We start from the raw sequence: 72,089 nt of genomic DNA, 5'->3' as shown, positions 1-72,089 counted from the left end.
CCAATTAATCATATATAATTGTTTTCCACAGTTTGATAATTCACTTATTGTGTTTGGTGGTGCAGTGTGAGCAATGTGCTTGCAAAAACTCTTTCAGTTAAGAGTGGAAAGAGTAGCTTAGGTTGTTTTTCTAATGCCAAAATTAAAAGATATCCCCTAAACGCCTCACATGGACGCTATCAGTAGATGCTACAATTTACCGATGTGCATTAAAAGCCTCACATGCATCAGTAGACTATAGCCGGGCAGATGGGAAGAAAACTCTATAGTTCCCTCTGAGTTACTGCAGTGTACTCAGTTCCGTCAGGCGTGTGACCAAAATTAGCTGGAAAAGAATGAAATAAGGTGTTCTAATGTCACATTTACCTGAATTGGAGGTTGTTTTATCTCCCTGGGCGGGCCGCCCAGAGACACAGAGCTGCTAAATGTCACTGTTGTGATCAATAAAAATGTTCAGTCGCACTCATGAGACTTTCAGTCACTCTTTAACCTTGTTTAAGAACACACTATACAGCATGTCTGTTGAATTAATATGGGTCAGTATATAATTGAGTGACTTTTGAAGTCAGTGGGATATATCTGTGTGAGACTTGCACGTTTTTCTGCACAACACAACAACCGTCTCCTTAAGCTCTCTTAAAGAAAAGAATGGTCATATCATTTGTGGATTGTTAACTACCTTGACTGTACTCAAGGATGCTATTGTTGTTTTTAAACCATTCTGTGTACAGCTTCAAATTTCAGATTTTATTGAAGCATGATATTCTTGAATACACTAATAGTAAGTTTGATTTTGCTGATTTGTACTTGAAAAACGTCTAATTCACTTAAGCTTTTAACTTTTTTACACTACGACCTTCATTTTGATGGAGTTTCATCGACTTTTGCAACAGATTCTACGCCTCCTGAACCTGGTGTAAGGAAACAAGTCCTTCAGATCAATCACCAGAATAGTTTGATTGACCTTGCCTTTTTCATTGGCATGCAGCTTTTTTTCTTATTATTTGATGCCTCTACAGATTTATTAAAGAAACTGAAATATCACATGGCAATGACCCTTGTTTCAATACTGAGCAGAAGCACCCTTTTGAGCTTATACAGCCATGAATTTTCTTTGGAGTGATGCAAATTTTTCTTTCGCACCTCTATTTGGAGATCTTCTAACATTCCTCCTTGCATATCGTCTCCATTCCTGTCAGGTTGCATGGTGAACGTTGGTTGACAGCCATTTTCAGGTCTCTGCAGAGTTGCTCAGTTGGGTTTAAGTCAAAGTTCTGGCTGGACCGTTCAAGAACAGTCACAGAGATGTTCCGAAGCCACTCCTTCGTTTTTTTTTTTTTTTTTTTTTTTTTTTTAGTTGTGTGCTTCGGGTCGTTGTCTTGTTGGAAGGCAAAGCTTCAGGACAGTCTGAGGTCCTGAACACTGTGGACATCCAGGATCAGGATATCTCTGTACTTGACTGCATTCATGATGATGCTGCCACCACCATGCTTTGCTGTTGGGATTGTATTGGGCAGGCGATGACCAATACACGGTTTGGCGGCCGACAGAAACGGGTCGGTAACAACTTCTCCACGACACTGGAGCAGGTAGTTTGCTCTACCTCAAAGTATAACTAAGCAGAAAGAATGTTTTATTTCTGAGAAATTTGTGATTGAGGAATGTTTAAAGCCATGAGTGAAGCTGATAATAAATGAAACATTGGCAGCACTTACTGTGATGTGTCTTGCATGTAGTATGTCTGTTTATCTTTATATGGCTCTTTTTCATTCAGCGGTAGCCTCGTAACAGGATGTAGGAGAAGAAAAACCTTTTTTTCCCAGTTCTTACATATTTCCCATCTTTTTGCATATTTCACAACTATTCGAATACTTTGCAACTTTCCGCAATTTCCCCACATAAAATGGCATAAAAACCCTCCATATTTATTTGCATAATCAAGGATTTTTGCCCGCATTTTTTCTGGAGGGTCTAGTTAGAGTATCAAATGTAGGGTTGCAACAGTACAGTACATGAACAGGGTGTTTGAAGTTTTCTTGACCCATCTATCCACCCCGCTCTCCTCACTTGTTGTTTTGGGGCACTTGTTAAAAGGACGTATGCAAAATGTCTTTACATATATTACTGCAACTATGTTTTTACTTCTATTAATCCATATTAGTCTCTATTCTGTCATACAAGATATCCAGAATTGCTAAATTATGCACTGCAAATCTCATGCACATATATAGGATTCATACCATTCCATCGTGGCAAATGGCCGAAGTGAATTCTTTTTAAAATAAACATTTAATTTCCTTGCAGAAGCCACAGTCAGAGTGTGAAGAGGCAGCTTACTTTGCAGGATGCTTCCCCTTTTAGCATTCACCTCCCTCCTCATATCACGCATATCATGCATAATCCTTTAGAGTGAGAAACCGTGTTGTTGTCACTTTTTGTACATGTATCATGACTTTTTAAGGATACCAGCCTCATGAGCGCCAAATGGTGGTTTCCTCGCAATTCCGACGCCCCGCTGTCTCACTTTTGTCATCTTTCTGTCGTTCCCAATTTTGTCATTACACCCTCCCGCTGCTCCCCTGCCATCAGCGAACTGCTCTCTTGACAACATCCTGGCTCTTATATACTACCTTTTCATCGCATCCGAGACAGCAAACACACACACACACACACACACACACAGCCCAGAATGCACTTTCTGTATAAGTCCTGACTACAGATCCGGAGCTAAAGTCACAACCCTTCAATCAGCGGTGCAGAAGTTTGATTTGAGGGCTCAAATATTTATCCTCCTTATTTATTCCATTTTATTGAACTTGGAGGTCATGATATGGTGTTGCACTGAGTGGATGAAATGTGGACAGCTCATTCACTTAGACAAGACTACATCCAGATTGTTTGCATGAATGCATTAGAAACAATCTGAAACAAAACGCAAAAGTAGTCGACTGACCAAGCAGCTCGGTGAGTCACACTCGTGGGATTTTGCACCATCTGTTGAGAGGTTTACTGCAGCTCATTCTTATGCGTTTAGTTGAATATATGTTATTTTGAACTGTCTGTCTGACAAACTGGCAATTTAGAGGTAATTTTCACCTTTTTTTAGAGTTAGACTTAGATTATTTATTTATCCCCTGAAGGAAATTAAGTTGTTACAGCAGCATGGATATTCAGTAAAGGGGTGAACAATGCGACAAAACAGAATGTTAGGGAATAAAGTAAAGTAAGGTTAGATTAAATTAAATTAAAATGAGATAAAAAAAAATATAGAAACTATAATGTATATTAAAAAACAGCAACAGTACAGAATATTAGGGTATAAAATGAAGGTAAAATTAAACTAATCTAAAATAAAATTAAATGAGACAAAAATATAGAAAACATAATATAGAAAAAATCTGAGACAACTCGGAATGTTTGGGTGTAAGGTGAAGGTACAAATAAATGGAATTATATTCAATTAAATTTAAAATAAAATTAAATCAGATTTTTAAAAATACTGAAGATTTAATGTAGAAAAAAATCCAAGACAACACCGAATATTAGGGTATAAAGTGAATGTGAACGCAAATTAAATTAAAATTAAATTTTAAAAAAACATAGAAAATATATGGAAAAAAATCAGACAACAGAGAATATTAGGTATAAAGTGAAGGTTAGAGTAAATTAAATTCAAATGAGATAAAAATAAAACATAGAAAATATAATATAGAAAAATCAGAGACGACACAGAATATTAGGGTATAAAGTGAAGGTGAAAATAAATTAAGCTAAAACAAAGTTAAATTAAAATAAATAGGATAAAAATATTGAAAATATAATATATAAAAAAATCAGAGACAACACAGAATGTCAGGTTATAAAGTGAAGGTAAAATGAAAAATTTAAAATAAAGTGAAATGAGATCAAAAAACAAATAGAAAATATAATATAAAAAATATCACAGACAACAAGGTTATTTTACTAGGGTATAAAGTGAAGATAAAATTAAATTAATTCAAATTTAATTAAATTTAAAATAAAGTGAAATGAGATAAATTAAAATGAAATGAAATAAAGAAAAAAATAGAGAAAACATAATATAGAAAAAAAATCAGACAACACAGAATAATAGTGTATAAAATGAAGGTAAAATTAAATTATACTAAAGTAAAAATGAGATAAAAATATATCAAATATAATGTAGAAAAAAAATCAACTGAATATATGAGTGACAGAATGTGCATGAGATTGTGACTTTTATGACTACTTTCCAATATATGGTTAGCCAGCTGATCAACACAATAATTCCCAGTGTAATCGGTGATGAAAATACTTGCATGTTCAGACACTTTGCAGGATTTGAAGCTCCACATTCCTGCAGCCTGCACTTGTCGGACTGAAGGTCACGAACATTCAGCGCTGTTCAAAGTTCCACACAACTATTTCATCCACCTCTGTACTGTATCTTTCGAGATACAGTAGGTAGACGCTGAATACCCCAAGGAAGCTTTGTTCGGGAGCTCAACAACAGAAATGTCAGTGCATTATCTCTGGGCTTTGTGTCCAAACAAAATCAAAGCTCTGAATCTTGTTTCTCTCTTTTGCCAACCTTGGGATAAACTTTGATTTTCACTGCTGGGTAGAGTTATCCCGAGATCATAGGAATGTTCTGACTATTTTTATTTTGTTGTTGTTGTTGGGTTTTCTTTGCAGTAACCGCTGCGCACATGCATTGCTATGTAATGGAAAGACGCTAGTTAGCGAGGAGAGAGGAGGCTGTTGTATTTGGGGATGTCTGTGTTGAGCTACAGGCGACCCGCGGAGCATTTTATCTGGCTGTGCAACCTGGCCGGATGGCATTCTCTTGGCATGCCGTCCTTGTGACTGGCCGCTTGGCTCGTGGCCCAGGGATATTTGGCTGGCCGCGTATAGCAGAATCACCCCATCCCCCTAATTCTCTCCTTTACCCCTCTCTTTCTCCCTCTCTCTCTCGCTGGCCTCTTGCCTAAGGACAACTGCAGTGCTTTGTGTGGCCTAGCGGGTGTCTTTATACTGGCTTCATGGCCATGGCTGGTAGAAAGACAGTGCCATGATAGCTACAGACAACCGCACAATTATACCGCGTAGTCAGTCACTCACTGCAAGGTGGCTTTTTGCAATGCATGAGGCCCTATCAGCTGTGACTTACCAAGGCGCCGGTGTAATTCAATTGTAGGGATGGCCTTGGGTGGTGCAGAATCAGGGGACATACAACAGCTTATTATCCACCTCTCTGACTGTCTATCAAATTGATAGCTCACTCTTAGTGGCATCTCATTGACATTGTGTTGAATGTCCTGTGTCTGCCCTGCTTAATTGAACACAGAATTACCCTATTTGGACACGCTTAGCAGAATGGAGCTTAACGAACGTAGAAAATAGAAGATGAGATCAGAGCTGACCTCTGGAACACACTCCATACACAAAAGCTAGAGGCTGCGGCGGCGGAGATTATCGGAAAAGGAGGGCGGAATGAACGTTTAGTGATCTGTCAGACCGTGCTGCCGCTGCGAAATACTCAAACTTGATGGCCGTTCCTAATATGTAGGCGTTATATTTTTTCACTTTTTTGTTACTTAACAAGCAGTTTGGAGTCCTTTAATTAGATTTTTTTGACCCTCCTGTTGTGTTCATTTCTCAGGAGCACCAGTGTTGTTCCTCATGTTTAATTATCCAAGTGTCAAAAACAAAAAATCCCAATAAACACTGTTTATATCCCAATATTAACCATCAATATTTAGTGAAATTGTGTTATTTACCTCTGACAGATCATGTTTCAATGAGGATAATTCACTCGCTTTTCGTTAAAAAAAAATGCATTTGAAAACTTTTTTTAAAGTACATTGGAAAGGTCTTCATGTAAAATACAATATTTTTACATGACATTGATTTTTTTTAGAATTATTTTTGATTTTTTTTCTTCAGTCATGAGGATTTATATTGAAAGTACGCTTCATGTAAACACTGTTCGTGAACCAGAAGAATGTGCAAATATGTTCATTTTATGTGTTGTTTACTCTTAATAAGCCAAGTAGAAGAAGTTATATAAATACTTTGAGGTTTTTTTATATTTTAAAATGGGTGACTTTGATAACAGGGGATTTAAGGAGTCCAACATATGAGATAAACATGACCTTTGCATTCTTTAACAGAGGAATCCTTGTGTTTTTTTGTTTTTTTTTTAATTTTCCTTGCAAGTGAGGTGAAAGTGAGGACAAGTCTAAATCAGGAAATGCAATCATCCATACAAAGACTATATGTGAGCATTTCATCTGCGCAAACCTGAAAATGAAATGTCCATTATCGTAAAACACTGAACTCATCTCAACGCGGCCTAATGAAAAGGCATCCAGAATTGTTGCAGTGATTTCGACGCCTCATATTGTACGGGCAGCGCTTTATCATTGTTTGGTAGCCGAAGCGTTCCGTCTTAATGAAGCGTAAATTCACAGAGGTTTGAGTAACTCGCCGTCTTATGAATGCTTACATCCCGAAATACACCAAATCACTTTTTGGGTCCCGGTGTAGCTATATATGCATCACAACTGACAGCTGTCGTCCATTAAAGCAATGGGATATGAGCTTACTGGCTTTCTTGCAGAGAGTTGGATGAGATAATCAATAGCACTCTGCCGTCTGCACCGTACCTGCTGTATGGAGCTGCAGCCAAGAGACGGTTTGCTCAGCTTCAACGTAAAGAATGGAGAGTCTGCTCGTGTCTGCGAGCACCAAGAACTTGTGAAATTCAGTTTGCTAAAGTAAGTGTGAAGATGACAATGCGCTGTTTTATAGGAGGACTGTTTATGCAGCTTCTTGGATTCTCTGCAAGCTGTGGAACCAAAAGGTGAAAGAGGCTGAGAACGCTCTCGGTAGTTATTTCGTCTATTGGAAAAGTAATCTCCATTTTTGCTTTTTAACATTTCCTCCCCGTATTTAATCAGTTATCGATCAATTAGTCAGGCTTTGTGTAGCGCTTTGCATACAAATGGAATGTAAAGTGCTTTTACAGAACAACAACAAAGACGGTCCCGATTCCCAACATTAACATGATATTATGAATGGAGGACTCGCTAAAAAATGGGGACTGAAGAAATGAGGAAACGCTGTAATAAATAAATGCAAAGAGGAAGCACCACAGACAGGATCAGCCTCAGAATTCTGATCAACAGAATAGGAGGATGAAGCATTGAAAGACACATAAAATAGACCTAAACATGAAAATAAAGCAGCAAAGTAAATGAAAATACACAGAAATATTCATTAACTTCAGACACAGAACAAAAACGGTGGAACCAAAATGTACCTAAATGTGTTTGAATAAGGTGATTTTCCCATGAATCTTTAGAATAGAAATGATTTTTTTAATATCAATCATTGCCACTAGATATGCTAAACATTCAAAATATGATGTTTTAAGTTATGTGTGCAAAACTGATGTAAACAAATCTGCACCAATATCTTGTTTTATTGTTTAGTCATTGTATTTTATTATCTTGTATATGACTTACGAGTAACTTAAAGCATCTCTTAAACTCTATCGCTGTGGATTGTTTGCAGCATGTTTGGAGTTGCTAGAGGTTAGTGCACTGGATTCTGTGTGGAGCAGCATTTTAGAAGATCTCTGCTGCCCTCTGTTGTCGATTATAGCATTAAAAATACACCAAACCCTGCAGCAGAAATGCCTGACTTGAACAGTATAGGTGTCAAATAAAGACTTCTTACTATATTGTGTCATTTACATAGCAAGTAAGGTTGAAATCCAGCTCCTAAATGCATGTCAGATATGTTATTTTTGGCATTTAAAGCAGCTGCATGTGAGATCTCTTGTTTTAATTAAAACCCATAAAATAAAGTTACCACTTCGCAATATATATATATATATATATATATATATATATATATATATATACATACATATTTAGGAAAAGCTTTAATTAGAGATTTGAGTGATAATATTTAGTGCAAATTATGACAAATAATGGAAATACTGCAGCATCTACATGTTGTGGTTTCAATCTTCCAGGAGATGGAGCCAAATCCAAACTAAAGAACTCTCCTGTTTTCATCATACTAATGTGATATATTTCTACGGCATAATGTGCAACATTGTGTTAGAATATTGTACTTTAATGCTGCAATGTTTAGCTGAATGCTAAATGCAGTTTTTGTGGCAGCTTCTCTTTTAAAGCCTGTTTGTCATTCGTAAAACTGCACCGTGTCCATCATAACACACACATACACATGCAAATGGGCTCCCAGACAAAGCTTTAATAAACTATTACAGGCCTAATTGACAGTCGGGCAGAAGACAGACACACGTGCACCTGCATTATCTGCAACCCGACGGAACAGCATTCCATTAGCGGCGGTGAAAAAAGGTGGCATTATGCATAATCTCAGGTGCTATATGTGTGTTTGTATGCGTGCGTTCGCTCATCACAACAAAGATGGTGTTTGCCAGTTCTGAACAGCAATTACATTTCCCCTAAGAAAATTATCCAGATGGGTTTGAAATATGCAACAATTTGTTTGGTCATTAAGATGCCTATTCAGAACTGCTTTTGCTTGTAATTATAACAAACTAGGCAGTATGCCATGTCACTGATGCATTCCCTTGTGCTCAGAAGTAATTTTCTTTTCCTGAGGGGAAAAAAGCTGCCTTGTGTTTTTTAATGTTCAACCCACGTCCGTAACTACTAGCCAGCAGAGCGCTGAAATCATTTCAAACCTGCTTAGGTGGCTACAGAACACGGTCATGCCGCCGCATGCTCATACTTGGTCAACGTTTCTCTGAAAAATATCTCATTACGGAGGGGTGTATGGAACAAAGCAGGTGTCGTCGCATGTCAGGACCCCAGGATTCGGCTAAGCTTCACAGTATTCTGTTCTTCTCGCAAGGCCATGTATGGCCATGCTGTGACTTTCTCTGGCTCGCATGCATGTGACAGTCTGTCCTAAGGTGTGCAACCTGGCGAAAACCGTGTGCATCCAGACAGACACCGACATGAAGCTATGAAATGAACTCACAGGTGGATGGAAAGTGGATAAAAAACAAGGAAAAATTAGACATAAAGTAGAGGAAAGTACCATGAATATACAGTACCGTTCAAAAGTTTAGGGTCACACAGACAATTTCATGTTTTCCATGAACACTCACCCTTTTATCCATGTGCTAACATAACTGCATCAGGGTTTTCTAATCATCAATTAGCCTTTAAACACCATTAGCTAACACAATGTAGCATTAGAACACAGGAGTGATGGTTGCTGGAAATGTTCCTCTGTACCCCTATGGAGATATTCCATTAAAAATTCCCAGCTACAATAGTCATTTACCACATTAACAATGTCTAGACTGTATTTGTGATTAATTTAATGTTACCTTTATTGAAAAAAAAAGCTGTTCTTCCAAAAACAGACATTTCTAAGTGACTCTAAACATTTGAACGGGACTGTAGGGTGCAAGCTGCCATATGTAGCTGTAGCTTTATATAGCCACGCCTTTGATTTTCAAACAAATCCCACTATACAGCACTTTGCTGAAGTCCGCCTATATCTCATGGGTATTTCAATTGCTAAAGGTCAGTTAATGGAAAAAATCTATTCTGCACTCAAGCGAGGCAGCCGAGGTTTTAACAAGTAGCCAGATGGACAGTTATGTAATCAATGTATGTTAAAAATAAGGCCCTTTCAGTTACGTTTTGGCCACATTAGGGCTGAATGTGAGAAATTGGGTGCCTTGGGTATCCGCTTGTAACTTGTTTGGATGAAATGTTGTGCGAGAGAGGACATTTTTAAATAGTCCAATCACTGGACAATGAGGGAAAAAAAGAAAAAAAAAAAAGCCTCAGGCGGTCCACCGGTGCTGTCACATCTTGTCTGCATACCAATATTTCACCTGCATTATTGATTGCAGTACTTTGCATCTTTTAGTCCTTTTTCCAGCCACAATAGACCCATAAAAAACATCATGCATTATAAATCGTGACACAGGACCCGCTTCTTACCAGCCTTGCAGGGGGCACGAAAACATCTGAAAAACTGAATCCTGGAAGTTTACGGCGTCAACCTGCTGTCTGTCGACGATAATCTCGGAGCAGCTGTGCACAAACAACCCGGAATAGAGTCTTAGCAAGTTGGAGCTGAAGTGGAGGTCACGGGTGTCGCCTTTTCTTGCAGCAGGAAAACCATTTTTAGCTTGTTGTTGATGCATTGTTTTCGCCTGACTTGCCTCAAAAAAAAACAAGTACGCAGACAAAACATCACCCTAAATCCTGTCTGCTGTCACAATCTGTGCTGATTCTTTTCACTTGATGTAATAAAACTGCAGCATCCTGCAGTCGGTTTACCATCAAGCCTTATCCGTCATGTATTATTCCATGTGACATGCTAATGCCTACATCAAATGGGGATATGTTCCACTTAACTACTAATCATGCAGCCTCATGTGAGTAGTCGGCAGATAAAATTCTCCCACCGCCTCAAAAAGCCGATAAAAACCCAAGCAGATGCCCGCTTCTGTGATCGGAGCTTGATGCAGGTGACCGTGGTCCAATTAGTGGCAAGACATGAAACATAATGGCGACGCTTTATTCATGAAATAATGGAAGAGTAATCACATCTCGCTGGGCACATGGATCCCCGGGCTGCAGGTCAGATGAAGAATACCGCCTTTGATTCACCCCGCTGAGCTTCTATGAGGGTGTTTGACAAACATCTATGACTCTGATGCACATTCATGTTAAGGTTCCAACACTAACATTCAAAAAACAATAGCTTTTAATGGGTCAAACTCCATGTACCCTTGGTGTTACTCTGCATGTTTTTTTGCAAACGCCATAACATTGATTAAGCAATTTAATGTTAATCAACCCCGATGAGCCTCAGGCTGTTCTCAGGGTAACTTCAATACCTGTGCTTTTAAGCTCTTATCTGGGTTATTATAAGGCCGGGGCATACATGCTGTGTTTGGTGTTTTTTACAGAATACTCTTAGCTAACCAGATCTTGCATGATTTGATGGGATTATACTTGCAGATTTTTTTCATATTAGCCTTCATACCAAGGAAAAGAGAGCTATTTTGTTTTCTGAAATTGTTATTCTTACATGTGTCTCACTAGAAAATGCTGGCAGCAGATGTGTCTTTTCAGAGTTGCGTGAGGGAGATTGTCTTGAATTGTATTTGTGAAAAGAAAAGATGCGCTTAAGTGTTGATAAAATCGGTGACGCTTGGATTCCTGGAAAGGTCGAGTTGTGTGGGTTCATTTGATACGCACGACTTCTCGCTGCAATAAAAACTTCAAAAGCAATTCAGCCGAGAAGACCGGACGTGAATTCTGACGCAAAAAGTGCATCCGTCGGACTTAAAGAGGAACGGCAGCCGGGGTTATCCACAAGCCAGATGCTGAAATACAAATATGATGGATCACATTCATCATTATAAGAAGCTGCGAGGTGATCACTCGGGGAAAAAGAAGCCAGGCAGTCAAGAAGTAAAGTTGTATAACATTGAGATGCTGTGGTTTTGAATTTCTGAAATGAGGTCCGACCTTTCCTGCCAGCACTCCCCTTCACAATGATCACTACTGTAGAAAGAAGTCCAGTCGCTGCTCAGTCATGTTGACTTCAGTTTTGGATTGCACATCATACATAAATACAGAAAAATAGTTTTTCTCCAGTTTTTTTTTTTGCTATTTCTTGTACGTTTCAAGAAGATTCAGCCCTCAGAACAACATATTAGAAGTGATATATGAATGTTTTATGCACCCATTGTGAGTGGTGCTGTTATAGTGGACTTGTCTATTATTTTGAAAGGTTGCTCTCATAGAATTGAGTAAACGGCGGCAAAAAAAGGTTTCTTTTGAAGGTCAGAAAGTTGTTTTTGATACATTAGCTTGTTCAGGAATGCCTAATCAGCACTAAACTCTATAGAGTTTGTAAATCAAATGTGACTTTCTTCTTTTGTAACGATTGTTTACTTGATCAGACAAGAAGTTACTTTCCCAGAAGTGTTCAGACGCATCATGGCAGATGACAGAAGCAGCTTTTCTTTGCTTGTCTTTGTTCTGAAATCACTTGCTTTAGTCAGACCCTCTTCTTTTTTGTAATCCTCTGCGAACAAAAGGACTGCGCTTCATGCAAGATTCTGTCAGAGGAAGAAACTTTACAAAAGCAAAAGCCCAGCGAAAAACTTTCACAGACTCTGTGTAAACAAAATGGGAATGGCAAGACAAACATTTGACAGCAAAGCGGCAACTTAAATTAGCCAGTTCTTCCTCTCAGAGGGGGAAACGTGTTTTAATCACTTTGGGTGTCGCACATGAGGAGCAGGACAGCAGCGACATGTCTCGCACTGCAGCAGCGAGCCGGTAGGTGTTAGGATTTGAAACTGAGCGAAGCAACGTGACAAGGGCATTGATTTGACGCATCTCCACAGCTGCCCACTTATCAGCAAGTTCTATTTTGATGAACAGCACATTTGCAGATGAGTGAAATTAACCACATGGAGTTTGGTAGTGTATGAGTGGGGAAATGACATTTTCTGATGGTTAATAGTTTGGTTGGGATTTCATAAAAAAGACTTGATTTGACCTTTGCTGTAGTCCCAAAATAACCACGTAGCATTGAGGCTATTATGTATGATGTCCAAATAGGTACAGCAGGCAAGAAATTAGCAACCATTCACACACAAATAAAAATAATCTTCAAATTGGTGCAGCAAGCAACAAATTAGCAGATCAAAAACTCTTGTATTCTTCAAAATGTCATTAAAAATCAGTTAAAGTGAGATGCACTGACTTTAGATCGACGCATAAATACTGATTAGATTAATCATACTATTCATTTACACTATAACTTACCTAGAAATATATATATATATGACATATATATGATATAAAATATGGCTTTCTATCTCTAATATTTGTCAGAAATCAAGTCAGCATCTTTAACATTTTTGCAGAATTCTGGCAGCTTGTCAATATCAGGATCAACATGTTAATGCCAACAAGACGGCTAGATCTCAGATTTATTCATGGGTTCATTTCTCTGTATTATGACAGATGGTTTGAGAGAGGAGTGAAAATAGCCATCCATGTCAAGGTAGAGAAGCCATCTCTGAACAGGCGGGGTGGTCTGCGATATCATCTGTCGCCAATTTACAATCAAGTCCTTTCAAAACTCCCCAAAAGAACTACTCAGCAGACTCATGCTAATGACTACCATTAGCACACAAGGGCTCAGTGACGCATTTCAACGACCCCCAACGATACTCACAACGACCATCGTTGAGTAGTCAGATGAGTTTTGGTATCGGTCGTTGGAATAATCGCCCTGGACACACCTCACAGAGGTTTAAAAGCTGAGGCAACACCAACCACCACCAGAACTGAAGAAGCCTCTTGGATGAGAGGTGAAACGTCTTCAAGGAACTTTCTTAAAGTCCAGTGGATTGATTTAAACTACTTTGGATAACCATGACTTGGATGAATGAGAACCAACACGGACATTATGACATAGCTTAGCATAGCAGTTAGCCACATGAAGTTTGATAGTGTGTAAGCTAGAAAATTATATTTTTTGCTCTTGACTACAGGGTGTCTCTAAAGTCTGGACACATAGGAAATTAACTCATTAACTTTTTTTTTTTTTTTGCCTCCACAGATCACATATGGTTCTGTCCGAAGAAGAAAGAGTTAAACTGGTACTTCTCAGTGGACATGAAGGATGGACATATCGAAAGATAGCAGATGAATTTAATGCGCATAATCCGAGGAGGATTCCACTTGACTTTTCCATGGTAGCGAAGGTGGTTTAAAAGTTTAAAGAAATGGACAGTGTCATGAACAAACTCCATTCTGGATGACCAAAAGAACCCGCCGAAACTAAACAGTTGATCGTGGCTGAAATTCAAGCTTGCCCCCCAAAATATCACTTGCCTAACCCAAACCCTAACTCTATCTCTCCATATGTCCATCCTTCACATCCACTGAGAAGTACCACTTCAACTCATTCTTCTTTCAACAAAGCCATATTTATCTGTGGAGGCAAAAAAACAAACAAACAAAAAAAAAACTCCAAATTGATGCAGGAAGCAATAAATTTGCAATCGTTCAAGAAGAAAACAGACACATGAATAAAAATAAACCCAAAAAACTAGACCTTAAACCTTTTCTTCTTCAAAATGTCATTAAAAGTCAGTAAAAGTGAGATGTAGAGGACAATACACTGTATCCTGGGCCATGATTGATTTTGTTAGAAATACAGATTAAATTAATCAAAATATTCATTTCAAGTGTAACTACCCAGAAAGAGATAATTTAAAATACTGACTTTCACATGTGATAGTTGTCAGAAACCAAGTCAGGATCTTTAACATTTTCGCTGAAATGCTGGCAGCTTGTCGATATCAGGATCAACATGTTAACAAGGCAGCTACATTTTTCTATTTATTTCTGTGTTGATTTGGAATATTATCACAAAGCTTACAGAGATTTAAGTGAAAGTTTTAATGAAGCACACTGGCCTTCATGGTGGGCGGAACGGCTCCCAACAGGCAAAACTAGATGAACTATAACCCGCAACAGCCGGCAATGGACTGGAAATGTCGCTGTCTTTTTTTTTTTTTTTTAACATCATTTTATTAAGAAAATAAGTATAAAAATATAAATATAAAACAATATGACTCAGCATTCAGACAGCATGATTCCAGTGTATGACAGTTTCCTACAACATACACTTTCCATTACATGTTACACCTATATGATGAGATGAATTCACAGTTTGACAAATCAACTGCACCAACCATTCACATGAACATTGCTTGTCAAACGAAGATAGCAAATAGTATATAGCATGTCCATCATTAAAAACACTTTGTACATTTACAGTATTTAATGGAGCTGGCCGGAAAAGCCGCTTGACTCCTTCCCGAACCCCGCCCTAAACCCGGATCCGGTAACCATTAACATCGATAGTATTACAATACTACTATCTCTCATCAATTACAAAACACATTGTCCACACCATTGTTCACAAAAAAATCCTAAAATTCAAAGGCATCTTTACTGATTATGACCAAAAAACAGTAAAACTTTTTTGAGATTTGTACTGTATCTCCATTAACGAGGAAACTCTGTTCAAGTCTTGGGTTTTTCCGCTTCGCCGTCCACATGTGGGCTTTTGTGCATGTGTGAGAATCAAATGGACAACTAGTCAACCAGCGAGCTAGCTAGCGAACTAGACAGATAAACAGATAAGATAGCTTGATAGATAGGTAGACAGACGGTCAACTAGCTGGCCAGCTAACTAACTAGACAAACAGGCTGTCTGGTTGGCTAGCTAGATCAACAGACAGAAAATAAATGAGACTGCCATGGCTTCTTCTAGGTCTCTCGGTCAGGGCTCTTCCCTATGTACATTTCTGCCAGCTTTTTGAACTGTGGTCCCCAGTTGCTGAGATAATCATAATCCTGGTCCCCCTCGGTGGCAGCAGACTCCAGCGAACTGAGGGACTCCGCCAGCGACCCGCTGCCCTCATACGCATACGTGGCCAGGGAGTCGTAGGGGGGCGCCGTGGGATCCGAATCGTTCTCCTGCAGCCTCCCGTTAATGAAGTCTCTGACATCCGTGTTATCCTTTATCGGTGATGTCCTCCGAAAGGGAAACAGCATTTCGGGTATGATGTCCCTGCGCAGCTTGTTAGCATCCATCACCTCTGGGTTACGCAGTGTGCCGATATCAAAGGCCTGTGTGTCCTCCTCTCCGCCCCCTTCATCGTTGTAACTGACAACGTTGTCTCTGACATCCTCTTTGGAGATGATCAGAGGCTCCTTCTTCCTCTGTCTCCTCAGGGCAGCAAACAGCACCACGATCACTGCACACACAAAAACACAGCGGGGAAATGCAGAGAGAGTAAGCAGGCGCCGCATAAGACGTGTGCTTCCTAACATGTGTCATGCATTAAAGAGCACAGGGGAGCAGGAGGCGCAGAGGGGAGACACATTTGCTACCAGTGACAAATCCTCAACACTGCCTCAGGCGTTCACTTCTTATTATTAAAGATTCAGTTGAAAAAGCTTTCTTTATTCCCCCCCTTGAATGGCACATTCACTGTAGTGTGGTTGGAGGATCTCCATATGTCATCAAGAATGCAGAGCACATCCTACTGGTCAATAGTGTGGTTAGAATTTCATCAAAGAAACTTGATTTGACTATTACTGTAGTCCAAAAAATAACCATTCTGCTTTTAAGCTGTAATTCATAATGCTCAATTTGGTGTAGCAAGCAACAAACGCTACAAAAACCCAACAAAACCAGATCAAAATCCTTGTTTTCTCCCAAATGTCATTATAAGTCAATGAAAGTGAGTCTTAGACCTTTGGAATTTGTTAGAAATACGTATTAGATTAATCAGATTATTCATTCATAGTATAACTTACCCAGAAATATATATATACATGATATAAAATATTGCATTCTATCTCTAATATTTGTATGAAAAAAAGAAAAAAGTCCATGTCTAACATTTTAGCATAGCTTAGCAATTAGCCACATGTAGTGTTACAGTATGTAAGCTGTGAAATAATATTTTCTACTGGTGAGTAGTGTGGTTGGGATTTTGTGCAGAACTTCATCTGACCTTTGCTGTAGTCCCAAAATAACCCTGTAGACTGTTATTTATGATGTCCAAATAAGCATAGCAAGGCAATAAATTAGCAACCATTCACACAGAAATGCAGAGAAACCAAAGAAACCAGACCTGAAACTCTTGTTTTCTTCAAAATGTCGTTAAAGTCAGTAAACGTGAGTCCTACACCTTCGATTTTGCTGGAAATACAGATTAGATTAATTGGATGGTTGAATTCTAGCAGCTTGTCGATATCTGGATCAACGCGTTAATGCTAACAAGACAGCTGGATCTGACTTTTATTTGTGTATATTATCACATAGCTTCACGAAGCAATTAGCCTAATGGAGTTTTAAAACTAATTACAACTTGATTTGACCATTGCTGTAGTTCCAAAATAGCTGTGTTGTTTCTCAGTTGACGGTTATAATGTCCAATAAGTGTAGCAAGTAATAAATCAGCAACCATTCAAGAAGACCGACAACATTGAAAATACTAAGAATTTTACAAAAAAACTACATCAAAAACCCTTGTTTTCTTCCAAATGTCATTAAAAGTCAGTTAAAGTGAGATGCACTGAGACTCCTGGATCTGAGATTTTGTTAGAAATACAGATTAGATTAACCAGAATATGAATAAGTAGCTTACCCAAAAATATGTATACACTACTGTTCAAAAGTTTGGAGTCACCCAGGCAATGTAACCCACCCTTTAATTCATGTGCTAACATAACTGCACAAGGGTTTTCTAATCATCAGTGAGCCTTTCAGCACCATTAGCTAACACAATGTAGCATTAGAACACATGAGTGATGGTTGCTGGAAATGTTCCTCTGTACCCCTATGGACATATTCCATTAAAAATCAGCCGTTTCCAGCTCTAATGGTCATTTACCACATTAATAATGTCTCGACTGAATTTCTGATTCATCTAGTGTTATTTGCATTGAAACAACTGCTTTTCTTTCAAAAATAAGGACATTTCTAAGTGACCCTAGACATTTGAACGGTACTGTAGGTGCAAGCTGTCATACATAGCCGTAGCTTTAAATAGCCACGCTTTTTATTTTAAAACAATCTCCACTTTACAGCACTTTCCTGAAGTCTGCCTATATCTCATGGGTATTTCAATTGCTAAAGGTCAGTTAATGGAAAAAAATCTGTTCTGAATTCAAGTGAAGCAGCCGAGGTTTTAACAAGTAGCCAGATGGACAGTATTTCTGATTAATTTAATGTCATCTTCATGGGAAAAACATTGCTTTTCTTTCAAAAACAAGGACGTTTCTCAGTGAAGCTTTTGCACAGCCGTGTACATACGTGACATAAAATACTGAATATCATCTCTGGTACTTGTCAAACCCAAGTCAGCATCTTTAACATTTTTGCCGAATTCTGACCCTTGTTGCTGGCAGGATCCACATGTTACTGCTAACTTTTTCCCCCTTTCAACGACACATTCACTGTAGAGTGGCTGGAAGATCCTTTTATTTTCTCTACATCTCATCGCAAAGTGAGCATGTCTCCAGAAAGCAGAACATTTTAAATAAACCTATAACTCCAGAAACATAAAATCCTGCCTCACCTGTGCTCCTCTTGTCTTTTTTGTCCTCGCGGCAGGTACTATAGCCGCCTCCCACCTGGGTGTTAATTACAAACCCTTCGACACGGGTCGGCCGAGGGTGGGGGCAGCTGTTAAAAAGTTCTTTTACGAGCGCTCGCCTCCACTGACCAATGTCATGCTTTTTAGACGGGCTGCAATGAGGTTCCATCCCAGCGCCCTGCCTATCGGAGTCAAGCGGAGGTGAATGAGACAGTCTGTCAGAGGGGGTTTCAAGCGCGAAAAGGCGTCAGATAATGAGCAGATGTCGTGATATTTTAGCTCGAGAGGAGAGCGGGAGTTTAACCTTCACTACACTCGACGTGTGAGAGGAGATCTGCCCACCGTTAGTCAATCAAATAACACACCAAAGACAAGATCATGACAAGAGCTGCAATAAATACGATTGAAAACTCAAAAAAAATTGCTGCTGAATTCGTTTTGTAGAGCCCAGATTGGAAAAACAGGCGAAAATATCCAATTAGTACCATCAACTTCACCTTGACTTGGCCACAAACTAACATGATTTTCATGAAACATTCCAAGTTTTAACATGCTGCAATGCTAACCTGCTCAAGAGGAAGTTTAGGTCAGACTTTTGGATTTTTGTCGGCTGTAAGAAGCACCATGATTGTCTCTGAGCGATAGAAATTCTCAGATCCGCGAACGTAAATGAAGTAGTGCCATTACAGCAGGAAAGGCGAATGCTTCAGTTGGAGGAAAATACATAAATATGCTGTAAAATATCGTACTGATTTGCTTCAAAGTCAGTTTTGCAATGCTTCTACTGTAGCTAATAGAACACAGATAAGAAAAAAAGGGTTAAATTCGATGCAAGGAAAGAAGTTAGGACCTCTTTTCCAGCACATATTCATTAGTTGTTATTGCCTTGACTTTAGTCGTATTCAGGGAATTCTGTGTTGTTTTTCAGTCTGGGTAATGTGCTTGCCCAAGCAAAGGTAAAGTTCAATGACAGTTGAAGCCCATTACTTATTGATACGTCCTTGACCATAATCCGTTTCTGCTTTTTGCTGGGTAAATTGATAGGCGCTGCTCTTGTTGTTCCCTGTATGGTATTACATACTGCCTCGGATCATGAGGAGGGCTGAAGTGGTGCTTTTGTGCGTCAGGACGCAATGTTCGACCTACTTTCCCAGAGAAAGGCAGACCTTTCCGTTCAGTGAATGTATTGTCTAATGAATGGACGGCAAAACCACTCTCGTATTTTCTGAGGGAGAGCAGCCTGTAATCAGTCATTTATTGCTTTAATTACTTATGATTACTTACAAGTTAAAAGAACCCAAAAGACCTTGTGTGATTATAGCTTGTAAGGCAGACTCTTTTTTTTAAATTTTTTAAAAGATTTACGTGGTTACAGTTCTGTTTCCTTGAAAAGGAACATTTTGGGTCATATGACAAAGGTTCTTTTTCCTATATTGTGTTTATTGTGGCTAAAGAAGGACATTCTGGTGGGTAGTTTCATGTACAAAAACATCTATAGTTAGCTCATCTTCTACCAAGAGTCAATGCAATTGCCTTGAGTACTTTTAGTTAGATTTTATAAATAGCATGAGTTTCAGGGTTGTTTAACCCTTTAAGCTTCAGTGTACCGCCGGCGGTACACCTACTAATTTGCATAGGAATTTCAAGAATGTCCGACGGGTGCAAACGCGATTATACAAACACTATACACCGATGGAAAGCTTAGATTCTCATGAATCCGCCGGTATAAACCACTTTCAGATGCGATTACCACAGCGGGTGAGAAAAACACATTTGTCCGACAAAAACAAATATTCATCCATCCGTTCTCTATACACGGCTTCAACGCACACAGCGCGACTCACATTTCCGGGTTTATTATTACACACAAAAAAAAGATTGCACAAAAAACGGCCATAATCCAACCTTTACATCCAGATGACACAAGCCAGTAAACTATTTTGTCCAAAACATGTCCTGAAGTCGTATAAAATCCCCGAATCGGTCGTTTTCAAGGAAATGCACCTCCCGATGCACGTCCAATATTCCCCGTATTTTTCGTAATTTTTTTATTTAAAAATAGAATATTAGCGATTTTTTTGTACTGAAAACGGCTGGAATTGACTGAAGCTTAAAGGGTTAAAAAAAAAAAAGCCTTTTCCTCAGCGCAAGAAACTGTAGAAAACAGACAAAAATGGCAGATTTTCAACTTTCCCATTGTCCTTGAACCAACCATGATTGTAATGATTGTGATTTGCAGTTCTGTCTAAAAAATTAACCAACCCTAAGCTTGAAATTCGACTATCTTACCAACATACCAAATCTCATGTCTTTTCAAAATATGTCAAAGAATAAACCGCTTATCTTTATCCTACATTATGTTTATAGTGCTTGATAAGGACTTTCTGGTGGGTAACTTGGTGTACAAAGTGTATCTCATCTTGTACCATGAGGCAGTGCAGTTTATCTTTGAGGCTGGAGTTGGTTTAGTAGTATTTTTTAAAGCATAACAGTCTTTTCCAAGAATTAGTTCATAAGTCATCATTCAAATGGACTTATTTGTGTTTGGGAGCGCAAGAACAAATGTTTAGGTGTGGGGTTAGCATTTTATTGTTGTAAGACAAACACATTGTTCAGCCCAGAACCTGGCAGTGGGTTTAATACTCTATTTATCGGAGCTAGAAACTGTAACAATGGACAAAAACGGTTGGAATGTGAACTTTCCTATGGTAGTTAACTTAAACATTTGTGACGTGCGGTTCTGGTGCTAAATTTTGCCAAATCTAAGCTTGAAATTGGACTATTTCACCACATCTCTTCTAAAAATATGCCAAGGAGTAAACATTCTCTATACTATTTCTCATCGGACATTCTGTTTGGTAGTTTGGTGTACCAAGTGTCTCAGGTTTGCATCTCATCTTGTACAAAGAGCCATGGAGTTCCCGTTAAGCCTTAGAGTAGGTCAGCAAAATCACTTTAAATGCCGTAATTGTCATTTTTTAGCTCAGTGGCACATGTTTATGGATACATTTTCAACTTTCCCATGGTCTTTGAACTAACCATGATTGTAATTTGCAGTTCTGTCGGGAAAATTAACCAAATTTTAGCTTGAAATCAGACTATTTATTTGAAATGCTTCATTTGTTGGCACATTTTTAAATGAGACCAAGTAGTTTGCATAACCAGATACTGCAAAAGAAAAAAAAATCTGGCACAACAAATAATTTTCTGTTGTGCCATTGAGCACGGAGCAGATTGTTTGGCTAGAATGCATGCTGTGCTCACACAGCGCTCTAAGTTTGGAAACAAATTAGAGTGGCTGAGGGCTTCAGCAATAAAATAAATACAGCGTGGTTTAAAAACAGGAGAGCAAGTTGTTGGAAGATACATTCAGCACGGTGAAACATCTTTAGAGAGTGTGCAGAGAAGTGCGAATAAGCCGCCTTTATAACAATATATCTACCCTACCATTGAAACGTTTGGGTTTAGAAGTGTCCTTATTTTTGAAAGACACGTTTTTTTTCAATGAAGATGAAATTAAATGAATCATAAATCCAGTCTAGACTTTGTTAATGTGGTAAATGACTATTCTAGCTGAAACTTTTTAATGGAATATCTCCATAGGGGTACAGAGGAACATTTCCAGCAACCATCACTCCTGTGTTCTAATGCTACATTGTGTTAGCTAATGGTGCTGAAAGGCTCATTGATGATTAGAAAACCCTTGTGCAGTTATGTTAGCACATGGATAAAAATATGAGTTTTCATGGAAAACATGAAATTGCCTGGATGACCCCAAACTTTTGAGCGGTAGTGTATATATTTAGATTTTAGTTTCTTCCAATGATTGTAAAATACAAAATCAAGTTAATACAACTTTTATTTTTGCCTTGATTGATGCCATTATGACAACGATATCCTGCAGAAAAAGGCATTTCCGAGTTTTCCCTACTTCTATCCACGGCTCTGCAGCTTCCACAGGTTTTATATTGCAGTGAAAAATGAGCCCACAGTGAGTAATAATATGACAGGAGCAAAAGATGCCCAGAAAGTGCTTGCGGTTCGCAGGATGAACCATTGTTTTTACCCATTGTTGTATGACACATCTTTGCTTCAGTTTTTTAGCTTTTTATCATCGATTCTCTGCACAACTCCCTTGTGTAGCAGACAGTCACTTTAATCCATTATTATTATTATTATACATCTGCCATACACTGGTGTGTTTGAGAGCCTGTATCTTGTATCAACAAAAGGTAGTTTTAATCACTGTTTTAATATAGTGAGATGCTAAAGGTGCAGCCAGCCAGCCAGAGGACGGCTGGCAGAGTGACATCTTTCCAGTAACATCTTATTGATCGCACCGAGTCCAAGCTTTTAATCAATGCCCTATTTGTAATGTTAGAACTCGTAAGAACAGAGGTATTCACTGCTTTTCCCCCCATGTGGGCACTCTAGCTGGTCCACAGCATCGACTTTTGCACCTTGAATTGGCTGCAGCGTGAAGCAAATGAAAGCGAGGCTTGCTTTAAGTGGCGATTTTACAATTTTGTGCCTTTTTTGTGCGTTTCGTGCACCCATACGTAGCGGCAGTACGCGGATTTAAATGTTTTTTAGCCGGCTTCAGTCCTGAAATGGTAAAAGAACAACAGAATCTGAGCCCGGTCGTGGCAGCCATGGTAATGAAGGTCACCGTGGAGTGGATAGATAACTAAACATGTGCACCGCTGCTGTTTGTGTGACTTCAAGGTCAGGTAAATCACTGTGTTGCAGAAACGGCTCGGTTGATTTGATAGAACCGACCACTCAGTAAAGCTCATCTCTGAGCAGTAACTCTGCAGTTATAACTTAGCGACTAAGATCGGCGACCCTGAGTAGAAGCGTGAGCTGCAGTAAGTGCCATATTACCTTTCTGAAAGAGTCTTTTTTAAATCATTTCCAAAACCAAAAAGAGAAGAGTGAAAGTGTCAGGGATGGATTGACCGGTGTGTTTATTATTTAAGCTACATAAGCTGCCAAGATCAGCAATACTGGCTACGGCTTGCTTTGCATTTGGCACCTTCATGGCTATATCTTCAGCTTATTGTGTGGTCTTACGTTGGACATTGCAACAAGTCTTGATGCCTGACACACTGGATAGCCTATATGGAAATTACGCGTTACATTCACTTTATATGACATTTTGATATCAAGCAGCCGAAGCAAAAGCTTGTTACCATTAAAACTGCAGCTTTATGTTTCATTCAAGAATTAGCCCTGAACATATTGGACAATATGGACGATAAAGCTTAAATCTAACATCTGTCTTTCTTTCCAGGTTTTTTTTTTTTTTTTTTAATTTTGTTATTCAGTTTGAAACTGGAGCTGACTAACAATCAGCATTTTGTTCCACTGCAAAGGCCCTTGATTGTAAAATTACTTCCATTATTACTTTATCTTGATGAACCGACTCCTAATATATACATATTGATTAGATTGTCTCCAAAATGTAATTAATATGCACTTCATTCACATAAAACCTGCTTAGTCTGTCTTCTTCTGGGGTCATAGGCTGGTAATGTCAGCTTTTTGGCCTTGAACATGGAGCTTTAGTCTCATATTTGACTACATAGGACCCTTTTACATGGACTCTGTTTCAATAAAAAGCTGGAAATAAACACAGATCCCATAATTCTACCATATTTTCAACATTGTTTTCCACCATTTGATGCAATTTCTGCATTTTGCTCCACTGCAAATGCCCGTGATTGTAAAGATAGAGCCATTATTCCTTTATCTCAATTAACTAACTCCTAATACATACATAAGGACTCATGTATTAATTAGATTTTCTCAAAAATCTAATTAATTTGCACTTCATTCACATGGTGCTTCGTCTGAGCTCCATATGCAAGCTTGGCAGGCATAGCAACAGTAGCTAAGGTCATCTGAATGTCTGAGAATAGAGGATAGATGTGGATGTGAGGCCAGTTTCTGCTTTTGCATGATATGAACCGACTCAGTTGTTACTACGAGTGCTTCAACAAACATAGCCAGACGGGGTTCAGACACACATCGTCACAAACATGACGACTCACTGAGGAGGATGATGACACAGAGCAGGATGGCCACCAGAGCTCCGGTTGTGAGACCATCTGAGAAGGGCAGGACCTCGGGGTTGCATGACTGCATGTTCCCGCGGCTGTCGCAGGCGCACACCCGCACGATCAGCGTGCTGGTGCTGCTCTGGATGGGGTAATCGTTGTCGGAGATCACCACAGGCAGGAAGTACATGCTCATCTCACGCCGGCTGAAGCCTCCCCTCCGAGTCAGGATATTGGCAGTGTTGTCTGAGGAGAGACGGAGATGAGCAAAGGCTTGTCAATGATGTGATGTTCCAGTTCGCTTAATGATCCGACATGAAAGAATTGGAGTCTTCATTTCCTCGTCTCGTGACAGAATCACTGGGAGGTCTAAATAGTAGTTTAAAAAAGACAAAGTGTATTAACTCCCTGACTGTTCTGAGCACTTTTACTCACTTGTGGGCTCATTTTTCACGGCAATATAAAGTCTTGCACCTCTATGGAAGCAGCCCAACCATGGCTAGTGGTAAAAAGAACTAAGAAATATATATTCTGTGCAGTAAATCCTAAAAAAATGGGAATTTTTAAAAAAATTTCCTTAATTTATTTTCTAAAAATTGAAAAGACCTGGAATTAATATGTGCAACATTTTTCTCGTAGTGCCCACAGGTGTTACTTGTACTGGAAAAATATAGTGGTTCCATAAATTATAGGTATTTTATGAATCTACTTGCCTCCTATCTGCTCAGTGTAAACACTGCCTGCAGTTCAATTAGGTGATTTTTGTGTTTCTTTTTGGTGTGTGTCACGTGGTTCTTAGTATTTTGTTGTTTTTTTTAAATGAGACATGTAAAATAAACTGTTTTTGATTAAATATAATGACTTTAAGCTTGGATTTGGTCATATTTTCTGACAGAATGGCATATGAGCAGTTCAAGGACAGTTGGAAAGCTCTAAATCCAACGATTGTATCCATTTTTGCAGTTTGTGTATCTCATATAAACTCATGAAATTTTCACAAAATTCTGTTGTAATACAGCCAAACTGCATTAAATTGGCATTTTGTGGGAAAAGCATTTGCTGTGAGGTTATTGCCCTTGCTACCAATACAAGAAAGTGAGGGAAATTGAAAGAAAACATCAGAAAATAAACTTGCATTACCATTCAAAAGTTTTGGGGTCACCCGGACAATTACATGTTTTCCATAAAATGCTAACATAACTTCACAAGGGTTTTCTAATCATCAATGAGCCTTTCAACAGCATTAGCTAACACACTGTAGCATTAGAACACAGGAGTGATGGTTGATGGAAATGTTCCTCTGTACCTCTATGGAGATATTCCATTAAAATCAGCTGTTTCCAGCTAGAATAGTCATTTACAACAAGAGTGATGTGTAGACTGTAATTCTGATTAATTTAATGTTATCTTCATTGAAAAAAAAATTGCTTTTCTTGAAAAATAGACATTTCTCAGTGACCTCAGACGTTTAAACGGTAGCGTATGTATAATAATGGTCTCTCGTCTATCACAACACACGAAACAACGGTCTTCTCGGTGCACATCCAGTCTTGGGTTTCTAATTCCCACAGCACCTTCTCTCTGATAATTTAGACATTCCTTTAAACCGGCTGCCTTTTCTTCCACTTTACAGATGACGTTAACTTGAAAACTAAATTACTTTCACCTCAAAATGTTCTTGCAAATGCAGTTAATCTCCATGGAGATCTTTTTGCAGAGACCGGGTTTGCTCATAATTGGTGTAATTTTGGCCAATTTTGTAAAGACAACATACTTTTCAATCCAGACGGAGAGTTTTGGGACTCAAAGGGTTATTAGTAACTCATTTAATTTTAAGTTCAAGCACAGCTCATTCTGTAATCACAAAGTTGTCATCATTTTAAAAACATATTAGCATGGTGGTGCAAAATGACTTGCAGTGCAGAGTTGATTGGTAAAAGTGCTCTCAGGGTGGACTTTTTAGTTTCCATTAGTCTTTTTATTAGCTTTGTCTACTGTGATACTTTTTACTGAAGTATTAGAATAAATGACAGGGGAATATACAAATCAAGCATTTAAGGTTTTTCAACATGTTACTGCAAAAAGCTGCTCAACTACCACTGCACTGAGTATTATTTATTTTCTGCTGTATGACAGAAAAAATGTGCTTGAATGTTAGCGTTCACAATGACTTTACTGCACCGTGTAAGGAAGTCCCCAAACAATTAAAGCTCTACAAGTAGCATGAATGGTCAGTGAAATTATCACACACTGTGTACTACTTATTCTGTTCTTTAAATATATATTTGTATGTCTTGTATATATTCAATCCCAATTGTACTCCTGCCAAATCCCCCAGAACTAAAACTTGAGGCATTAAGCTGTCATTTTTCTGTATTTACATTTGGTTTGCATTGGGAATTACAGTTAAAATGCCCAAAAAAAAAAAGAAGAATATCTCACCTTCCCTGTCAACAATGGTGAAATTTGGGTTGGTGGCACTTATACTGAAGACAAACTTGTGTCCAACGAGGGGTTCATCTGTATCGACGGCGCTTATTGTCTGAATCAGCTGCAAAGAAAATAACAAAATATGAGAACTAAGCATGAATAAACACAAGTCAACAGTATTTAAACAGCACTTTTAAAACAACAGATGTTTTGCCCAAATGCAATCCATAAATATTAAGGTTTACACCCTATTATTATACAGTGATATAATACAGAATAACCTGACTACCATACATAAGGGTACAGTATTACACAATCTGTAAAATTACCTGACTAATTCAATAATTAAGGTTAACATCCAACAAAATTAATCATGGAAACCCAATGAATTCAAAGGTTTCCAAAGCGTGACAGTATGGAAAGCTTGTAATCTGTAAAGCATGTAATGTAAAACACATGAATAGAGTAATCTGCAATTAGTGAGAGTGTTTGGATAATTAATGGAATACAATTATAATCAAACACGACTGGAGTGTGAATAACCTCCAGCAGTACGTCGGTTTGTGCCATATAGAATAAAAACTCCATGTACATGTCATATTTCAATGTCATGGATAGAAATAGATATTAAATCCCACTGGTCCGCACTCGGTTTTGTGAAATTGTCAACAATTACCTCTTACACCATGTGCTCTTTATGCATCATTTGAATGGATTCATTCAACCCTTCTCTGCAGATAGGTGAGCAATGCAACGCTGTGCAGAAAATTATACCATACGGCCATGTGCGTCTATAAAACCATAATCGCAGCAAAATTGATTCTATGAGGATATACACATTTGTGGGGCTGTGATGGAGTTTTTCAGCTCCATAAATCTGACCGTGTGCCTCAATGGGAACAGTTAATGTAACAAATCCTTAGAGAAACATTAAATTGAAGCACCTGTCCAGCTTTGACGTTCTCGCAGACGAACGTGTCGTAGGACATCGCGAACTCGGGCGCGTTGTCATTGACGTCCAACACCTTGATGAACACAGGCACTCGAGTGGTCTGACGAGGGTTGTCTAGAACAAATAAAGGACTGAGGTTGGCGATGAAAGTCACAGATGAATTCGGTTTAGCAGAGATATCAGAGCTTCTCTTACTTATTTCAGTGGCCACCACTGAGATGTTGTGCCACTTGGACATTTCCCTGTCCAGTGCTTTCATTGTCGTGATCGTGCCGTTCACGGAATCAATGTTGAACAGCCGCTCCAGATCTGTGTGCCGATCGATGGAGTATCTGCAACAAGAATACAAGCTAATATCAACACCAAAACATTAATACGGGGCTGTACAATGGCTTGGTGGTTAGCAGAATTATGTTGTAAACCAAAAAAGTGTTAATCTTCAATATTAATCTACATTGTAGAAACTAATCCAAATAAATAAAGAACATTTAATGAGAAGGTATGGTCAGACTTTTGACTGGTAGTGTAGCTGCCAGATGAAGGTCTAACACCAAAATACGAAGAAACGTGCCTTTGCAAGTTAGACAGTCTCCAGAGGTCTGACTGAAACTTGAAAATGTTTGCAAGATAAAAGCTTGGAAATTTCATTGGTTTTCCTTATAATGCCATCGAATTGGAATTAGCAATGGTACTAAATTTCTTCATTAAATTTCAAGAACCATTACAATTTCCAAAAGTCTGTTCTGTTTGGATCAAACCATCTACTAATGCTTTTGTTTTGGTGGTACAACTTGTCATACCTACTCCATCCAAGTCCAACCACTTAACTTTCTTTTCATTTTTGTGAACAATTATTACATATTTAAAGCATTCTATATGTTTTCTTTTGTATTGTTGTGACATTCAACTGCATATGGGTCAATATATAATTGCAGGACTTTTTGTAACATAGTTGACAGGTATCATAGTTGACATTTTTGCTGTTTTCAGGCCTAAAATCAACATGGCCGCCCATAACCAAACACCACATGGCATTTTACAGAAAGATTCTTCTAAAATGTTGTATATACAATTGAGTAAAATTTAAATTATTTAGAAATATATTGTAGTAAACCTGGTGACGTGTGAAAAATCCACACTTGACTCACACACTAACTTACGTTTAATAACTCAAAGCCTTGGAGTCTTGCCAGTCTTTTCTTCAGGAGGAAATGACATCATGTGGAGCAGGTCATGTGATCTGGAATTAACACTGTTACCCATTGTAATGGGTAACTTAGTTGAAAGTGATTTCTCAGACACAGATACAATTTGTTATATTCCATATAATATTTGATATACTGCCAAAAAAGAAATATGTCATGATTGTCTCAACTCAATAAAAAGAGCACAATCAAAACAATTTTTGAATAAGCTCATTTTATTATTGTTTAGCTTATTAAAAGGTTGTTATTCAATTTGGACCGTTACTTAGTTGACATTTTAGTGATATCCAGTCATTTTTATGAAGTGATTGTTTCCATGATAAATAATTATGGAATTTGCAAAGACATGATCATAATGAACATTAAAAAAAAACATTATTTTTTAACTTTAATAAAAATATCTGCAAGATGTATCCCATGCACTTTAAAAGTCCCTCAATTATATATATCACTATTCTGCATGATCAATTTTTTTCTTAATGTGAACTCAATGATGGCTTTAATTTATGTTCATATTTCAAATCTTCCATAATCAAAGATTACTTTAAAAAAAATCTGACTTTTTATCATAAATAGAACAAACGGCTTCAAATTTTGTAGACAAAAATACATTTCAGAAAGTACTTCATATACCAAGCTAAAGTTTGCACATACCCTTCTTAATCTCGAAATTTTATGCTATTAAAATTTCAGGCCAATCAGAGATGGTTGAGCAGAAATACAGCTTAAAATTTGATGATTTGAGATGGAAGATCTGAACTAAAGTGCAGCTCTGATTTGCTCTGCTTGCACAGATCTGTCAGCTTAAGACAAACACGCTAAAGTCCTTCTTTACTTCAAACAAGAACATGTTTCACACATCGCATTTCCTCAGAGAAAATGTATTCCGTTGCTCTCCTTCGTCAAAAGATGACACATTTCTCCGCGGGCCCGCTCATTTGTCATAGTCACCTTTCATATCCGAGCCCCCCGAAATTTGAATATGCAACACAATACGCCATGTGGCACGGGCCGAGAGTCGCACGTCTCCATGTCAGAGACGGGCAGGCGCCATATGTGTGCGACGGCGGGCGGCGCTGAGCTGTGTCAATCGATACAGCAAATTAGGCTCTTTCACTTTGACTTTGCGCCGTACCACAGAGGGCTTACATAATTCGAGGGGAAATAAACAGTGTCTGTATTCACTTCACAGGGCCGCCGCCATCTTCCGCTGGGAAATCACCAGGAGGGACCCATGAATAATATTCTTTTCTTCCATCTTGTACCCCCCCTACCCCTCTGCTCTGACTTCCATCCTGACACATGGCTGGGCTGATGGATTAGATTTAGCCAAATGGGCACATTTTCATCCATAAAGACTGATAAGAGGAGACTTTCCAGCATGTGTTGCTTGTTTTGGTATTGATTTTTAAACTAGTATAATTAAAGCTGCAACAATGAGTGTTTAAAACAATCAAGCTGCTACTATAAAAGCATTACACCCACTTGGATTCGCTGAGGAAATCTTTGCTTAACAGGGCCATTGATTCATTTCTGAGTTCCTGGTGCTTAATTTCCCAGTGAAAGTGAATTTGGGGAAGCGTGTTTGGCGTTTTTCCAGTCGGCGTCTCTTTGCTGCTTACTTGACTGGCTTGTTGTCGGCGTCGGGGTCCCTGGCCGACACCACGCCGACGAAGCTGCCGGCGGCCGTGTCCTCATGCACCTCGATGATGTAAGGGTTCCTGGTGAAAACGGGCGGCTCGTCCACGTCCTCCACCGTCACTTTGACCGTGGCGTAGTCTTTGAATTGCAAACCGTGGATGAACCTTGCATCCAAGTACGTGTTCTTCACCTCCACTCTGAACTCGTAGTCCCTCTTACTTTCGTAATCTAGAGCCTGGAGATGAAAGAGCGGCAGAAGTCAAGCTGTAGAGTTTTCAATAAAAATAAAAAGAAATACAGTTCGCCTCCGGGATTTTGATAAGCAACTCATCGCATTTCATTTGTCTGCCTTTATCTTATTCATACTCCAAATTCCAAGTTAGAAATCCAAGTGAGGAATACTGATCTGGAAGATCTTAGGGGAAAACTAAAAATAGATTTCAACAAAGGACTCTTTTATATTATTCATTTTACAGGCTTAGGGTATCTGATTTTACACCGCCGTTCAAAAAATACATTCTGTCATATCTTTCTTACATGAATAAACGTTATCGAGGGGCTTCTCTAATCTAAAACTCTACTTTTATGTCTTTCTACTGAAGTTAAATGTTCTTTCTTATAATTGGAGAGAGAGTGGGGGATTTTTACATGTCAAGGAGAGACGAAAAGGTGGCTAACGTTGAAAATATACATTAAGTTTGGACCTCATTTAAATCATGATGCCGGTTTTTTATAGTGTTTGAACAGTGAACGAAGCAAACAAGCTGAATTTTGAGTCTTAGGATCATTTCTCATACATACGTAATGGAAATGTGTTTTGCTTAAAGTGTTTCCATGAGCCACTTCTTGAAATCAGGAAGGCAGTTGTTTGTTTCGAAGCTTATCACAAGAAGTGTTTTGTCTGATTGCACAGCCGTTATCAGCCCAGTAATGGATGCATGAGTGCTAACACTGGCTAGGTTTGTTACTTTTTGCAGATTGTAAAGAGTCATGTACAATACATAAAAATGTAACCAACTGGAAGCACAAAATGGCACCAGGAGCAAAAGTGAGGTACCTTTTTGATTATGATGACTCCTTCTTGTGTGATTTGGTCAGTGATGATGTTGAATATATCGTGACCGCCAACGATGCTGTACTCCATCTCAGCGTTACGCCCAACATCCGGATCATCCGCCTTAATGCGTCCGATGGCGCCTCCGATATCCGTAGACTCCACGGCAGTGACTCGGAAGGAATCTGACAGCAAAGGAGAGAAATTTATTGCTTTATCCCAACCCAAAGTTCATCACAAATCAACACACTGTGGATAGAAATGCCGTCTTACGGTTAGCAAAGCGTGGCGGGCTGTCGTTGACATCCGAGAGGGTGATGCTGACCGTCGTGGTCCCTGAAAGCCCCCCCATTTGTCCGGCCATGTCTTTGGCCTGGATCACCACCTGGTAGTTTTCTTTCAGTTCTCTGTCCATGCCAGGTAGGGCTGTTTTGATGGTGCCTGGAAACCAAAAAAGAAATAAATTAAAGAAACTCAAATCTTGCTTTGAAGGCTTAGAGAAAATGAGATAAGAGTGAGTTCATGCGTCTGTGTCCGCTCATGTTTCTGAAAAAATTGCATTTACGTGCCTCTAATTTAGTTTGCCAAATATGTTTTGGAGGGAAATCTAATTGCTGCCTGGATTATGTTGCCTGGCAATGTTGTTCTGGTGTCAGAAGTGCTACATTTATGTGCTGCATGCGGGTCATCGGATCTGCATCGGATGGTGGCTGAGCGAAGAGTAGTCATTTCTGAGTGTTGTGTTTGGTTTAAATCACAAAAGCATGTTGGACAAAGCAAAAAAAGCATAATTTTGGTTAATCTGTCTCATATTTCATGTTAGTTCTGACCTTTTTTGATTGAAACCCTAAAAATAGCATTTTTTTGCTCCAGTTTGCGATTGGTTACAGGGTCTCCAAGCAGAATTAGCAACTTTTAAGCCGCTTGGAGCCCAGCTGATGTTGGATCACTGTTTCTCAAATGTCACTGGCCTATTATTTCTTTTCCACACGATACAAAAACTAATGAAATGTGTAAATAAAGCAGTTGCTGGGATGTATCTTTAAGAGAGCTGGGCTGGCTCTGGCTCTGTGTAATTTGCAGTAACTGCTCAGAGATGAAATTGACATTGATCATCCTATCTTACATCTCGGTAAGACGGCAAATCAGCCCACCTCCCAAGATGTCATCTGTTATTTCTATCCAATTTTAGACATGCTGTTATTAAATTGTGGGAATTATGGCTTCGAAAGGATTTGTCTTTTTCAGCTTTTGATTCACAGACAAAACAGATTCTTCTTTAATAAGCAGCTTCTTCTACGATAAGAACAGTTCAAGAACCACAGTCTTGTTATACGTCATAAAAAGGTGAAAGATCAGCAGAATTTTAAATACAGATGTGCTCCTAAAGGAAGAATCTCCAGTTTAATATCATCCATCCGAGCAGTGCAAAGAAATCTGTTTGCCAGACATTCGAATCTGCATCCGAGGGATCCTCCTGGGTTCGGCTTACCGTTTTCCGAGTCCACAGAGAAATAGGGTTGTCCCTGCAGGATGCTGTATACGAGCTTGGCGCTGTTCCCATATGTTTGATCATCGGCATCAGTGGCAGTTACTGTGACAACAGATGTACCTGCAAAAACAACATGCAAAGTCAATTTTAATTGACTGTGATGCCGTACATATTGAGTCCAAGACGCGAGCGAGCAGCGGAGTCGATATTTTTTTGGTTCGCTTTCCATTTGTATGGAAAACATTCGCTATGAGCAGGTTTCAGCATTGCAATGACTCACACTGACAACTTTTCTTGCCCCGGTAGCGTCCGTGTTTCACTGGTAGCCAATGCCTAAGCTCTGATTTTCAAGTCAAACCCCAGGCTTCTGCAGAGAATCAAATTAGTTGGCTACGAAAAGGCAGTCATGCCAAGGTAGCTGCTGCATTTTGGCGAAACTAAAACATAAGTGACCAGGCCTCTTCTGGCACCATGGGGGGAATTATTGCTTTGATTAAACCCTGGTGTTGGCTGTCTTTTAAATATCAGCCAGACCGAAATGCTTCGAGACATAAGTATCTGTCTTTCAACATAGAACCAATTTATCAGTTTGATGCAAAAAAAAAAAATGTCACTGCAACTAGTTCAAATGCAACACTTATGTTTTTTGTTTTTGAATGGATGCAGGCTATGTTTGGAGTGTAAATTGGCCAAATAAAGGGCATTTTTGCAGACTTTGGTGTTGTTTTTGGTACTTTAACAAGGATCATTTTCTAACTCTTAGAAACTGTGATGCTTCGAGCTTACCAAGGTCATTAATTTGGTATTTTTTCTGCAGATACTGGAAATTTCTGGGCCCATATCCAACTAATATTCCAACCCTGATGTTGGCTGTGTTTTAAATATCATCTGAAAGGTTCTACTTCTTCAAGACTGTATCTTCTTAGGTGATGAATCAGCCTTGGACATTGAGTATTAACAAAAACAATCATAAGCTTGATGCCTAAATGGCACAGCAACAAATCTAAATGCAAAATTTGCACAATTTGTGTTTGTTTTTTAATGAGTGAAGGCCATATTTGATGGTGAAATTGACAAAAAAAATTTGCACTTTTGCAGACTCTGGTGTTGTTTTTGGTACTTTAACAAGGATTGATTTCAAACTCTGATAGGTGGTGATGCTTTAAGCTTAGCAAGGTCATTAATTTGGTATTTTTTCTGTCGATACTGGGCGTTTCTGGGTCCATATCCCCATAGCCCAACCCTGGTGTTGGCTGTGTTTTATATATCAGCAGAAATTTGTTCGACACTTTGTCTCCTTGGGTGATGAATCAGCTATTTGATAATGAATGTTAACCAAATCAGTTATATAAGCTTGATACCTAAATGGCACAACGACAAATTTAAATGCAAAATTTGCCCATTTTGAGTTTGTTTTTCAATGAATGAAGGCTAGATTTGGAGGTAAATTTGGCCAAAAATAGATGTTTTTGCAGTCTGGTGTTGTTTTTGGTACTTTAACAAGGATCAATTTCAAACTCTTAGAAACAGTAATGCTTTTAGCTTAGCAAGGTCATTAAATTGGTGTTTTTTCTGTTGTCAGATTTAGAAGTGAGACAGCTTTATTAGAATATTTTCTGGGCCCATATAGACACACTATTTGCTTTTAAGTATTTGTACAAAGAGTACAAACAAAAAATTATAAGTTTGATACAATAAATGTGAAAGCGACAAATCTAAATGCAAAACTTTAACCTTTTTGGAGGGTTTTTGAATAAATGTAGGCTATATTTGAAGGGAAAACTGGTAAACGTTTTTTGGTGTTTTTATCGTCCTCTTATAAGCTGCACTGCCTTTTACTTCACAAGATCATTAATATGATTTTTTTTTTTCAGTTATAGTCACAAGTGAGGTCACATTATTGCAATATTGTAAGTTTCTTGGTTCACAGAATCAGCATATTTGTTTCTAAATATTTGTAAGTACATTGCGTGCTATCAAGAAAATTACAAATTGAATACACAAAATGTGACCGTAACTAATCTGAATGCAAAATTTTCCCAACTTTTGAATGAATGAAGGATATATTTGAGTGTAAAACAGGCCAAACAAATGTGCATTTTGTAGATTCTGGTGTTGTTTATCGGTATCTTTTATGGTCCTCTTATAACCTGCACTGCCTTTGGCTCGGCAAGGTCATTACTTTGGTCTGTTTCCTGTTGTCAGAGGCAGAGATGCAGCAATATGAGGTGGATATTGGAAGATTCTGGGCCCATATAGAGGGCATATTTGTATGGAAGTAAGGGTCAGCACCTGGGGTTGGATCAAGCTCTTTGAAAAGCTTTTCTTTGCCGTATGAAACTGTATAAAATGACTAAGACGGACACCAGCACACACACATACACACACACAGCGAGGTGCCTGAATCAAATAAAGTAAGATTAATACACATTTGAGCTTAGAAAGAGCTCAGTTCCTCTCAGATATCCTGTCATTGAAATCACTTCCACATTAAGTCCTGCATAATCCACCCGAGCGTTTCAATAACACCACATTGCAAATACTGTCCTTGGCATTCAGGAGACCTCTGCCGTGTCCTGTTTGGGTCTGACTGTCTCCGTGCATACTAATGAACCCTGGAACATCTGTCCCACTTAGTTCCAGCACTGATAGTATAAAAGGGAGCTGCTGATTTTTTTCATGGGTGGCTGGTTTGATTAGCCAGTGCGTTCAGTTTGAACATATAAGGCAGTTTTAGTCCAGCAGTGATGACCGTTTTTTATTTATTATTTTGCCTGAATCCATGCAGCTGGGCAAAAATGTTGCCATATGAATTCCAAATGGACTATTGTTATTGTCATATAGGCAATTGGGTTTTGATTTCCCCCCGATTGCTCCCGTGTATTAATTTGCGGTTGCATAATTGAGGATTGATTTCAAGTTGCATGCATTATTTTCATAAGCTTTGTTTATATTCATGCCAACTGGTTTATTTATATTACTTGAATGGAATGAAGTGGAGTGCAATGAAGCAAATCCTTAATTGGAAAGACTGTGACAATCTAAACTTTCAATATTTCAGCCGCTTATTAAAAATGGCAAATGGCATTACTTGTTATGAATGCCCAATGAGCCCGACCAAACAAACAACAATCACAAAACAGCAAATAACTTTGAAGAAGTGAATACAGCGGCGCATTGGGGCCGGTCCGACTGATGGATGAACAACACTGTATGGTGTTTTTGCTTTTTCTGTATTGCCTGAAAAGTGTTTTTGCCACATTCTATTTGCTGCATAATTGCATCAGTTCCTAAATAGATAAATGTGGACTAATGATTTTCCTTGCACATGCATATGCTGTTTAATTTCTCAGTTTGTTGTTTAATCCTTTGGTGAACAGAAAAAAAAAGGGATGTCTTTGAATTGCAGCTATTAGTCCAATCAGCAGTTTACAAAAGCAACACGTTTGACAAACCAAGAAACTCAAATTAGGTTCTTCATTTCACTTTTGAGCTGCGACCAACCACAACTTACCAACTTCCGACATCTCAGGCACGCTGGCGAAGTAGATTTCCTTTGCGAATTTCGGCGCGTTGTCGTTGATGTCGTGGATTTTGATGTTAAATTCAGTGTCGGGCTCCAGCTCGGCGTTGGTATTCCTGTCCAGGACCTTGGCGTGCAGCGTGTACATGGCTTTCTCTTCTCTGTCCAGCCTCTTGGTGGCGTGAATATCCCCCGATTTCTCGTCGATCAGGAACAGGGTGCCTGCCCCGTCTCCGGTCAACACGTACTTGACGTTGCCGTCGTTTTTGTCCATGTTGGAGTGCAGCTGCAAGTCAGAAAAACCCATTTAACAAATGGGAATGTACCATATGGGGTTGTGTTTAGATGTTGCATTTCATGGCTGACAAAAAAATGATAGCTTTAGTTGGATTTTTTGTACCCTCGGATAGATTGGCGACCTGACCAGAGTGTCCCCTTCCCCCCACCCTAAGTCAGCTGGGATAGACTCCAGCCTCTCAAGACCCTAATGAGGATAAGGTGGTGGATAGATAATGGATGTTCGTTGTAGCCGTTGGCAACACTACATAGCTGCTTCAAGTTAACTTTCTACTTAAAAAATAAGAAAGAAAAAAATGTATTGGGAATATTTCCAAGCAGTTCTCGCCCTTGAACACCTCAACACACCAACAAAACCTTGCCTTACTATCAACAACATCTAATCAGTTTGCAGTGCTAACAATAGAAGAGTATTTCCAATATTTTCTGAGTCTCTGCTGATGCCTATCTTTGGTTTTACACCCTTGTTTTTGATATTTTCTCTCTTTTTTGACTTTAAAAGTTAATTTCAACTCCAAAATATTTGTATTAGTGAACTTTTAACTGCCCTGATTCATCTAAAGATGACTAGTTAATCTAATTAAAGCATAATTACGTTGGATTTAGTGGTATCTAGTGGTGTAGCAGCAGAATGCAACCAATGTGTTACCTCTCCAGTTTCCAGATTAGAAACCAAAGTGGCTGCAAACTTAATTTTGAGTCTCAAAAGGGCTTCTCTTGAGACGTTCTTTGTTTTTTGGTGCTGGGCTCCTGTAGAAACCACTACAACAGGCTCCACTGTGGCGGATCAGCTCCCTATGTAACATGAAAGGCTCATTCTAAGCTAACCAATGCAATATTTAGTAAATTTCAAGTGATTATACGCATATTTCTGCGAATAGATTCCCCCAATTTTTCGGTTCAGACTGGGATTGTGTCTCAAAGGATCAGTCAGAACAGACTTCCTCGACATTTTCCACCTCAGACCAAATGTCTAAAAACCCCTGACACCCTTGGGAAAACTGAAATAACGGCGTAAAACCCACCGAGGAATCCGTTTCACTCCCCGAATCTCGGCACAGGACGGCGTCTCAGCACCCGCAGTGTCAAGTGGTGACATACTCCATTACTCCAGATCAAATTAGTCTGAGATTTTTCTTCCAGATTGTGCCTTTGAAAAATGATGAAAACCTGACCTACAGCAACAATTGCTAAAATTAGTCACCTCTGACCTATCCATCACCTTGAAGCATCTCTAAGTGTCACCGAGGAGTAATGGCGGCGCGCTGTGACAGACACTTGATTCAAGCTCATTACTGTACTGGATCTGTCAGCAGATATATTTAGAGCGCTATCTCATGGGTTCACATTTTAAATGACAAGTAGTTAGGGACACAGAATGTACGTCAGTAACTTATTAATATTAATGTCTGCATGCTGTGAGGAAACTAATTATTTTTTCCTGCAGTTGGAAGAGTGATGTCAACAGTACAACTTTTGGATGGAAATCAGAAATGTATTGCCAGAGTGTTAGCTATTCTCAGGCAGAATTTAAAAAAAAAAAACGAGGACGCATGTGGAAAAACAAGATGCTGTCAAGTTCAAATGAACAATATACACAGTATTTGGCACTGTGTGTGAAAATGTTTTCATGCAGATGAACTCCATTATCCAAAGTCTATTAAAGAGGAATATCAGTCGGCTTGAATCCTCACATATATTTGTGCTGGGAGACAGTCTATTCATTGTTTGAGAATATGAATTCTCTGCTAAGCTGTAGGCTAGTGAACCAAGGATTTAGACGTGTTATGGATGTGAAGGCAGCTACTGCTATTGACGCTGAATGACAGGCTCATTTTGGCGAGCAGGAGATTGTTTGTGTGAATTTTTGCTTTCAAATGGGCGTCATATCGGAGGTATGTGCTATTAATCCCTTAAAAAAAAAACACCTCTCAAATGTTTAAATCTCCTTTCCTCGACTTTGAAATTCATTGTTTCTGTATGGAAGCTCCTCGTGCAACGTTCAAACTGCTCCGCGACATGAGAAGACCACGCTTCATCACTCATGCTCAGAACTGTGGCTGTTCAAACACACTTCTGTGTTCACACTGTAATAATTAGGCCAGCGCAATTTCAGACCATGTCACACACCACAGGAATTGCGGGTTTTTTTCTCTCCACTAAATCTTTTGATTATATTCTCCAAGAGGTTTTTTTATCTGATTATTACCATATTTCTGAGTCTTGGTTGTTAATCCTGCAGTACAAAAAAAAGAAGCGGAGGAGCAAAAAACAACAAACAGCCCACCATCAAAGCAGCCTATACCTATGCAGCCAAGCTGTCTACAAGATAATAGGAATTCTACACTCTTTGCAGAACCTTGTGTTTTGCATATTTCTCTTAGTCTAGATTGAAGCCTGCAAGCCTTTACCCCATGCACTTGTGCCGGTTATTGGATATTTACATAGCATATGGGTGAAAACACTTCCCTCCCCATGGCCATATAGATTCCTGACTGAGCGCTGCTGTAAATAAGGAGGGATTCTGCATAACTAAGCGATGTTAGCGTGAGATAACATGCCGTCTAAAAATAAAAGTGCTCCGGTTATCTATATCAGGCAAGGCGGCACTGTGCCAGCACCGTGGAGAAGCTTTAGGATTTGATTTCTGCTGGGATGTCCCACAGAAACGATATAAATTTAATGCATTCAATGCAGCGCAGCCACTTAAAATCTGGGTTCTTATTGACGCACACAAGAAGTGAGTCTTCATGCGTCGAAGCTTGCTAAACTCTGCGTGATAATCTTGTACAGCTCGGAGGGGGAAAAAAGCTGACATTGATACTGTGGCACAAAGTGCTTTCACACAGCCCTAACAAAATCAAATGTTAGCACTACCACACTATATTTGCAGAGATTTAGTGGCTCTCCTTTCAAGGCCTTGCAGCACAAACACAGCCTTTTCAAGGCCTTACAACAGCAGCACAGAAGAGAGCCTTGATGAGTTAAATCGCCTTGCACAAACACTGAGGAATTGTCAGTAAAGCAGCGAATCATTGGCAATTCTTGTCAGGTCTCTGGTAAGCATTGCTTGCTGCTGCAAAGAGGAGATAGCAAAATAGAGCGCAGGACGGATACAGAATAATTACTCTTCCTTCTTCCCCCGTCTGTCTCTTAAGACTTCTGCTCAAATTCTTTACCATGGCAGCACTGTACTGTAATGTACAATATGTAGGTTAAGGTTACAGCTTACAGTATCTCTTTTTGTTTTCTATAGCTTGTGCAAGTTCTGAAAAATTCATGCAGAGCAGCATTGAGCGAGGCCTTGCAACACACAAAAAAAACAAAAAACAAATCCCAAGGATACTTATTGTCAAAATATTACCACAACAAAGTGAGCTCGCTTGAATATTTTAATTTGGGGCAGCACATTTTGTTTACAAGGCGACGAGACAATGCAGTGTACCGAGAATTTAATAGGATTTAGTTGCCATCAAAAGCACCCCTCAAATGCTCCAGAATCCAAAGTTTGCGGTTGTATTGCTCGGCATTGCAAGTGTTCACACTCGGCAGCCCTGATTAAGAAGTAGGGCACCACAGCTGCACACAGTGAGCGCCTCACACTCATTAATGGCCCCGTGAAAGTCAGTTAAAATGAGATTTGCGGGTTTTTACGCTGGGATTCTGTGCACTTTGTGAAATATACCATATGTTTTCCTTTTTTTTCCCCCCTCATTGTTGGCAGTTGAAGTAAGGTAAAGGAAGCAAGAATCTGGGGTTTAATAATGAAGTTATGCGTCTCCGTCATTCCGTGAGGTATCAGTCAGCACTGTTCGGCGTGTTAAGCTGAACACCTCGATAAGCAACGCCGGCCGCATTTATTGTATATTTCGGTGGCTGAAAGTGCAGCAGCCGAGAGTGTGACTGTTCTTTACATCACGTTGGATTGCCATAATCAAGAAGTCAACCTCAAGTGACAGTTAGTGAGTGTGTGTGGGCTGATTAGAGAGGTTTGATTGAATGTGAAATAAACAAGGTCTCCCACGGTGCACTGCAAAGGCCATTAAGTGATCTTTATGTGGAAGACCATCAAGACTTTGATGGCTTTGTGCCAGGCATGAGAGTGCTTTTTGGTTTGAATTCCTTCTCTTTTTTTTTTTCCATCAATCACTGATTCGTTCACACTATCTGTTTGTTCTTCCCTTTGTATCACTATATCATTCTGCAAAGAAAGCAGCAAATTGCCACTTTTGAGGGAATGTTTGGCGCTTTTGCTTGAAAAATGACAGCTTTAAGTCGTGCTCCATGTGTCAAGCTATCTCTTTTGTCTATCTTCGTGTCTCCTCTTCCGCTTATTCTCTGCGTATCTGCCTCTTTGTTACCATCGCAGTCTGTAGCTGCAAAGTTTAACTGATGGCATTAGTGATGTGTATCGCCACAGGTCCCTCTGTAAAGCAGAATGGAAGCATGTGCCTGCCCTATTTTCTCCCCCTTCCTCCTCCTCCTCCTCCCGCGGTAATTTATTACAGCCTCGTGTTTTTCTGACAGTTTAATAGTGAATGATATTGGACACAGGAAGAGTGGGGAGCTGGTGGATGTGATTGCTGTCATGCCACAGAAGTTGAGTGCCAGAAAGCATCAAGAAGAAGAAGAAAAAAAACTAAAAAGTCACCGACATATCGCCGGATGGCCCCATTTATAGTCATGCTGCTTCGTCGCATAACACAACAAGGTGAATTTCATTGGCCTTCTTGATTGATATGTTTTCCTCCTCATCCTTCTCTCTTCCCACCCCTTTTTTCCTCCATTTATTTTTCGATTCTTCTGTTCCTTTCTCTTCGCCGCATCAGGATGATGGTTTCGGCAAAAGAAGTTGTCATATCCCCCTACTCAACCTTGCACGAGACACTTGTTTACTCCAGAGAATGAGGTGTGTGATGAAAGCGAGCTTCCTCTGAGAAAATTGGCTGTCGACAGTCACCTCATTTTCCTCCCTGGAGTTGATAACTGTAGCGTTCCCCCATCACACCTGTCTTTATAGTGCGAGCACGGGTGAGCTGACAACAGCCTCTCTGATCTGGGTGGGTGGAGAAAGAGTGGAGCATTGTCCTGAAACTCTGCATTTATTTTGTGGATTTTATTTGTGTGTGCCTTGCAAGATTTGGCCTTCAGGTTGCTCCTCTGGTTTTAATCGGGTGCCTGTTTGGAGTTGCCTTGACCTGACATGGGTTTTAGTTTGTTTCAGACTTCGACACAAGCTTTCCAAGAGCTCTTACAAATGTAAACGGACATTCAAAAGCTTGGGGTCACTTAGAAATGTCCTTATTTTTGAAAGAAGAGAGGTTTTTTTTTTTCAATGAAGATAGCATTTAATGAATCAGAAATACAGTGTAGACATTGTTAATGTGGTAAATGACTATTCTAGCTGGAAACAGCTGATTTTCAATGGAATATCTCCATAGGGGTACAGAGGAACATTTCCAGCAACCATCACTCCTGTGTTCTAATGCTACATTGTGTTAGCTAATGGTGCTGAAAGGCTCGTTGATGATCAGAAAACCCTCGTGCAGGTATGTCAGCACATGAATAAAAATGGGAGCTTTCATGGGAAGCATAACGTTGTCTGGGTGACCCCAAACTTTTGAATGGTAGTGTATATTGGACTTCCTTCGGTATGCACTGGAACAGGGCTACTTCCTGCTCAGGGTTGGGTTGTACCTGCCTAAAGAGTTTGGCCCTAATAGAACAGCTTAAGCTGGAGTTTAGGAAACTCGCCAAGCTTCTGGCTGCCTTCATCTAAACACCTATCTTACTCTAATAGTTAACTGAGTAGCCTTTATAGTCAAATTTCCCAACTAGTTAGGTTTGTTAATGGCAGCTTTCCTCTTACTGGACTGGGCTCTTTTTCAGTTGCTGGGTTATGATTTAGACGTTGGGATTGAAACACTAGAGATAAGTTCATAATTCTATATGTTTTCTTGACTGGAAGAACCTTTAGGAACCATCAAAGTCTCATGCACACAGTTGCCCAACTGTGTACTACCATCAGACATCCATTACTGTCGGTGGCTAATCAAAAATCCAAACTAAAAATCTTTAATTGAAGGATGAATGTTTATTGCAAAATAGTAGTATGGGCATAGCAACAGCTCCTGATTACAAATACTCTCAAATACAGTTATTTAATTTGGTTAAAACGCACAGAACTTGGTGTAAATTGGGAGACAGAGAGTCGACAGCTTGGTCTTAGCTGTCTTAAACACACCTTGTGTCGGGGTTTGATTTCAATTACCGGGCAGTTGGTGTCACTGTCTGCTTATTTTTTTTGTGTTTTTTTTTTTGTATGTGTGTGTGTCATCCGTCACAATGTCTGCACAGCTCCTCAAGGCCTCATTTAGGAATGAAGAAGTTTAGAAAAAGGGCTCCCCCACAGCCACCGCCAGCTCTATTGGCTCATGAATCCTTGCTGTTATTGACTGATCTGAGCAGTGATTGCGACGCCAGAAATGATTTTAATATTCGCCGTTAATAAAGCTGCACATTGTTGTTTCTCTATCGGTAAGACAGTCTCTTATTGATGGCATCTGCCCAATAAGTAATCAATGGGAGTTTGATTTTTAGATATAACGGGGCAAACAGTGTGAACAAAAGTACTGTGGAAAGCTTGCAGGGGGAAAAAGCAGAGTTTGTTTTGCACCCGTGCCTATCTGATAGTTAACTGCGCCCTTAGCAGCCAGGTTTCTGGCAGCCCCATTCATCTTCAGCCAATTACATCAAACGCTTCTCCAACAAGCTTAAGCGTTCTATAATTAGTCCGCAGACAATGCTGTTTGGACACGTTACCTTGCCGACATATTGATGGTCATTTCCTGTGTATTCCTCCAGCAGAAAGAATTGATTCCACATCCATCCACGTTTGGAGCGCTGCAGAATCTTGCCATCGCTGTCCGACGTCCCAAACAGATTCCCAATATTCCCAGGCGTCAGGGGGAGGGCAGCGCTGGACGGCAGGACGGACAGCACCGGGAGCAGGAGCAGAATCTGATTGGCTATCATGGTATCCAATCAGCTGGGGAAAGTGTCCTGGGCGACTTCTGAATTATGGCGATAAGCTGGTGAGTGGATGAACACTGGAAGGTAGCGTCACCACAACAGACATTGTATTCCGTTTCTTTGATGCCCTTTGGATTCCTGTGGGGGTTAAAAAAAAAAGCAGAAAAAAAGAGAACGTCAAGAAGCACTCATGTATCTCTTTTACAGTATCCTTTAAATCCTAGCATGGCAGAGGGACCACTGGAAATAGCAGGCAGCTTACAATAGGCCTGAATGCCCAGCAGCTCGGTGCACATCTTCCTTTCAGTTTGTGCTTTAGCAGGGCAGCAGCTATAGAAATGATGCAATCAGCAGCTAGACATGTCTCCTGTGGGCTTCATTCGAGGGAAGGTGAGCTCAGAGGTCAAAATTTAGCATCGAGATCAGTAAAGATTAATGAAGTCGTAGCAATTTGAAGCCCTTCAACCCCCCACCCCCACCCCCCACCCCCCCATTCGGAGACTTATACATTTAAATCATGCAATAAGAAGAAAGTATTCAAAACTAATGCAGTGGAACTCATTAGACAAACTTGCGATAAATGATTGGGGGTGTGGAAAAACTCAAAAGAAGAAGCCATCACAGTAGAAATGTATCACTGCAATAATCCCAGCGCATTACCAACAGAGTGAGTGTCAAATTCAAATTAAGTTTAATCACCCGTGCTCCTTGTTTTGTATTAAAATCAGCCGACTTTGACATATTCATAATGTGCTGGGGGTTTATGAGAGGTGCCTATTTATTTATTTAAGACATTTCTGCTAATTCGAGTGACCAACCCTGCACATTTTGTTCCTTTATTCCTGCAGAAATCACACATAATTACCTTCTTTCCTGTGCAAAACGTGCACCTTTTGGAGGCTGCTAATCTCACTTTGAGTAAATCCAGCGGACTTCACAATCAAACCGTCCTCCTCTCCCCTCGCTGTAAAGGAGCGAGCCGCACTTTGCTAATTATACGTTGCATTACTGATGATATGAAAACACTGATGACATGCTTCAAAGGCCCGATGAGCATGTTCGAATGGCTTAATACAGGCGGCGCTGGGAGCAGAGTGCCTCTGACATGAGCAAAATACACTCTCCTTGGAAAATTTTAGATTTATTTACGTTCTGCTTCACACTCACTTACATGGCACCAAAAAAAAGAAGCTCCAAAGCCTGAAGCGTATGTAGAAATGGATTGTCTTGCTGAAGTGTCTTTTTCATCTCCCTCCATCCAGTTCGTGTCATTTTTTGCTTCCATTACTGATGGATAATTTCATCGATTTTTACTCCCCCCAAGATGTTACAATGTACTCGAAAAGAAGAATGGGGAAAAAAAAAAAACCCATATACTAGACATGTAGTGAAATGCCAAAATCACCAGAAATGATCCCCAGGTATCTGTCAGACTTAAGGGATTTTGTGTTATTGGCAGTCTTCTTCCAATACTTCACTATGAGGCTGCGTCCCCACTAGGCCTGGTCCTGATAGGTAATTTGGGTGTGCATGCATAATTTATGGTCTTTTGGAAGTTAATCCTAATAAATCTTTCCTCTCTTTCTAAAAGAACCCATTTAGAAGGGTTCCCGTGGAAAGGCTGGAGAGTTATCCTGACAGGCGTTCATTCTGCGTACCTCGGGGAATGCGGCGTAAAGGCACAGTTTTCGCAATTCTTCTGCTTTTGTTCGCAGGAATTAAATAAGGACTGTAATGTCAGCGGAGTTATTGGCGCCAACAAAGGATCCGCGGCTGTCTATGAACAAATTAGTATTACAGTTCCATTGATTGAAAGTGGAGTGTCAAATATAAATGAATGTAATCCTTTTGAATGGCAAATCAAAACATCTCAGTAATGAAATCTCAATGTAAAACATCACTCAGTCTGTTTATTCTTAGACACTGGAGTTGTTTAATCAGCAGTAATTTTCATAAAAACCACTGAGTAATCTTTGACTGGGCTGATCAAAGGTTCCTGTACGTAAACATTGCGGAAAGATCTCCTGGTAACAGCTTCACTGGCCTGGAAGAACCGATCCAAACCTTTCAAGAATCTGTAAAGATGTCCAAGCGCAGACTGTACATATGAATTAGAGCAGCGCTGACACTACAGAGTGTTTCATTTTGTCAAAGTATCGCCACGGTAGCGGAGATAAAAATGTAGATGGAGTCGTAAATCGCTGATCAGAGCTGCATTTTTTATGTTATTTTCCTGCTCGTAATGTGACATGAGTGTGACACGTGCCTTTGCCGGAATCAGGAAACGCCGCCTCGCAATTAATCTCGTCTGATGCTTGTGATTGCATTTTCTAATTATCATTCCAGCCTGTCCTTGAGTTTTAATAGCATTCTGGATATTAATCTTTGATGTGTTGTGCCTGTTAAGCATTAGGCCAGTGTTGCTTTTCAGAATTCTTCCAAACACTCCATTAAGGGATGAGCGAGCACGCTGAATCCACGCCAGATCTTATACACTGCAGCTGAATTATCTCAACTTATTCAGCCTATTAAACAGTGGGGGTTTATTAAGAAGAAAAAAAAGAGGGGGGGGGGGAATAAAGTTGTTTATGATTAGATTAAGTTGTTGGCAGCTCATGTGGCTTGGCATTAAAAGACACAGATGTGAAGGGACAAAATTGTTAAATATGCTTTTAAGTGTTGTTATTCTTAATCTTGGCTGAGACACGTTCTGGCAGGAGCTCGGCTGTGCTCCATTTCTGTAATCTGCAAATTATACATTCTTGTTTAGCTGAATAAGAATATCTTTGATCAGATATAAAGTAGCTGTTCATCAGGATATGCTTCCTAGAAAAGCACAGCCTTGCACATTAGTCTGTATAATTCCTTTTTTTTCCACACACATGCATCCCAAATTTGAAAAAGCAGGTTTTCCTGTGGAAAAAAAAAAAAATACTGCAACTAAGCACTTTTCTGGATTCTCTGACTTTACTAGGACAATAATTGTGGGTGCAAAATGCAGCAGGAGTGTGGTTTGGTGGGAGCTGTTTAAGAGGGCTTACATGCAGAATAAATTCAAATCCATGGGAGATTATTAACCTATAAATTCTCTTCTCTGTCTTTCTGCAACTCTCCCTCTTAAATATCCATTTATTGTACAAGCAAGTGGATTTGCTAACGTCACGTTTTCATAAAGCAAATCAAATACAAGACTGACTTTTCTGTATTTCTATATATAAAGCAACAAAAAGAGCTTCATTAAGAGGCACGCTGCCTCAGGAAGAATGAAATGTCTTAAACTGTACCGCATATTATCACAGCAGCACATTAATATCGACACATATGCATGCATTCATACACAAATCCAGCGTTGCGTAAGGGTGGGGCGACACAATTAAGCACCTCCTCCACAAATATCGACCCACTTCCAAAGTGCTGCCTTTAAAACCCCCTTCATCCCCTCTCTTTGGATTCGAGGAATTCAACAAGTGAGTATATTGTATGGCAGCCATAAATAAAGCCAGACAGAGGTGCAATAATTGGAGAGAGGGAGGCAAAAGATGGAGGGAGGCCAAAAGGAGGTTGGAAGGTCATCAGAGGGGTTGTAATGAGTAGTCCTGGCCATCTTTTGTACCGTTTGTTCAATAGCGAGATTTATCGAGGGTTTTTTTTTGTTCATTTATTTATTTTTTCTTTGTCTGCGGTGACAAATCCAAACCCCCGTACATGTAAGGTGAGCTTGGGTGCTTGAAAGCAGCATGAGGTGATTGGCAGCTTGAGTGGCTCCAGTGATTGCTTGCCTGCTATTGACAGGCCGCCACAGACGGAGTATAAATCTAGCATGAGGGGCGTCGATGCACCAAAGATGCGGCACCGGCGCCGGCCTCCACTTGGTGGAGCCCTAGACCTTCCCAACTCGCTGCCTCCCTGCCTGGCTGCGGTCTTTGGCAAACCTCAGCAAGCTTTACTCATGTTTTGAAATCCTCAAAGCAATTTTGTGATACAGTGCACACTTCCTCACTGAAAAGCTGCTCTGAGGGGGGGTCTTTCTGCACGGGGGCTCTTTCTTGAAAAGGTTGACAGTTGAAAAGGGGAAGAGAAAAAAATGACTCGACGTATTATTTAAGAGGGTGAAAAAATGTATTGTTTATGTTGGGATGCCTTGAGGGAGGGTGCATGCATTTCAACAAGCTAATAATGAAGTCTTCCAGGTTGCCAAACTGCAAGAAAAGACACACTCCTGCGAGAAAATTCAATCCGAAGTGGGCTGAAACGTCCACAATACTTTCATTATTTCACATTGATCTCCTCCTGCTTGTTTACTGCTCCATCACTAACATACACAGTGTTTTTCCCAAATAAATATTCATGTGTGAGCCTTGAAAAAAAACAAAAGCAGCCATATAGCAATGCTCCCGAGAGCCTCTCCGCCTGTGTGGGAGAATGGATTTCCACCTCTTTTCATTTTAATGCTGAAAGGTCACTCCGCATCTAACGATAATTCAGGGAGCATGTTAGTGGCTAATTTGCGCTAAACAATAATGGCGTTACATGGGTGACCTGGTGCAAGCTGCTAAGCCCTAATATATCACTTTGGTGACTGTAAAGCTGTCTGTGCATGAGGCAGCACACAGGAGGAGTGAGGGGGGGGGAAGGGGAAAAAAAGAAGAGAGAGTCGGGGCTGGATTAAGTTTGTGCTGTGGAAGGATATGCACATGTTCTTTAACACTGCTGGCTGCTCTCGTTGGAAATGCTTGAAGATAATAACCAAAAAAAAGTAGCAAAAAAAGAAACACCTTCATGCGTTTTCATACAGATATGAATGGTACAGTGCCTCTTCATCAAATCTGCCCGCAGCACATCACAAGTATGATTCGCCCTCGCTTGCCTCTCAGCACACACACAGCTCGGATTTAGACGCTTGAAAAGGTGGGAGCACAAATTGGAGACAGTCACGTATGGACAGAGGTGCTGTACACATGCACAGTAGGGAGGATAACCGCTGTGGCACTTTGGAACGAGACGCAAACTTAACACCGGTCTGTATCAAAGCACAGCATGATCCCACGCATCTTAAAGTTCCATGTACAGAGTGTGACAGGTGCCTCCAGGCTGCACGATCCAGACGCCCAAAATGAACAAGTTGAATCCGTCCGAACACAGTTTTCTCTCATTTTCAAGAACACCTCGTGCACAGATAACCCACGCAGACGAGGAGCGTCGGACGGCAAATTGAATCATTTTTCTAGTTGAGTCGATTCAGCTTTGAAGTTGCAACACTTCTTTATTCCCCCCCCCCCACCACCACCAGATATGTGCACACACTGCTGCGTTTTAGTCTGGCTTTGTCACAGTGCAAAGAATCATCCCCACCGGAGTCTGGAGGCAGACAAAATAGAAATCTGTCCCTAAACATTAATCAGAGACAAGGAGGAGAAGGAGAGGGGGGAAGAGAGAGAAAATAAAAAGCCCTTACCTTTTTGATTTTTCACAGCTTAGCATCCATCTGTGTCACTGAGTGCTCGGTACTGTGTTCCTACTCCTTAGCAGTGCTTAGCGGTGGAGAATCTGACTCCTCACGGCAGTGCTTACATTCCAAGACTGACAACAGCACAGCTGGTGCGAATGTGTATGAGTGTGTGTGTGTGGAAAAGAGAGAGAGAGAGAGTCCTGCTTGCCTCCCTCCCTCACCCTATGCCTCTCTCATTCTCTCTTCCCTCCCTCGCTTCATTCCTCCTCCCCGCTCTCTGGCTTCTTTCCTCCTCTACACTTTCCTTCCATCATCTCTCTCCTCTCTTTCTCTCTTCCTCCCTCTCTCCCTCTTTCCTCCTCCTCCCTCCTCTCTCTCTCTCTCTCTCTCTCTCTCTCTCTGTATCCCCCCCCCCTCCTCCTCCTCTCCCTTTCTCTAGCAGTGCATCACTTCTGGCGGTGGATGTCACCGAGGCTGAAGCCGAGGCGACTCTGCCCCTGATTGGCTGCCATTCACAAGTTAGCAAGATAAAGAAGAAGAGAGAAGAGAGAAGAGCAAGGGGGTGGGAGAAGAAAAAAAGAAGGAGTGGTGGTGATGGGGAGGGGGGGTCCAAGGGAGAAAATAGTGCCCTTACATCCCAGTGAGCTTCAGTTGACTGTGGAATAGAGAAACAGGGGGGGGGGGGGTTAGAGGCTGAAGAGGAGGAGAGGGTGGTGGACTCTGGGAAAAGACACACACAGGTTTTCTCTCTTTTTTTTCCCTTTCCGCATCCAGAAAAGCTTCTGTACGTAAAGAGGCTTCTGCACCGAAAGTGACGGATTGACTGTATGATGTTTGATGTCTAAAGCAATCGGCTCCCCTCGCACCCCTCCACCTCCACCGCCATCTAATCTTCTTTCAATGACAGTGGAATGAAGGAGAAAAAGGCCATAACTTGTAAATCAGCCGCTAGGAGAAGAGGAAGGCTGGGGTGGCGGGTGGGTGGGTGGGTGGATGGGTGGGTGGGTGGTCATGCATTTCAACCCCTGTTCGTCTTCATCTTCATCTTCAACTTGGCCCCGGCAGCGTGGGGCAGGTGCACATGCGGTCCGGGGCACTCCGTCATCTCCCCTCCTTACATTTCACACCCCAATGCTGCATGCTTATCAATACATCTCCATACAGTACAGGTGCTGCTGAGGGCGATGTAGCATTTTAAATCAGCAGACGCAGAGAGAGAGAGGGAGAGACGATACGTCATTAGACGCCGATATCCGTCCCCAACATGTACCTTGAGCGGATAAATGGTTGCATGAAGTGACTTTGAAATGCATGGGATGCCACTCAGAGCATGATGAATAATAGAAAGAGAGAGAGAGAGAGTGTGTGAAAAAGAGAAAAGCGGCGGTTTCGACCGGCCAATCTCATGCAAGTTTTTATCTCCCTAATATCAGCGTGAATAGATTATCAGCTCAAAAACTCCCCGCGCCAGATAAATAAAAATGCAAACAGGCCAAACTAATTAACATCCAAACAAGCAGCGAGGTAGCCTCCCTCTGATACCGAGCCAAGTCCTCACACTTCATAATTCACTCCCTCGTTGTGTTTTTCGTGGCGCTGGGAGATTAAGAAGTAGGTGTGTGCTTGGGTTTGTTTATGTGTGTGTGTGTTGGCTCGTCGCTGGGGGGAGGAGGAGAGGTGTGCCATGTTTTGGTGTGCCATGTTTTCTTACACATGTGCACAGGATGGATGTGCATGTATGTCGGTGAGTCCTCGCTAACGAGCCACTAAAACAGAAAAAAAATGAGGCTATTTTGTACATCTCTGCATAGAATTAGTGTTAATTTACTTGCTATTTACACCCCTGGGACGTTAATTACACCGTTGTTACGCAGCACAAACAACCCTGCAAACATCAGAGAACAAGAACAAGCATTATACCCGACTGTTTGAGGAAATATAGAAACATGCTTCCAGAGCTAAAGTTCCCGACCACCTTATAAAACACACTCAAATAATAATAATAAAAAAAAATAAGCCACAGTCTCTCCCATCTTAATTTCACAGGCAGGCGAACAATTTCCAAATTCCCATTGTTTCCTCTTCCGCCTCCCGATGAGGACTCCATTACATTAAATCAAAGTTTTCCAGGCTGAGGAAACAGCTTCCTTAAGTAAGGGTGTCTCCTGATCCTCTCCCAATTCTCAGTGTCAGCTCCCATCAGCATCACCAGCTTGTTGCACTTGCATTCACCTCCACAGTCCTAGCTGCTGCTGATTAGTTCTCTGATTTCCCTCGACTTCCCAGAGGAACGCTCAAGCGCGGCTGTCTGCCCACTGTTTGCCGTGCTAGCATAACAACTGCAGCTGCTGATAGGTTATTGATATAGCTTTCTGCGTGGCCATGACAAAACCACGTTAGCTGAGCGCCGGAAGCGAAAAAAAATCCCGTCTTCCGTCATTGCTTTTAGTGGTGATATGAAGATCTTAAGGAAACGGGAGAAATTTAGTCAGTAATAATGCTCGAATCAAATTTTCATGTCTTGATCAGACATTTTTAGGTTTCAGTCAGAAAGTCGTGTGGGTGCATTTCTAAAAGGCAACAATGTCTGACGTTCATTGGGTACCATCACCTCGTGCAGTGATACTCTGCTCCAAGTGCTCCTGCAACACTTGGAATGTGTAATATGTATGTCAAGCACCATGTAATATGTAATAAATTCTCTTCAGTGTGTCAAAGCTGCAAAGCTGCACCTTGAATTTCATCTTTAGGAAGCAGGAGAAGTCAAAGGGAGTTGAATTTTAAGACTGGAGTAGGTGGGGAGTGATTATTGTGTTGTTGTGGTGTGTAATTAAGCTGTTGTGAGCTTGTGTACAGAGCAAATTGAGCACTGACGTGCCACAGCGCCACAGTTCAGGTCGTTATTTCCAATTATAATAATAATTCATAGCACTTAAATGGTACTTTCGTGAGTGTTTTGGATGATGTTATGAATGCATGGATGCAAGTTTCTCCACCTGGAAAGGAGATGGCTGGACAGATGTTTTGGAGGTGGGAGAAAGCTGTTTTATTGGTGCGCTTAGCATGTTTGTGGAAGGAGAGGGTTTGATCAAAGATACCTAGATTTCTGATGTGAGAGGAAGTGAGTACAGAGGAGGGAGAAGTTGTGGGAGGATTTGATTTTGGACTGATTTTGATCATTTCAGATTTGTCTCTCTTTGGTTTGAGGAGGCTGGTTTGAAACCAGGACTTTATTTGTGTGATGCAGTTGATGAGGGTTGAATGGGTGGCAGTGGTGATTGTTTTGGATGAAGATATAGAACTGGGTGTCATCAGCATAGCAGGTTACACCGAATGTTATTGCTCAGACACCTCGGGATGTTACAGTAAAACTAACTTGACAACGTAATGGCGTATAACATTATATTAGATTCAGTTTTATTGTCATTGCACATGTCACAAGTACAAGGCAACGAAAAGCAGATTGGATTCAACCAGAAGTGCATAAGCAGTAACAATATGCAGAAGTGTATAACATAAATATGGATAATGTACAATTCGTACATTGGTGCAAATTGTGCTTATTAAAAAGGGTAAAGGTTATGTAGTATGTACAATAGTGCAATGGGAATAATTTACATTAAATGTAGAGTGTGCAGTGTGCAATGGTAAATATTAATGTCCAACTTACAGACAAATTACATGCAGTATAGTCAGAGTTGCGTAGCCCAATCCCCCAGAGCTCCAGCCTGCTGTAGGATGTTAAGAAAGTGCTGTGCTGAATGAACAGGCCACAGTAAGGAACCGAAAAAAGGAGTCTTGCATTGTTCACCCGCTGCCTTTTTTACAGCTTTAACCATGTTAATGTCAAAAAAACAACAGTAAGTATGCTCTTGTTGTGCTTCTGACCTGACACACCTTGTTCAGCTGTATGAAAACTGACAAATGGTCTCTTGGTGGTAGCTCTGGATCCAGCTTTCATCACCAGTGATGACCCTCAACGTGGAGGTTGGATCATACAGGCTGCTGATTGACAATGAATCCGAACTTTACTGTTCTCAACGCACATCTGCAAATGTTAATTGTGCAAAGTTGCAGGTTCATGCGGTGTCCTGAGTCGTGACATTTACCGCTCATGTGTGTGTCATGCATGTCACCGTTCTTTTAAAATTCACCCCTTGCTTGTCTGTAACCATGGTTGCACAAAAACTACAAGGTGGACTTACATGAACCTCAGTGGAGAGGGAGAGAATGGGCAAAATAACAGCCTATTCAACTCCGTGCTGGTGAACATCACATTTTTCCCTTGCTTTCACGTCCATATGCCTTTTTTTTACATGCTAGAAGACATGTGAGTAGAGTAAGTAGTCACTGCCACCTTGAATCCGCAGCATACTGATGACAGTCTCATAAACACAGATTTAGACTTCTGTGGTTTTTATGTGCAAGAAATCAAAGCACCGAATCCTGTCAACTTGCAAAAAGGAGCTTAGTCTTCTTCAGAATTGGTTTCTGGGTCAAACATCCGTGGCTGAATTACTCTAATATTACAACTTGACATCGTGTTGTGCAGAGCGGTATCATTATATTTGGGGTAGTTAAAGACACCTGAAGACATTTCAGTGTAGAGTTACATTTTAAACTATCTTCAATGTGGAAAGTGGTACCTTTAAGTGAAAAAAAACCAAAAAAAACTTGTCAGTAACATTTATACACAAAAATTAGTTTTTAGGAGTTTAATCAATGGGGATTTTGAATTTTGGTGCAGATCTGCTTTGGATTGCAAACAACCAGCCTTGGCTGAGATCTGTGTTTATTAATGATACAGACCGCTATGTGTTTTCAGTTCCTCTCGATGAGTATTCCATAAATTTACCTCTTTAACGCGCCCTTCAAATCATTGACTTTTTCTCATTTTAAACAACTTTTTTAGATACGTCTGGGTTATAATTGGATTGTGGCCTCATGCATTATTTCCGCTGTTTTGAAACGAAGCGAGTCTATTTAATTTTGTAAACAGTTGCTCATTTGTTGCTTGACAACTAGTTTTGTTTACGACTTTCCGGGCTCTATTAAGCATTTAAAAAATGATTTATGCTATTTTTTTTATGTATATTTCCCCAGACTTCCAACAAGAAGCAAAAAATATATTGAAGTATAAGTCAAGCAGTCAGTAGTTTTTATATACTGTTGCAATGTGGTGTTTTTTTCAGTTACAGTATTATTTATTATACGCTTATTTGGTAAATCTGAGTTCCAGTTAAATAAATGAGCAGCCAGTTTGTTTCAATAAACAGTTAAAGTTCTTTGCCACAAATTCTTCCTGCATCAAGAGACATTTACAAGAAACCTTGAAAGACATGCATTGAGTAAGTTAAATAAAACCGATGAAAGTATTGTTAAAGGAATGCTAAATACTCCCGACTATAAAGAAGAACTTTACAGTTGGAGGCTGCGTTCTTTTACTGAGTCGTAAGGTGTGCGGCTGTGCATTGTACAACTCGATTTGGCTTTGTCTCTGACAACACTGGTTTGCAGGGGATTGCAAATTGCTTGAATATCCGACACACAAACGCGACTGACTCGGAGCAGAAAAGATGGTTATCTCAAGGCCAGAGCTGCGTGGGCAAATAATTTTGCCTTTGTAAGACACATGTAACATCAGTAGAACATGTATTTTGAGGTCATGTTTCTTTTTTTCATTGCGGAGGACTCTGATTCTGTTTAAATTCCTCCTGTTTGATAAGTGCAGGGAATATTCTGACTAAACGGCTGCTTCATGGGGAGAGGAGCAGTAAATTAATAATGACGCCATGTGTTTGATGGAGCGCCATTGTTTTTGGAGGTTTGGTGTTTTTGGAGGTTACTAGATGTCAAATCTTAAACCACAAATCATGAGAATTTAACAGAATAACCATCTGAAGGAGTAGAAATCTTGAGATTTGTAATAGTTAACCCCAGGGGCGGTTTTAGACTTTCAGCTCTAGGGGTGCCTAGCACCTGGTTGGGCGCGGGGGGGGGTGCGCACATCTGACCAATGTTAAGCGACGGCTCACCCAGCTCTTCTGCATGGCGGCATGGCTCAGTGGGTAGAGTGGCCGTCTCGTAACTGGAAGGTTGCCGGTTCGATCCTCGGCCCGTCGTGCTCATGTCGAGGTGTCCCTGAGCAAGACACTGAACCCCTAATTGCTCCTGGTGGGTTGTGGTTAGCACCTTGCATGGCTCCTGCCATCAGTGTGTGAATGTGTGTGTGAATGGGTAAATGTGACATATCATCATGTAAAGCGGTTTGGATAAAAGTGCTATATAAATACTACCATTTACCATAACAGAGCTCAGTCATTCTCTTAGATGACCCATTGATTTTCATTTGGGATCAGGTTTGATTGGTCTCTCCCATTGGCCTTCAGGAAACAACTGATTCCATAGGCTAACTAAGTGCCATTGATAAAAGTCCATTTATTGATGATTTTTTTTTCTTTGCTTGAATACAGACTTTGCCACCTGGTTGGCTTGGCACTAAGATTTGGCAAAAGACTATGAGAGAAAGAAGCAAGGCAGTGGTTGTTTGTAGTGATGAACATGTTATTTGAAATAACAATATAAAAACAAGTCTACAAGAAATGCCAGTTTTATATTAAAATTTATTTAACTGTACATTAAGACACAGCAGGGTCTTGGCCACCTTTACATGTGAAAAAGAGACACAGGCAGAAAGTACCACGTATTGCTTGAAATCAAAAGTATCCTCAGACACATTCTACAGCTCCTATTTAAAAGGGCTTGTAAGCAAATGTTGCAGTCACCTGCAGCTGCTGGCTCTGTTGGCTAGCCTGTCAATCTCTCTGCCCCATCCATCACACGCACACAGGGGTGGGAGCAGCATTCAGCGCAGCGGCAGAGTAGAGGGGAAGTTGCGCTCTCTTAATGGATCAAACCATTATCCAAAAAGGGGGGGTCAAATTAGGGAGAACTTTGCCAGATTTTAAAAATAAAGAACATTGTTAATAATTATTTCAGCATTTATTATAAACATAAATAAATAATGCCCAATAATTCTAGGGGTGCTTAAAAAAAATTAAGGGGTGCTCAAGCACCCCTGAAAATGGTCTAGCTCCGCCCCTGGTTAACCCTCATCAGTACACCAGGTCCATGCAGACTCCAGGGGTGTACAACTTGTCATAAATTTTTATTCGTACATTGGATTTTTCAGTCCCTTTATGTAGCTGTCACCCACATAGTTGTCATTACAGATACCAAAGCTTATTTCATTCCAACCAGGTTTGTGGTGTATATATTAAAAAAAATAAAAAATCATTTTACGCTACATGTGGACTCAGTCGGACTGTGCATCTTTTATTTATGTACATTTATGTTATGTTGCTCTTGTGATGACTGCTTCAGTTGCATTGTGTTTCAGTTCAGGAGTTCTTACACTAGTACTGCAAGCAATCAGTAATTATCAGTAGTAATCTCATTGTTTCTTTCATATTTGGATCAATAGACAAAACTCGTTTTAGGAAAATATACATGGAGGGGATATGGACAGGTACAGAAATGTGAAACAGATGAAATCCTACTGGACCCCAAGTGTACTGATGAGGGTTAAACTGTTCTTGGTGTTACGGTTAACTCAAGAATCAAGCAGTCAATGTAGCAAAGTCAAAGGGTTCCGCCTCTATCTTTAGCTGTTTCTTCTTGACCTTTCCCTAAATGATTCCATAATTAGAAGCTAATCTGACACATAATGACATAGTTTACATACATTTTCCAGATTAACTGCAGCTGAAGCTTTTCACCAGACCAGATTTCAACGACTGAGTGCATCAGAGCTTCAGGTCTTCCTCAGTGACACTTTGACAGCTTGCATGGCTGATAATGGACTCGTGTTGGTTTTAACAGGACCTGGACCATTGTATGACCAGTAGCCCAGCCTGCATGGTGCTCCACAAATACATTTTATTTTAATTAAAGGTTATTCTAACGTCTTTGTGACCGAGGAAGTGTTCAGTTCGTGTGTGAGTGTGCGTTTGGGCTCCGATTACAAAGAAAAACCGAATTTGAGAAGTTGTTTTTGCTCTTCAAGCGAAACTTCAGAGATATTTCCAGCTTATTTTAATCCTTTTTCCATTGTACAACTTTTCGTCGCAGTGTGGTGTTTTTCAGAACGGCGTCTCTACTTTCCGACTCCACTCATCAGAAGCGTTATCTAACATTACGCCCGTTGCATCGTCTCCTCCGGGAGACTCATCTCCCTGTGGAGACTCTTCTCCCACCAGCTCATCGCAGTCGACGGTTTGAGCTTTGGCAGACGGCCTTTGTTTTTCTTCTTCTTGGCAAAGTTTAAAGGATGTGTTTGCTTCGTGTTTGTATTTGTGTGAGCTGTGAAGCATTGTAGAATGACAGCAGAAGAGGGGCATTTGGCGTCCTTACGACACTACTTCTCACCCAGACTTGGTGCAGTTTTTACCAGGGCCATTGCAGCATGTTGCCTGGGAGGAGGTGCCGCCTTTAAAGCTAAAATCATAGAAGAAAAATCTTGCTTTTTAGAAAACCGCACAGATTACCAGCACCAATTTGAGATTTTTCCACACAAATATACAGCAAATCTGTGGGTACAGCTCTGGTCTGATGTTATTTATTCCTCCCAGCTTTTGATTTTAGTTAGCAAAAATGTGTTGCATGTTACTTTCAGAAGAAACTTCCATCACCGGTGGGCACAAATCCCTGCTAATGTACAGTGACATTTTTGTGGAGTGACGCGCTGTGTAGGAAGAAGTGCTGGACGGTGGTTTCACAAGAAAAGCCCCGAGGATGCTCCTGTCCCAGCCAAAGTGATGACACTTCACTCAGCCTGCGAACACTTACTTATGGAAGTGCTCAGCGGGCGATACATCTGCTTTTATTGACTAAATTGGCACTATCATAAAAATTTCACAGTCCACTTCCCCTTGTGGGCTTTTACCAGATTTTGTAGTGCAGTGCTCTGTGGAAAATGCTTCAGCAAAACACACACAAAACTGAAGAAAACAAAAGGAAAAAGCCAAGGAAACGGCGCCTGATCATCAGAAGAGAGTTAAGCTCAGGGTTTTTTTGGTTTCGCTTCTTTATTTTTTGTCAACATATGGCAAAATTATCAGGGTCGTATCAAGTGAAGCGTCTTTTAATGTCTGTTTTCCTGCATGTTTATTTAGAACAAGACTGAAGTGGAACTGGGCTATCTGGCCAAGACGTTTAATCCCTAGTCTAATGAGCCATTCACAATTTTTCTTTTCTTTTTTTGTTAGACCTTTTTTTTTTTTCTTCGTTTGCTTTAATTGGACAGGGAGAGCTGAAGAAAGCAGAGGGAACGTTGGGAATGACTTGCAGTAAGGTCTCAGCCTTAGTGAGGTATCAGGGGGCACTGTTCACTTACTCTCCGTTTGTTTTGACAGATTTATCAGTATATATAAACTCAAGCATTCTACTTCTTTGTTAAGATAGGACAGGCCCTAGTTTCTGTTGTACACAAAGTTGAAGTATTTTTACTTCCATATAAGACCATTTCTTTGGAAGTTAGTATGAAAAAAATTGAGACACTAAGGCAGTTTACCTCAAATACTGGCTTTTGAATAGAGAGAGGCTTGGTTGGATTAGTAGTTTATGACTGCATTTGAGTTTTTGTAGCCTTTATTTTGAAAAGCTAGACTCATTTTTTTGTGAGTTTTCATAATTAGTGTTTCAGTGAGTGTGTTTCTTTAGCCCAGTTTAACTTGAAGGGTGGCGTGCAGCATGGAATTGATTCATGATGGGAAACAGCTAAGAGTTACAGCTCAAAAATGACAATGTACACAAATACAGGTTGTAAATGCTGTATTTCTTCACTTACATGTGACAAAAGACTTCAGTGATTCATATTTTCTTCTTCTTGCGTTGTTTGTTTCGGGTCCCTTCCCTCGAAAACTACGTATTTTCCTGAAAGATGTCCAAAGATACTATGATGCTAATGTTTTGCAATATATGTTTGACGTCTAACTTTGCAAAACTGAACCTTTTCCATAACAGTGAAGTAATACGATTACAATTCTTGGTGTTTAGAGTCCACAATAATGGAGACATTTTCCAAAACAAACATTACATTTTTGCCTAATCCATGCAAGAAAAGAGGATATTTTAGGTCAAGCAAACACTTCGAAAGTGATGATTTCTAGAAGTTCTGCTTTATATGTATCCGTGTGGACGTATAAAACAAAAAGTGTTATAAATAATGCCACAGTTTTGTGTTGAACTCCAACAGTAGCAGATATGTGGTAGTTTCAGAGGCATCTCAACTGCCTAATGTTGCTTGGTACACAGTGTAAAGTCTGCAGAAATGACGAGATGACAGCCTTCCCTGGTATTCATTGTATTTTTGATAGATGTTTTTGTGAAAAACAGATGTTTTCTTTTTTTAAATTCAGAGGTAAGATATCTGTCCAGGGAAGTATCTGCATTAGTGTGTATTTCATCATCGTCTTGACACCGGAGAACCATTTTTCTTGTCATCTTCCGGATGAAATGTGGGAGATCTTCCACACTTCTCCACTGTGTTTGCAGCTCTGCCATGTGATGCACTCAGGAACAGCTCCCATTAAATATCTTCAAAACGTTTTTTCTTTTCTTTTTTTTACAGATAACATGTTTACCTGTGTGACTTTTTCTGAGCCCAAAGCAGAAAAAAAATTATATAAAGTGGTCTCTTTGTTAAAGGAGTACTCCAGTGATTTGGTAATGCACTTCAATAAAATTGAGGGACTTGCAAGAGACAGATTTATTACAGAGTGGGGAAAATGAAAACAGCAAAAGCTGAGATTTTCTCAGATATTCTTTTATTTCCTCCAATGGTTTGGGCTCCCACAACTACTGGATCCTTCATTTCCCGCTTTGCAGCATGTCTTCCATTAGGCCTCTAAATGCACTTTTCTTTCAAACTTCACACCTTTCCTTTAAAGATGTTAAAGTATCGATCGCCAGAACCAAAGAGGACACTGGGCAATTTTGTTTTCAGAGCACTTATGACAGATAAAGTGAGTGTTGTCTGTAAAATCATCAAGCTGAATCCCACAAACACGTCTGTTCTGCATCTCGCTGCCCCAACATTTGTCAATATATGTTAAAAATGTAAATACTTCCATGTCTTCTTTTGACATTTATCAAGAATGTATTTACTGCTGCACTGTATTTGAAGCTGTCAGTGTGAGTAATGATTCACAGAATTGACTATGGGGGCGTCTTCCTGTAAAGATCTTTCTGACTGTTGGCACATGCTCCAAACTGTGCGTGGACTCTGTCTGCACTATTTCATTGTCAAATTATCCTTTTTCTGACACAATTTAAGTTATTGTGCCTCATAATGTCTCGTGTGATGTTGCACCTCCCACCGTGGATGCTCTTTTCCATCTTGAAAGATGCATTTTTGTGGCAATTTCCACTCAGGACCAATGTCACCATCCAACCGAAATCGACTCAAATTGCTGCGGCCGTAATTGCTGCTTTTAAAGGGAAGGGTAAAGGGTGAGGTGATTGGTCATGACTGATACCAGCCTCGACAGAACCTGGTGGTAATGTATTGTTTCCAAGTTTGCCGCCATTACACCGCACACCTCTTGACACACTGCAAGCTGTGCGCAGGTCATTCTTGAAAATAGAGTCTAAAGAGACAGACTCAGGCTCCATTATTTTGTTTGTCTTCGCCTGACACTGACCTGCTTGGTATGAGAAGGAAAAATCTGCATGTAGACAGGTTATTTATGCTGTTATAGACAACACAGCCGCATTGAAACCGGATCTTCTAAATGGTTGAAGTGTCTTATGTAACTCATCATGTTTGTTTAGTGGCAAGAAACAGACACAATAATGGAAGGTCAATGTAGAGGTGATTGCCTAGACCTCTTAGTTCAATCCATGTCTTCGATGTGAAACTTGAAAGTGGTTGAGACAAGTGGGGAAACCTGAAAACCCATCAATATTCTCCTTTTTCTGCTGTTGGATTATGGTTCAAGTGCCCTGAAAGGACTTTATCACCAATCAGCTGGTGATAGAGACGGTGACTAAGTGTCTTATCTGAGCGTCTGTGCATGGCGGACTTGAGTCACTGTTCCAGACTGACACCTTTATGTTCAGTGTAGATCTCACCATGGCTGCCTTCCTCTTATAAGAACCACACCTGCCAAAGATTGCAGCGCATTCAGTAAGCCTGAGGAGGGCTGCTGCGTAAGCAATGATGTCGGCAGGGGAAATGCGTCAGCATCCGTATTTTTAACCAACACGTGGTCGTTTGCTAATAGAGCACGTCAATTCAACATATTTTTTCTTCAATAGCCCCATCAATATTTCATTATGACATCAGTCCAACTCAATTCAGTGTAAAGGAAAGGACACAAGGATTTGAAAGAAATTCAGTCTTCCATATTATCACAGAGCAGGAAAGTAGTTAATGCAGTTTTGGTGGCTGCACAGTGCAAATCATGAGCAAAAACACAGCATCTATTCATCATCAAGGCGTTTCACATCTAGTTGCTTTTCTCCTGCTCCCTGTGCTCACATTTACTGTAACTGAATCAGGCCGAATGCCAAATAGAGCTGTTGTCGTTGAAATATCTTTGGTTTTCTGTTGTCAGGAAGCAGAGCAAGTACAAAATAGTGACTAAAACGCAACATATTAAGACTCCAAGCTGCTACTCTAAGTTGTGGATAGTAAGAAAGAAAACATTTTTAAAAATACTAATTGTTTACATTTTAAGTGTAAAATCCAAAACTGTAAATGACACCTACATCTAAAATTGACCATACAGTTACAGTTTTGCAGTTTTCAATCAGCAAAAAATATGATTTTTAATCGACATTCACCATTTTTCCAAAAATATTCAAAATCTGTACATAAAGTCCATCTCAAAACTCTGTATCTTTGCTAATAGTAATTCTTTTTTTTACAATTTACGTATGTATTTATCATTTTTGTCAGTCAGTTACACAATTTTCTTGTTTTAATCATTTTTTGACACTTTCTTCCAGATTTATTGATTTTTTTCTGATTTATTCATTTATAACAGTGTAGATTTCACACATAAGCACAAGAGAACCATATAACTTAATGTATTCTAAATAAGATTTACCAGATTCAATTCTCAGTAAGGCTACCTAAAATATAATCGCCACTAAGTCTCTAGTTTTCTTTGGAAATAATTGGAATTAATTTACTTCTAAGCTGTTAGAAACCAAAAAGACATCATAAGAACAAGTGGAATACTTTTGCATATTAACATGATTCTTTGCAAGGTAAAACAAAATTTGCACGAGACGAGACTGAGAGGAAAATCGCTGCACTTCTGTTTGAAAGGGGCCACTTGCGATGGTTGTCAGGTGTGCGATCAGGATCCTTCCCTGAAGAGGCGTCCGGATGATCAGAAGTGACCAAATGGAAAGAGAAGCTGGAAAAAGCCCAGGACACACTGCACGGATTAGACTGCATATCCCGTATAGCCGAGGAGGATCTCGGAGAAGGCCTGGAGGATGTGGCTGGGGAGGAGGGATGGCAGGCTCTTGGATAAGTGAAAGTGGGAGGATCAATAGCTCTCTGACACATTTCACTACAAACCCAGTGTCCAATTCTTCACTAAAGTCCTGTAGGCATTGAACTATCCTTTACTCCACTTATTCAGATTCTGTACTAAGTCTGTAATTCCAACAGTTTTGGATCAAGTTTGACATGAGAATTACATCTATACTGGACACTTCCCAGCTTTTGGTTTACATCCAGTGTCAAATAAGAATATTGCCACGTTCATTTGTTGGCAGTAGTAGATGAATAGAATCATAATAATAAGATTTTATAAATGTTGCATCTAAGATGCTTTATTATCAGACAAACTGGATTCTATTCCAAATAATACATGTAAATCCACTTCTAACTGCTCAGTTCTTTGTTCGTGAGGTAAACCTATGTTTATCCTCTGTACCAATGTAAACTTTGAATAAATCCCCAACAGTGTCACCAGCAAAGCACCCCCACACCTTCACACCACCTCCTCCATGCTTCACGGTGGAACCATGCATGTAGAGACCATCCATTCATCTTTTCTGCGTCGCACAGCAGGTGGAACCAAAGATCTCAAATTTGGACTCATCAGACCAAAGCACAGATTTCCACTGGTCTGATGTCCATTCCTGGTGTTTCTTGGCCCAAACAAATCTCTTCTGCTTGTTGTTTTTCCTTAGTAGTGGTTTCTTAGCAGCTATTTGACCATAAAGGCCTGATTGGGTCAGTCTCCTCTAACAGCTGATGTAGAGATGTGTCTGCTACTAGAACTCTGAGTGGCATTTATCTGGGCTTGGGGTTGGGTGAACGGACAGGCGGTGTAGGTTTGGAGAAATGAGCGTGTCATCCGGACGTCGCCCCCTGCTACGTGTGAGGGGAGGGGAGGACGACTAGTCGCGCACATCCCTAGTAGCAACCTGACTTCTGCACAGCACAACTGATGGTCCCAACCCCATTAAGAAGGCAAGAAATTCGTCAAATGAACCTTGACGAGGCACACCTGTGAAGTGGAAACCATTTCAGGTGACTACATCATGAAGCTCACTGAGAAAATGCCAAGCGCAAAAGCAGTAATCAAAGCAAAGGGTGGCTATTTTGAAGAATCAAAAATATAAAGCATGTTTTGACAAAATGACTCAGGAGAGACAGCTGTGCCATTTTTACTACCACCCATGTTTCTATGTGTCATTTGTGCCTTGGTCTACCCATGTATGAATACCCAATACACAGGACACTAGAGTTCTTTCTTTTCTGCACTGGTTGACCCACATATCGTTTTATTTATTATGATTCAGCTATTGGATTTGACGTTGCATAACTTCTTTTTGTGGAAAACTACCGTACGCGTGGACAAGCTGCATGCAGCCCGAGTGGTGGGAGGCTATGATAAATAAAGCCATTCATCTCTTTTCTTTTTTGCCAGCAAACTATTTCTTGTTGTTGTTGTTTTTGTTTTATGTAAGTCAGCGCATTTCACCCAGTTGGTTTGACATCATCCATGTAGTCATCTCCCTTTGTGTGCTCACTGCTGTAAATTCTCTTTACGAGTTGGTAAATTAAATACCTTGACCTTGACACCGACACGCAACAGACATATTTCCTTCGACACGTTATTATTTTTCTAATTAATTCTGTAATTCTCTCCTGCCTATGTGCTGATTAACCGCAGGCACACGGCGATAAGAGGTGGATCCGTTCACTCACTGTACTCTGACATTATGAGAAGCCCTATTCTGACATTGTAGTCCATCCAAGCTGTTGTATCCATTTTTGTGCAGCTTTTTTGTTTCCTTGAGGACGACATGGAAACAGTGTTGCCATGGCACAGTTTGGATAGGTTACAGGACATGAAATGAAATCATTATGGTTTCAGAGACCTTGTTCCTGTGGCATTGTGAGAAAAAACAAAGAGAGTTAAAAGAAGTTATAGTATGCTTTGTTCCACCGGTGACTGTTACAGAGAGAACAACTGTTGTGTGAAGACAAGTATGACATTGACATGTCGATTTGGCTCGTCTCGTTTAACATTGTATGATTTAAACACGTTATTTTTTCCTGTATATAGGAGGTTTTTGGTCCCCCCCAAAGAAGATTCAACCCAACAGTTCAGTGTTTTAACCCATTTTGTCAAACTATCTACAACTAAAACTCGATCCAATGTGACTTAATATTTTCACTGGTTGCATTGGTGTGCCTGACCGAATAATTCTGTGTGTCCTCATCAGCTTTAACTGTGTTAAATCCAACATTACAATCCCTAATTTCACTCCTTCCAGTCTAGTTTTTGGTCATACGCCAGTCTGAGTAGCATGTCCTGCTGGAACTGAGTGGAGACTAGAAGCTCTCTGTGCACAGCCGAAAAATGGCGTGTGAGGAGTTTCAGGAGTTTTGATAAATCGTAGCATCCAAAGATAGACACTTTTAGGGAGTGTCTCTAAATGTAGCTTCAGAAAACAATCTGGGTTCAACTTTTTCCTTCTAAACTGAATGACTCTCTTCATGTATGTCGGTAACACCGCGCCACTCGCCAACACAAGCAAATTCTCAACCTGTGAGGAACAATGAGATACGATAAAACTGACGACATCATGCACTGTGTTTGTTGCAAAGAGTGTGTCCAAAGCATGTGCACCCAGTGCTTTTGCTGTTGAAGCTTTTGCTGTGCCAAGACGGCAAGGAAGTGGCAAACCAAGCATTGAGAAGTCAGAAAAGACAGTAAAAGTCACCACTACTTACAATGTAGCCACTATCCCCTTAAGTCTGAGATCATCCTTATGTACAAAACATTTATTTGCACCTTTATTCACTGCAGATGACACTTAAAATGTCTTAAATGCATTATTCAAGATGTGGTGCAAAATTATGAGTGCACCTAATTTCTATGCCATTGCACATAAATGTAAAAAAAATTGGAGCCATGCCTATTTGGACCTATGCAAGTTGTTAAATTTGTTTTGTATTACAGCTTATTCATATCTTTCAGTCTGATTTCACAAAACGAAGCTCTATTCTAAAAACGTGCACACATGCTTGAATTTTGTTTGAAGGACATGAGCATTTCAGCTGAAGAATGGAGCTTTACAACCTCGAGAGTAAGAGCTCAAGGTATTTCAGTGAAGACGATGACCTTAAATCCAACCATTCAAAGTGTTTCCTCCATGGTAACGCCGCCCTGCTTTGGGACAAGAACTAAAATAAAGTAGATGATCCGATAGGAAAGTCACTGTTTCATCACCACAATTACATATTGATGATTATAGTGTGGTACAACAATTTAAGTAAACAAAAACATGCACCATGTACGAGGAATTTCACTGACTCGCAGTCATGAAAATCATTGACTCACATGGGCTTGTAGAAGTTCTTCTGATCTGTGCTTTTCCTTTAAGGGGATTCTGAATATACACTGCAGTTTAAGTTTGGGGTCACTAACAAATGTCTTTTCAAGGAAAAGCAGTTTTTTTTTTTTCAATGAAGACCACATTAAATTAATCAGAAATACAGTCTAGACATTGTTAATGTGTTAAATGACTATTCTAGCTGGAAACAGCTGATTTTTAATGGAATATCTCCATAGGGGTACAGAGGAACATTTCCAGCAACCATCACTCCTGTGTTCTAATGCTACATTGTGTTAGCTAATGGTGTTGAAAGGCTCATTGATGATTAGAAAACCTTTGTGCAATTATGTTAGCACATGGATAAAAGTGTGAGTTTTCATGGAAAACATGAAATTGTCTGAGTGACCCCAAACATTTGAACATCAGTGTATAATTAACTTACAAACAACTGGAAGCAACTGAACTTCAGCTGATACTAACATTTTGAGGTCTGCGTACATGCATCCGACCGTCTAAAGTCAAGCTCTGTTCTCTTTGTGATGTCTGGCTTCACAATCTTTGGCTTCACATAGTAGCTACGGTCATTGGTGCTGCTTTCACTTGCACTCGGACATTGTAGTTGCATTCACTTGAAAATTGGACATTGGAGTCGATTCTGCACATGAACATTGCACATTGTGGAACCAAACATGACGACGACTCACTAAATATAAGAAATGTAATTTTTAAAATACCCTGCAGTGGTTGCACATTTCTTCAGTCAAGTGGTTGTTCTGGCACCGCCTACACGCAAACCTGTGTTCAGTTTCAGTATCAAAATACTGCCAGACTGTCGTGGTTTTACCAGATGTCATACGGTATAATGTTGCTGGTTTACGACATACTGATAGCAGCACAGACCCAGCAATTGGATAAAAGTGTGAGTTTTCATGGAAAACATGAAATTGCCTGTATGACACCAAATCATCATAGAAATGCTTTAAAACTCTGCATATTTCCCTTGGTCCAACAGTTTACCTTTGAGATGGAGCAACATCACGTATGCATGTATGCATTGAGCCTCGTGTTGAAGTAGGTGCTATATCTGGAAATAATGCAAAGCAAGAATACAAAGGGAAGCCCGGGAACAGATACAATGGCGAGATTAGAATTTTTACGCTGTGAAATTGTTTGTTCACCATTTTATAGAGGGTTCGCACACGCAAATCATACATCGCCCTAGCAACCACATTTGTCATTACAGAAGTCCAGGAGAAAATTGGCTGCACTCAACCGACGTCTGCATGAAATTATGCCGTATAGCAGATACTGTCTTTAAAAAAGCGGGCGGCTGCGGTGTGGTTGCGCGAGTTCAAAGTGAAAATGAATGCAGAATTCCATTTAATTTATTGAAGGTGTGAGCATTTCCTGTGGTATTAGTCAGTATTTATACAGAATCACCTCAATTATCCACAGACGTATCTTTGAAACTGTGACTCTGCTATGACTGATATTATTATTTTCACTAGGCGGCTGCAAAACAAGCTGTAAAAACATCAGCAACACACTGTATTATCAACTTTGAAGTTTGTATAATGAGTGCTTATTATACAGCCAACGGATACAGGAAAACATTGTTATTAATTTGGAATCATTACATCCACCTTCCTTTTTCGCTTTATGTGATATCCAGCTGCTACCTGCGTCGACATATTCGCCGGCTATTTGCTTACTTGTGCCATTAAAAGGTCATAATTGGTTGCCTTTGTTGGAGAAGCCGGGCCCAAGCTCTTTGTTTTTAGCTGCTGATGTGCTTTTGTGTATGCTTCAGGCAGCAGACTATTCACCTGAAGTCTTACCTCCCTTTTCCAGGACACTGTGACAAAGTTAATTGGCTCGTCTTCAGCCCTCTTCTCCACAGCATAACGAGCCTCAGCTCAGTTAACCTGCCCACATACTACCGTTGCAGGTAGCCTCCTGAAATACACCCTTTTTTGGATCAATTGTGGCTAAAGTTCCCAGATAAAACATATAGAATTGAAGCTGCGGTCCATCCTGTGTACTGAAAGTACAAAAAAGCTCTGCTAGAGAAATAATTAATAGTGGTCTGACACCTCGCTGCAGCTCAGTTTTCTCACTTCATCAGTTGTGGTGGCCAGCAGTCTCCATCCTTTATTTGAACTCTTTCTTTCCTCCGGTGTTTCCTACGACAGCTAGCAGAAGGTACCATGTAAAACTACTTTCAGAACAACTCAAGCTCCACAGTATACCTCCACTCCTCTTTCTGACAAGTGGTGACACAGTAACTGTCGATCTTTCCTCCCCCATTATGGAGGAGGTTTCACATTTCTCTACTCCGGGGCTGCCAGCCTCCTTTTCTGTCTTAGTGTTTCTCTCTTTGAAACTTGCCATAGTCGGAGAAATCAAACCATGACGTATTGAACAGCGCTGTTCTCAAACAGTGGCTTCTCTGACAACACTGCAGACAACTTTGGGTGTCTGCTATGGTGTATTGTTACTTGCGGTAGCTGGCTGTTATCTAGCATAGAGAAAAAAGGTCATTGTGCTGACTGCTCAGGTGTAAAAATATACTGAATCTGCTACACTGCTGCTTGATTTATGGCCGTCGCTTACGGATTTTTAACAAATGGCACATAGATAAGCAAAAAAACTGCATTTTCAAAGACATTCCAGGGACTGAATGGGGCTCTGTGATGTTGCTTTTGGTTCTAAGTCTGACTTAATGTTGAAGGAAATAGAACTGACACAAAGTATTGTTCTCAGCATAAGCCATGAAGATACACTTTTTCTGCCATTCAGATACATCTGTGCTGGTGCTAATATCTTTTTTTTTTAGCTCAGCGTATTAACTAACATTACAAAACACCAGAGTCTACTGGTTTGTTTTCACAAGCTGGAGAAATTTTAAGGATTTTGCTCAGTAATTTTCCAAATAAACAAGCTGTTGTAGTGCTGAATTTATGATTAAGGCCAGTGGATGCTGTAAAGGTGTGGATGTCTGTCTCTGGCTTCTCCACAGCCCAGCGGGACCTGAGCTGACAGCGGCTGCTGGATGGATTTAACTCCTCTACTGGCTGCTTTTCTGGCTCAGGGGTATTCCTGGGGTAGATGCTCTGGAGGAAATGGGCATAAGCCTGTGTTAGATGACTCACTTTTTTTTCATTTTAGGATATATTACAGAATAGCTAATTCTCAAGGGCAATTTGGTGGTGATATTATGGCTGGTGTGTTAGCACAGTTCATCATCATGATGCACAGTCAGGGAAAGTTATTTTTTCGAAAATGTATTCATTTAATTATGGTGTGGAGTTTAAAAAGAAACCCTTGGTGATAAAAAGCAGGATGGAACAGACTAGAAAAGGAAGGAGGTAAAAAAAAGACTGACAGTTACTTACATCTGGTGTGAAAGTGTCAAAAGGAGCTATTGCTGGATAAAGAAACAGGCACGGATAAAAAATATATCTTTACACGGCTGATACAAAGAAGCCACACAAAGGTGTAATTGGGATGTCAGCCTTTCAAGGTCAGCTTCTACTAATGCAGAGACTCCATTCACATGCACAGCAATGCTCTTATTCTGACCAGTAATCAGCATAAGGCAGGAGGTAAAATACACCAATCAGGCACAACATTAAAACCATCTGCCTTAAAGTATGTTGGTCACCTTTGTGGTGTCAGAACAGCACTAACATGTCGAGACTGGTATCAGGCACCATGGATCCACCCATTCTGGTTGTTCTCACCCCATTAAGCTATCACACCCATAGATATCTACTGTAGAGAGCTTCCTCCACCTTCTGGTAGGCCATTATCACCTCATTTCACCATTTATTGGTGTTGGTGTTGTTCATTTCCACATACAAAGAGGAACAGAATTTCTTATCAATATGTTGGGAGGTGGAGTTGTCAAGTAGGGCATTTTTCACCCAATAGACTGCAGTTTGGACTCTGTCCGGGACCAGTATTTTCAAATTTTAACTCTCATTTTCACCTAAAGATTATTTACATTTTAGGTATATGATTAAGTTAAGCTGTCAAAAATATGTGGCTTTCATTACATTTACTACAAACTCCATTTTGTAGGTCTGCAAGGTGAAATGAACCCGTTCACACAAGCACAAGAGGTTACCAATAGAATCTGAGTTACCTTCTGTTGGTCAATGATCACAATAGATGCAAACTTCTAACCTACTAGTACGTGTCAGAAGATATCTGTTGGCCAGCAGAAGATATCTGTTGGTGTTCTAATAAATATTAATTGGCATGTACTGGGGTGATAATGTCACAATCGAGTGATGGATTGGAGCTGTTATTCTAGCACCTCCACCTGAGGATCTTAAAATGTGCATGAGAGAAAAAACAGAGTATGGCATATAAAAAAATGTAGTGTTAGAAACTAAAATTAATAACAGTAGAAATAAAAGACAGTCGAAAGGAAATTAGAATCTAAAGAAGGAAAGCCTCTCCCACTAATTTGTAGTTTTCAGTCATCCCCCAGGAATGGACAAAACACCTCTACCCAAGGATCTTAAAGTGCATACTAGACAGATAAAAACACAGTACGGCATATACAAACTGTAGTGTTAGAAACAAAAATTAATATCAGAAAAAACATTCAAAAAAGAAGTTAAAATCAAATCAAGGAAATCCGCTTTGACTGCTTTTTAGTTTTCAGGAACAGACAAAAGGTCTGTGTCCGAGGATCTTCGCCTGCGTACTTTCGTACACAGTACTAAAACGTCAAAATTATAACTAGGTAAGCAACCGTGAAGGGACTTAAAGGTAATCAGTAAAATATTAAAGCCTATTCTTGAACACACTGGCATAAAGAGGCTGAAAGAAGAGTGGTGTCTTTGTTTTCTGGTTGTGATTTGACACTTTTGGTAGTAAATGGGTCGGCATGGATGCTCTCGCTCAGTCTCACATGAAGCAAACTTCGAACGCTATGTGAGACCTATGAGACTGACACCGTTTTATCATGACTGGCATTAAAGTTTGCAACATTTTTCGCTGCAGTAGGACAACCAATTGTCTGGTTGTTCTTCCTTGAGCTGCTTTTTTGTAGCCACCAACCCTGTTATTCTTGAGATGTTCTGACTCAATCATGTCACCATCACAATTTGGCCCTCGTCAAAGTCGATCAGATCCTCTTTCTGCCCATTTTTTCCCTTTTTCCAACACATCAGCTCCAAAAACTGACACCTCACTTGCTGCCTCATGAATCCCACATGCTGACAGGTGCCAATTCTAATGAGACAATCAATGCATTCACTTCACCTGTCAGCGGTTTTGATGTTGCGACTGATTGGTGAAGATTCCATTACAAAGCGTCAACACTGCACCGTACACAACATTTAAAAAAAAATAGAAAAATTACCGCATGTAAATGAACTTGAAGTTGTTTGACTGACTTGATGAATTCAGGGGTTATGATTACTCTAATTGGTGGTTATGAGTATATTTGCATGTGTCATTTGATCTTAACCTAATTAAAGCAAAATGTCAAAACTACCTTGCCTCCTTTCCAAATCTGATTATGATAATCAAAGTAACGTTAGTCAGTGGATGCATCATCCATTAGCATCAGTTCAAGTGCTTGTAGAAGCGGACAGTTGCACTGATGTGGTCAAAAGGAAAGATTTTGAAACCATAAAGATGATTCTATTAGGGAAAGTTACAATTATGTTACTTTATGTACCATAAAGTCACAACAAGTTGACTCCCTTATAGAAGAGTTAATTTCGAGACATTTTTTTGTTTTGACTTTTCCATATTTATTCCTGATTATTTACCCGAGGCAAAAATACTACAGTAAAGAGACGTAGCTGGAGTT

General features: G+C 40.1%; 1 protein-coding gene across 3 annotated transcripts; it reads right to left on the bottom strand.

Annotated features, from left to right (window-relative positions):
• Window positions 1-14,455: 14,455 nt before the first annotated feature.
• On the bottom strand, window positions 14,456-49,711 carry cdh10a (cadherin 10, type 2a (T2-cadherin)). 3 transcript variants are annotated; one of them, XM_022196340.2, is made up of 12 exons: window positions 49,388-49,709; window positions 43,723-44,070; window positions 36,595-36,889; window positions 33,081-33,200; window positions 31,862-32,029; window positions 31,592-31,773; window positions 30,516-30,769; window positions 27,884-28,020; window positions 27,681-27,802; window positions 26,749-26,857; window positions 24,301-24,552; window positions 14,456-15,895 (listed from the first exon to the last, which is right to left on the bottom strand). In XM_022196340.2, the coding sequence occupies exons 2-12, from the start codon at window positions 43,933-43,935 to the stop codon at window positions 15,405-15,407; spliced, it is 2,343 nt and encodes a 780-aa protein (XP_022052032.2). In that variant the 5' UTR covers window positions 43,936-44,070; window positions 49,388-49,709; the 3' UTR covers window positions 14,456-15,404. The 3 variants fall into 3 exon arrangements, with proteins under 3 accessions (XP_022052032.2, XP_051796456.1, XP_051796458.1); XM_051940496.1 differs by having other exon boundaries at window positions 27,681-28,020; window positions 49,388-49,711; XM_051940498.1 differs by lacking the exon at window positions 24,301-24,552 and having other exon boundaries at window positions 49,388-49,710.
• Window positions 49,712-72,089: the final 22,378 nt, after the last annotated feature.

The sequence above is a fragment of the Acanthochromis polyacanthus genome, chromosome 20, assembly GCF_021347895.1.
Source record: "Acanthochromis polyacanthus isolate Apoly-LR-REF ecotype Palm Island chromosome 20, KAUST_Apoly_ChrSc, whole genome shotgun sequence".
In the NCBI taxonomy this organism is placed as follows: domain Eukaryota; kingdom Metazoa; phylum Chordata; class Actinopteri; family Pomacentridae; genus Acanthochromis; species Acanthochromis polyacanthus.
The sequence above is the reverse complement of the archived record's forward strand: the minus strand, read 5'-3'. Positions and strand labels throughout refer to the sequence as shown.

Excerpts from the sequence above, each read along its gene's own strand:
- cdh10a (XM_051940496.1), bottom strand. The coding sequence starts at position 43,935 with ATGATAGCCAATCAGATTCTGCTCCTGCTCCCGGTGCTGTCCGTCCTG. Across the intron at positions 36,890-43,722 it reads ACCATCAATATGTCGGCAAG|CTGCACTCCAACATGGACAA; the intron begins GTAACGTGTCCA and ends TCTGACTTGCAG. Across the intron at positions 30,770-31,591 it reads GAGTCATCATAATCAAAAAG|GCTCTAGATTACGAAAGTAA; the intron begins GTACCTCACTTT and ends TTTCATCTCCAG.